At 36.2% G+C, this 72,089-nt stretch overlaps 3 protein-coding genes across 3 annotated transcripts; 2 read left to right on the top strand and 1 right to left on the bottom strand.

Moving 5' to 3' along the window:
- Window positions 1–19,894: 19,894 nt before the first annotated feature.
- LOC103935956 (polyadenylate-binding protein-interacting protein 12) lies at window positions 19,895–24,221 on the top strand. The gene is made up of 10 exons (XM_048566662.1): window positions 19,895–20,448; window positions 20,645–20,746; window positions 20,828–20,872; window positions 20,954–21,026; window positions 21,149–21,261; window positions 21,379–21,438; window positions 21,521–21,568; window positions 21,691–21,759; window positions 23,689–23,750; window positions 23,880–24,221. The coding sequence occupies exons 1-10, from the start codon at window positions 19,921–19,923 to the stop codon at window positions 23,935–23,937; spliced, it is 1,158 nt and encodes a 385-aa protein (XP_048422619.1). The 5' UTR covers window positions 19,895–19,920; the 3' UTR covers window positions 23,938–24,221.
- Window positions 24,222–40,878: 16,657 nt separating this feature from the next.
- LOC125469368 (uncharacterized mitochondrial protein AtMg00810-like) lies at window positions 40,879–41,823 on the bottom strand. Its single transcript, XM_048566614.1, has one exon. It carries the CDS (start codon window positions 41,800–41,802, stop codon window positions 40,879–40,881), a length of 924 nt encoding a protein of 307 aa, XP_048422571.1. The 5' UTR covers window positions 41,803–41,823.
- Window positions 41,824–49,114: 7,291 nt separating this feature from the next.
- LOC125469367 lies at window positions 49,115–49,726 on the top strand. The gene has a single exon (XM_048566613.1). The coding sequence runs from the start codon at window positions 49,115–49,117 to the stop codon at window positions 49,724–49,726; it is 612 nt and encodes a 203-aa protein (XP_048422570.1).
- Window positions 49,727–72,089: the final 22,363 nt, after the last annotated feature.

Here is a 72,089-nt window from a genome sequence, read left to right as displayed (position 1 = left end):
TGAGTTCGGACCTTGATGAGACCTTGATTCCCTGGCTTGAGCTATCGCCCCATTAGTGTCATACACTTTCTGGTTGGAACCGAATGGAGAGTTCATGAATGAACTTTCCCATCCAAACAATAATGTTGTAAGCTTTTATATGGCAATATATTTTGCATACATGATGGAACACATTAAAGTCATTTACTTTTAACGTTTCCACCCAAATATCTCTTTAGTCATAATAAAGAGATATCTCATTATCACTTCATTCATAATGAAGAGATATTCTATGATGGATTAGATTTATAATCTAATACATTTACAGTTCCATTACGTTACTCTAATTCTTCCTCATTATTGAGGAATCCATCCTTAGTATTTCTTAAATACCTAAGGATTCACTTGACAGTTGCCATGGTTCTGATCCTGGGCTTGCACTGATATCATCTTGTACCGTTCTAGGTACAACTTATATCAATGTTTTCATAAAATATGAAATACATAAATCACCTTTCTGCGTATGCATAAAGGATTCTATTTACGCATTATTTCTTTGGGAGTCAAAGGGTACATTCCCTTTGAGAAGAACAACTTCCTAGTCTCATTAGAATTGTCATTCTAATTGAAGTTTATCATCATATGACAAACTTCCTAGCATCTCATTGTCCATTTTAGGGATTGATATAATCCAATTATATCTTGAAATCTATCATTATAGATTTCCATCCCATGTATATAGACTATGTCTCCCATATACATTCTATCATTATAGAATGTTTAAAGTCATAACTTTAACGATGAAGAATTCCTTTCATTTTCAAAATTAATATATATCATGTATATATATTCAAATTTAGGAATATAATCAACTCCCACTAATCTTTTGTAAACCTAGTAAACAAAAGATTCATTTACATCTTTATGAGAAATCAAACAATTGATCTTTTCTCATAAGACGCTTATAGCTCCCACTAGCTTGCTAAGATCCATGATGGATGGATCTCTACAACTAACCTATCTTGTGATTTATAGTTTTAGACATATATTATCAAGACTATCTTAATAATGGTTTCGGAAACCCATATTATGTCCAAACCTTTCAACTGAGACGGTTTATAAATCCTTCTGGACTACCTTGGAGCTAGGTTGTTATTTTTTGTTGATCATGTCAAACAAATATTGCTTATTAGCACACAACCCCAAATCTTAACATGTTTAAGATTTGTCTTTCTTTCCAACTACATCTTATGGAGTTATGAAAATTTTGGAAGATCTTCTAATTGACAATCATATTGTTTTAGAAGTATATATATCCTATATATGGGTAATAGATTACATCCAACGAACTAAATTTTATTCAAGTTCGTTCTTCTCCTAATGGAGAAATTGATTATCTTATGATGCTATTTTCCTTGATATCTTTCAAGGAAACTCATCTAAAGTGTTATCTTTCCTTGGATCAAATCCAAGGAGATAAATACTTTAGACGTCTTACTCATCAACTTACATTTCTTGAATTCTTTGAAACCTTTTGTAAAGTATTCGGACTTGTGTTTATTCAAAATAAACTATAGTCCAACCGAGAGTGATCTTCGGTGAATGTCATACAACATGAGTAGTATGATGTTGTGGATAAGTGCCACTAACATCTAAGTGAATTAATCTCGACAACTTTGTGATTCTTTCTTCTTTCCAAAAGAATAAAGATTCGAACATTTCGCCTCTATACAATTTTAACAAGAAGGTATTGGATCCGGATCTAACGATCCAAAGCATCCATCTATGACCAACTCATAACTTATGTTTTAGAGGTATCACAACTCAGTTGGGATTAGTCACTACCTTGCAACCTTTTGGGTTTTAAGCATCATCGTATTCTAAACAGTTAAACTACCACATCATCTCTATTATAGAGACAACCAATTAAATTACAATAATCTAATTATTGATTAATAAAGAACAATGTTTTGTCAAACAAAACATTTATCCATCTCTACTATAGTGACGGATTTAAGTTCCTTAAAATTGGAATGTAAAGACAATCTTTAGTATTTTCCAATTTCTTTGGTAGTTCATATGAGGAAGTAAGTACAATCCGCTTTCGTAGAGATCTATATTTTATTCACTTTCCGAATGTGAAGTACTTTCTCTTCTCTCATTAATCTTCTACTTCTTATTAGCACACTTTTACAACAATTGTAAAACATAGTTACTAATACAGAATCATGCATTCAAGTAGAAGAACCAACTGTTATGAACTTTTCAAGAACATTTTACAACACCTTCAAAAGGTGTGTTCTTGACACTTGCAAGACATTTCTTGCAAATACCCCTTCCAATGTCCATCCTTTCATAAAGAAAGTTTGTTCCCTTGGAGTTATTTTGCCTTCTTCATTTGACTTCCCTTTTGACTACAATAGTCATGGTCCCTAAACTCCCATTATCTCTCTTGAAACTTATTTCAAATGTGTTATACACATCAAACGATTTGGAGAGCGTGCGGTTATTGTTCACTATATAGTTTACAATAAACTTTAGTGAACCATTAGGATAGGGACACAAAGGTGAAGTCCTTGCCTAGTTTCCGTCTCGTTAAGTGGTTTAACACTTCAACACTAAATGATTCAAAATCATCATAAGTCCATATAAATGGACTATTTTTTTTGTCAACCAACCATTATGTTCTAAACATAATAACAAACTTTCAAGAGTTGTTCAAGGCAACTCTCATTTCTTCATACAACAATTTGTAAGTGAAGAATCATGGCACATAAAGTGTCCATGCCCTTGTGCTTACTTCTCAAGTTCCTTGTTCGTGTAACAAAGAGACAAGCACTAGAGTTTGCATTGTCCTCTTCATGGTAGACTTATCTAACATGTTCTTCCATTGATACATTATCAATAGGAAGATTGTGAGGATGAGACTACTTAGGTACTTTTACAATCCATTCAAGACAATCTATGGGATTGTGGTACCAAGTTCGGAAACTAAAGCGTTCGGTTTTTCTTTGTCAAGTTTTGGATAGCGTTTGCAAATATATTGGTAAACAAATACATAACGAATATAAATTGATTGATTTTAAGCCATTTGATTCGGGTCTTTAAATCAAATAGCACCACCCACTATTTTTGGCAAATTCCATATCCCTCATCGGAATTCGAGAGTTTTGTTGAACTCTTAGCAGGGTATGGGAGACTCACTATTACCAAGCCCACCTCACGATGATACGATGTCGGTTAGCAATAATAATAATGAGAAAGTACGCTTACTCATTTGCATCTCTTGCAAGTACCCATCTTATTTGGCCTCTAGAGAATGTTGCCTCATAATGATATGATGTCGGCGCCATTGCACTTAGTTAAGTTATTCCCACCATGCTTAGTTCATGAAGGGGTTCAAGAATAGCCTCACAATGATATGATGTTGGCCATCCTCGTTGCCTACACTCACCTCATCATATGCGTATAGACTCCTCCTGAATGTAAGCATGCACTTTGTACTCCCCCATGATAGGGTGAAGCCGGTGTACAAGTCACAAACGATTGGAACCTACCACGGTGGAAGGCCACGAAGAGATATTCAAAGCATCTCTCGCTTATCAACTTAATATTGATTTGGTTGAGGGTTTTTAGGTCTCATCACATATAAACATACATTTTAATTCAATTAAAACATTTTGGTCCTATTACAACTATTGGTCCATTTGATTGATTTAGTTGTATATAATACTCCCACCAAGCTTTTAAAACGGTTTTTAAAGCAAGAGTATATGATACTACTAACATAAGATTTGCATTCATTGATGGACTATATAGTTGCCTTAGGGCCTTAGGGCCTTAGGATGACTATGAACCTTTGATTCGATTCAACATGAGCCTAGTGTTGAATCTCGGTCTAGGGATGGTGATTGATTTTAGTTACGCGTTTAATCACATTAAGGCGTGTTGTCTTATTGGGCGCTGGACCCAACTACTCCAGTTTCATGCATATCGAATAAAACAAGAAAGGAGTACTTCAAAGTAAATAAGAGCTTATGCTCTTTTACAACAATTGATCAAATCAAATTACAACCAAAATTTAATCTACACATTCCCATGGTTCAAACAAATTTGAAACGGCCTTTCACATAGCTCAATTATAGTAGGCTTAGGTTCATAATCACCCTTTCTTTAATTAATTAACGCTTTAACTAATTAAACTTGAATGCAACATTTTCATTTGGTTTTTGTATCCATAGAATTGATTTAAATGGAGCTAAATGAAATGAAAATCCAATTCTCATTTAAAGAGACAAAACAATTTTGTTCTCTACCTAATTTGGGCCAAAATGCTATGACCTCAACTTGTTTGGGCCATAGTGCAATTAACCTCAACTTTTGGGCTATTTTGCAAAAACTTAAACTTTTGGGGTCACTTTGTAAAAACACAAAAGTCCACTACTTCATGTAATTACAACTAGAACCCAAAAATTTCCATAAAAAATAAAACTTCATCAAAGGAGCAAAACAATTTGTCCTTTTAGTGATTTTGGACCTTTACGTAAAAACGTAAACTTTTGGGTCAAAATGCAAATATACAAAAGTATCAAAACTTTATATAATTGCATAAAAGCCCCACAAGGACCCTAATTGAGTAGGGTTGCCGGCCACTTGAAACAAAGTGTATAAAAATTTCAAAGTTTTTTGTAAGTGGGGTGTGTGTAATGGAATAAATCATTACACACCAACCCACTAAAATTTCTTTAATTTTTCAAAATAAATATCTAATATGTTTAAACATAAGAAATATTTCAAAACAAAAACTTTATGAAATAAATCAAAACTTTGAATCAAAACACCAAACCTTTTGTTCTTGGCAAGAACATATCAAGAACAATGAAGAACATCCATGAAAACCCATAAGAGCTCCATGAACATTCTTCACCCAAAAACATACCAAAACCACTCAAACTTAAGGGAAATAACATACAACCATACTAGGGTACATAGGGGTTCCAAAAGTCACTTTAAAACACTTTTAACAAGTCAAACAAGAACCCAAAAATCCACCTTTTGGATTTGGCCGAATTTCCCCAAAAATATGGCACCAAATTTTAGCTCCAAAATTCATGCTCATATGAACTACATCTACAACATTTGAGATGGCAAATTTTCTAACAAAATTTACCTTCAAAGAAGCAAGAATAAAGCTTGTAACAATTACAACATTCAAATCACAAACTATGAACTACAAAACCCAAAAGGATTCACCAACTACTAGACTTAGGCTCTGATACCACTTGAAGAAAGATTTGTGAAAAACATGTTCATTTAAGCAACATCAATAGCATGCAATTAACAATTAAAGGCGGAATCATGCTTGTATGCACTTAAAAACAAAACATTTACCCATGAAATTCAAAGCCTAGTAGATAGGTGAACCAAGACTCAACTCAAAACAAAGTGAGTTGAGAAATCAATACCTTTGTAGATTCCTCTTTGCATAAGCAAAGGCTAATCACCCAAAGAGAGGGCCTTCATTCCTTGCATCTTAGATCCATGGATTTGGATGGATGAAAAGGTTTCTCCAAGTTCCCAAAATTGAGAACCTCTAATTATTCATCACCAAGGCATAATGAAGAAGAAATGAGTGACCTTGGAGGAGTTTGATTGCTAGATGATCCCTCCAAGGTGGCCGAAATTTTTGAGAGAAAGGAGAGCTTGTGTTCTCATCCTTTCCCCAAAAATAACCCTTAGTAAATTTTAGGCTATAAAGTACTTTATATAGTCCCTTCAAATAAGTGACCTAATGGACCAAAAGCCCTATTCTTTTACACATGGCCGGCCTATAGGTTTATTGGGCTTTCAAGCCCTTTGTTTTATTCAAGTTGTCATACAACTTGAGTTAATGGGCTTGACATTCAAATCCCATTGGGCCTTGCGGCCCAAAACTAACCCGAGGTCTTTAACGAACTTATTCGTTCGATTAATTAACATATTAATTAATTCTAACCTTAGATAAATAATTAAACCATTTAATTATTCTTACTCATCTCCGTTGTTTCTTCAAACTCTACCTTACTCGGTGAACGATCCATTAGGTTCCTTTTAGCGAGGCAGTGGGCGATTAAAACTCTTTCTAATCGATTGTGAATTGAAACTTACTTTCAATTCTCCCGTTAGTGATAAAACACTTTTAGGGCTTCCACAAACCATGGTTGACGCCTAGCAGCATGTCATGGTTACCCAAGCTAATCAGAAGAGGTGGAGAACCTATTCAGTTTAGGATTACAAATGCAATACGGTATTTCTCTAATACAATACTCTTGACCACATTGTTTGGTTTGATAGTTTATTCATGTCTACTATCCAATGTGAATCTTGTACTTATATGATTACCTTGAATGTGATCTGGAATGCATTCCAACATCTCATTCATACTCTGGCCAGAGATTCTAAATCATATCATAGAATATTCTCCCTCAAACAGTTTGAAGGTTAGAGATCCCTTGTTGCGCATTCACTTGCCTCCATGGCTAAGTGGCTTAACCCCAAGGATGCCATGGACACCCTCATGATGGAGTGACTTTGACATAATCAAAGATTAAGGACCTAACCACAAGACAACTATGATGCCTCAGGTCAAAAGACTAATTTGCATTATCCCAACCATGAGTTCTCATGTGACATGAATATGAAAACTCTTCGTTGATCGTGTTCAGTGAACTCATTCTCTATTGAGCACCTACGTACTTGTCTTGATGTCACACACACCAATGACTCGAGACTAGTCACTCTCCCTGAGAGAAGACATAGCACGTACTGATCTTAACGGACTGTTAATACCCAATTGACAATCCTATGATCAGGAACGTTTAGGATGTGTCAACGAAAGAATGGTCTCATGAATCTAACTTCTTTAGATCGCATTCTTCCAATCTCATATTCCTTGGACTTATCGTTTAAGCATATAACATTTATATGAGACGGCTCAAACAATAATGTTTGCCTTTAATATTAAACTAGATTAGTTTAACATGTGAAATGTCCATAAAGTATCATCATATGATTGGTTTTAGGGCACATTTCCAACATCAAAATCATCATAAGTCCATATAAATGGACTATTTTTGTCAACCAACCATTATGTTCTAAACATAATAACAAACTTTCAAGAGTTGTTCAAGGCAACTCTCATTTCTTCATACAACAATTTGTAAGTAAAGAATCATGGCACATAAAGCGTCCATGCCCTTGTGCTTACTTCAAAAGTTCCTTGTTTATGTAACAAAGAAACAAGCACTTAAGTTTGTGTTGATTAAGGGTTGTTCAAAGCAACTCTTATTTCTTCATACAACAATTTGTATTTGAAGAATTATAACGTTAAAAGTGTTGTCCTTCTCATGTTTAGACTTATCTATCATATTCTTCCAATGATACATTATCAATAGGAAGATTGTGAGGATGATACTACTTAGTTACATCTACAAGCCATTAAAGACAATCTATGGGATTGTAGAACTAAGTCCGGAAATTAAAGCATTCGGCTTTTCTTTGTCAAGTTTTGGATAGCGTTTGCAAATATATTGGTAAACAAATACATAACGAATATAAATTGATTGATTTTAAGCCATTTGATTCGGGTCTTTAAATCAAATAGCACCACCCACTATTTTTGGCAAATTTCATATCCCTCATTGGAATTCGAGAGTTTTGTTGAACTCTTAGCGGGGTATGGGAGACTCACCATTACCAAGCCCACCTCAGAATTATATCATTTTGGTTAGCAAAAATAATGATGAGAGAATAACACTTTAGTCATTTACAACTCTTGTAATTACCCATCTAGTTTGGCCTCTAGAGAATGAATGCCTCAGAATTATATCATGTTGGCACCATTGCACTTAGTTAAGTTATTCCCACCATGCTTAGTTTATGTAGAGGTTCAAGCACAACCTCAGAATTATATCATGTTGGTCATACTCGTTGTCTACACTCACCTCATCATATGCGTATAGACTCCTCCTGAATGTAAGCATGCACTTTGTACTCCCCCATTATAGGGTGAAGCCGGTGTACAAGTCACAAACGATTGGAGCCTACCACGGTGGAAGGCCACGAAGAGATATTCAAAGCATCTCTCGCTTATCAACTTAATATTGATTTGGTTGAGGGTTTTTAGGTCTCATCACATATAAACATACATTTTAATCCAATTAAAACATTTTGGTCCTATTACAACTATTGGTCCATATGATTGATTTAGTAATATATAATACTCCCACTATGCTTTTAAAACGGGTTTTAAAGTAAGACTATATGGTACTACTAACATAAGATTTGCATTCATTGATGGACTATATACTTGCCTTAGGGCCTTAGGATGACTATGAACCTTTGATTCGATTCAACACGAGCCTAGTGTTGAATCTCGGTCTAGGGATGGTGATTGATTTTAGTTACGCGTTTAATCACATTAAGGCGTGTTGTCTTATTGGGCGTTGGACCCAACTACTCCAATTTCATGCATATCGAATAAAACAAGAAAGGAGTACTTCAAAGTAAATAAGAGCTTATGCTCTTTTACAACAATTGATCAAATCAAATTACTTTAAAGTAAAGAAGAGCTTATACTCTTTTACAACAATTGATCATATCAAATTACAACCAAAATTTAATCTACACATTCCCATGGTTCAAACAAATTTGAAACGGCCTTTCACATAGCTCAATTATCGTAGGCTAAGGTTCATAATCACCCTTTCTTTAATTAATTAACGCTTTAACTAATTAAACTTGAATGCAACATTTTCATTTGGTTTTTGTATCCATAGAATTGATTTAAATGGAGCTAAATGAAATGAAAATCCAATTCTCATTTAAAGAGACAAAACAATTTTGTTCTCTACCTAATTTGGGCCAAAATGCTATGACCTCAACTTGTTTGGGCCATAGTGCAATTAACCTCAACTTTTGGGCTATTTTGCAAAAACTTAAACTTTTGGGGTCACTTTGTAAAAACACAAAAGTCCACTACTTCATGTAATTACAACTAGAACCCAAAAATTTCCACAAAAAATAAAACTTCATTAAAGGAGCAAAACAATTTGTCCTTTTAGTGATTTTGGACCTTTACGTAAAAACGTAAACTTTTGGGTCAAAATGCAAATACACAAAAGTATCAAAACTTTATATAATTGCATAAAAGCCCCACAAGGACCCTAATTGAGTAGGGTGGCCGGCCATTTGAAACAAAATGTATAAAAATTTCAAAGTTTTTGTAAGTGGGGTGTGTGTAATGGAATAAATCATTACACACCAACCCACTAAAATTTCTTTTAATTATTCAAAATAAATATCTAATATATTTAAAATAAGAAATATTTCAAAACAAAAACTTTATGAAATAAATCAAAACTTTGAATCAAAACACCAAACCTTTTGTTCTTGGCAAGAACATATCAAGAACAATGAAGAACATCCATGAAAACCCATAAGAGCTCCATGAACATTCTTCACCCAAAAACATACCAAAACCACTCAAACTTAAGGGAAATAACATACAACCATACTAGGGTACATAGGGGTTCCAAAAGTCACTTTAAAACACTTTTAACAAGTCAAACAAGAACCCAAAATTCCACCCTTTGGATTTGGCCGAATTTCCCCAAAAACATGGCACCAAATTTTAGCTCCAAAATTCATGCTCATATGAACTACATCTACAACAATTGAGATGGCAAATTTTCTAACAAAATTTACATTCAAAGAAGCAAGAATAAAGCTTGTAACAATTACAACATTCAAATCACAAACTATGAACTACAAAACCCAAAAGGATTCACCAACTACTAGACTTAGGCTTTTGATACCAATTGAAGGAAGATTTGTGAAAAACATGTTCATTTAAGCAACATCAATAGCATGCAATTAACAATTAAAGGCGGAATCATGCTTGTATGTACTTAAAAACAAAACATTTACCCATGAAATTCAAAGCCTAGTAGATAGGTGAACCAAGACTCAACTCAAAACAAAATGAGTTGAGAAATCAATACCTTTGTAGATTCCTCTTTGCATAAGCAAAGGCTAATCACCCAAAGAGAGGGCCTTCATTCCTTGCATCTTAGATCCATGGATTTGGATGGATGAAAAGGTTTCTCCAAGTTCCCAAAATTGAGAACCTCTAATTATTCATCACCAAGGCATAATGAAGAGGAAAATGAGTGACCTTGGAGGAGTTTGATTGCTAGATGATCCCTCCAAGGTTGGCCGAAATTTTTAGAGAGAAAGGAGAGCTTGTGTTCTCATCCTTTCCCCCAAAAATAACCCTTAATGAATTTTGGCTATTAAGTCATACTTATTTCTTAATTCATTTGAGTGGCAAACTTGTAAATAAGTCCAAAACCACTCCTTTGCTTCAATGGCCGGCCTTGGGGATTTATTGGGTTATTTGGGCCTTTGTGAATCATTATTCATTAAGTTGTCATACAACTTAAGTCAATGGACTTGACGTTCGAAGCCCATTGGGCCTTAAGGTCCAAAACTATCCCGAGGTCTTTTAACGAACTTATTCGTTTGATTAATTAACATATTAATTAATCCTAGCCTTAGATAAATAATTAAACCATTTAATTATTCTTACTCATCTCCGTTGTTTCTTCAAACTCTACCTTACTCGGTGAACGATCCATTAGGTTCCTTTTAGCGAGGCAATGGGCGATTAAAACTTTTTCTAATCGATTGTGAATTGAAACTTACTTTCAATTCTCCCGTTAGTGATAATACACTTTTAGGGCTTTCACAAACCATGGTTGACGCCTAGCAGCATGTCATGGTTACCCAAGCTAATCAGAAGAGGTGGAGAACCTATTCAGTTTTAGGATTACCAATGCAATACGATCTTTCTCTAATACAATACTCTTGACCACATTGTTTGGTTTGATAGTTTATTCATGTCTACTATCCAATGTGAGTCTTGTGCTTATATGATTACCTTGAATGAGATTTGGAACACATTCCTAAATCTTATTCATACTTTGGCCAAAGATTCTTAATCATATCATAGAATATTCTCCCTCAAACAGTTTGAAGGTTAGAGATCCATTGTTGCGCATTCACTTGCCTTCATGGCTAAGTGGCTTAACCCCAACGATGCCTTGGACACCCTCCTGATGGAGTGACTTTGACATAATCAAAGATTAAGGACCTAACCACAAGACAACTGTGATGCCTCAGGTCAAAAGACTAATTTGCATTATCCCAACCATGAGTTCTCATGTGACATGAATATGAGAACTCTTCGTTGATCGTGTTCAGTGAACTCATTCTCTATTGAGCACCTACGTACTTGTCTTGATGTCATACACACCAATGACTCGAGACTAGTCACTCTCCCTGAGAGAAGACATAGCACGTACTGATCTTAACGGACTGTCAATGCCCAATTGACAATCCTATGATCAGGAACGTTTAGGATGTGTCAACGAAAGAATGGTCTCATGGATCTAACTTCTTTAGATCGCATTCTTCCAATCACATATTCCTTGGAATTATCGTTTAAGCATATAACATTTATATGAGACGGCTCAAACAATAATCTTTGCCCTTTACATTTAAACTACATTAGTTTAACTTTCTGAAATGTCCGTAAAGTATCATCATATGATTGGTTTTAGGGCACATTTCTCGAGGTAATAATTACAAATGATGACGTGGTCACAAATGGGGTCGGTGGAGCGGGAAAGTCAAGAATCATGGTGTCAAGTTTTACAACCAGGGTCTAAGGCATAATTCAAGCTCGAACTTCAAAAATGTAAACCGCCACACAAAGGTAAAACTTATATGAATAACACTCCTAGAAATCCTAAAGGAGTATGTCATAGGTGTGGTGGCAATGGGCACTGTAGGTATACCTATTGTACCACAAAACATCTGGTGGACATGTATTAAGCCTCCCTTAAAGAGAAAGGTGTCGAAACCAATTTCATCGACCAGGCTAAACCAATGGATATACCTGATCCAATGTTGGATTTATCAAGACAATTGAACACAACTCACCTAGATGTCTCATACTTTATTGTGGAAAGAGAGAATGAAGTGTATTAGTTCGATTTAATCATTTTTGTTTGATGTACTCTTATTATCTGAACTTGTAGTTTAAAGCTGGATTTCAATTCAATAAAAGTGGCATTTCAATTTCATTTTATTATGAATAAATTGCTTTTAACTATGATTCCCTTACTCAGAGAATATGGATAAAAACTATGGTTATTCTCAAAACAAGAGCAATGGCGAAGATATTTGTCTTGCAAATAGCACAACCACGCATACAATACTTCGAGATCGAAAATATTTCTCAAGGTTGATGCTTACAAAAGTAAAGGTAACAACAATATCAAGCTAATCAAATGTAATTAAAGGCTCAGGAAAAGCCCAGATTATGTTACCAAATGGAATAATATTGTCCATACAAAATACATTGTACACTACTTGATTTACTCGAAATTTGTTGAGTTTTAAAGACATACGTTTAAATGGATACCACATTGAAATGAAAAGTGCAGAAAATGTGGAATATCTATGCATTACCTCTAATGATACCTAGAAGCGTACATTGGATAAGTTGTGTGATTTATCAAGTGCATTGTATTATACATACATAAAGACAATTGAAACACATACTGTCATGAACCAAAAGTTTATTATCAAAAAATTTACATGCTTTGGCATAACCGTCTGAGTTTTCTAGGATCCACCATGATGCGTAAGATCTACCAACTCTAATGGACATCCATTATTGGGTAGTCACATTGTTACATCAAATAATAACCCTTACAAGGATTGTTCTCAAGGGAAGTTGGTAATTAGACTATCAAAATTAAAGATTGATGTTGAATCCCCATCATTTTTGCGAAGAATTCAAAGGGATAGTTATGGGCCTATTCAACCACCTTGTGGACCGTGTCGATATTTTATGGTTTTGGTTTATGCATATACTTGATGGTCACATGTTTGCCTCTTGTCTACTTGAAATATAACTTTTACTAAAGTTTTTGCTTAGATAATAAAGTTGCGAGCACAGTTCCCAAATTACCCTATTATGTCAATCCGACTTGATAACGCTGGTGAATTTACGTCTTAAACCTTTGATGATTACTGCATGACACTAGACATTGATGTTGAACACTATGTTCTTCATGTCTATACTTAAAATGCTTTAGTAGAAGCATTTATTAAGCGACTTCAATTAATAGCTCACACTCTGCTCTTGAAATTAAAACTGCCAGTTTCGGCATAGGGACATGCCATCTTACATGCTGCATCATTGATTCGATTAAGACCTAGAGTCAACCACCAATACTCCTCAATACAACTTGTGTTTGGGCATCAACCAAACATTTCACATTGATGAGTTTTTGGTTGTGCTGTTTATGTGTCTATTGCACCACCACAATGCACTAAAATAGGACCTCAGTGCATATTGGGAATTTATGTGGGTTTTAATTCACCATCTATTATTAGATATTTAGAAACTTTGATAGGTGATATGTTTACAACTCGTTTTGCAGATTGTCACTTTGATGAGATAATCTTCCCGTCGTTAGGGGGGAGAAAAGACCGTTCCAGAATAATGGCAAAAACTGACATGGGTTGTACCCACCTTATCTCATTTTGATCCACAAAGCACTTAATGTGAAAATGAAGTGAAAATGATCATTCATCTTCAAAGTATTGCTAATCAAATGCCAGATGCACTTAATGATGCTATGAAAGTGACAAAATCACATATACCAATTGCGAATACACCTACAAGAATTGATGTCCTTATTGGATAATAAAGTGGTAGTGAAATATTCATCTAGTGCACACCTGAAGCGTGGTAAACCCCCAGGTTCAAAAGATTCAGCCCCTCGAAAGAGAAAGATGAAGCATAGCTGAATCTAAATGAAATCATTCAGGAAAAGAAAATGAATGACGAATCCACAATTCATGATTCTGTACTTTCAGAAGAAAAAAAAATGTTCTTGATGAGACACATGTCCCTGAAGAGATAAAATTACATGAAAACAAATAAATCTCATAAATTATGCATGTACTAATGAATTGTGGGATCAAAATGAAATAATGATTGACAACATGTTCGTATTCGCAATAGCCTCTAAAATCATATTAAGCGATGATATTAAGCCTCGCTATGTTGGTTAATGCAAACAGAGAAAATATTGGCCTAAGTGGAAAGATGCAATCCATGCAGAATTAAATTCCTTGGAAAGACGAAGTGTTTTTGGACCGGTAGTCCAAACCCCACCTGGTGTAAACCCCGTGGGTTACGAATGGGTATTCACAAGAAAGTGAAATGAGAAAACGAGATTGCAAGATATAAAGCATGACTCGTTGCACAAGGTTTTTCACAGACCTGGAATTGATTATAAGGAGACATACTTTCTTGTAATGGATGCAATTACATTTTGTTACTTAATAAGTTTGGTGGTTTTCAGAAAAACTTGACATGCAACTTATAGATGTCATCATCGCGTATCTATATGGAGAATTAGATAATGACATATATATATATATATATAAAGGTCCCAAAAGGACTTAAGTTGCCTGAGACGACTAACAAACCACAAGGTATACTCTCAATCAAATTAAGACGATCATTATAAGGGCTGAAACAGTCTAGACAAATGTGGTATAATCATCTTAATGAGTATTTGATCAAAGAAGGATATACCAACAATGTCATTTGCCCTTGTGTGTTCATTAAGAAATTAAATTCTGAATTTGCTATAGTGGCAGTATATGTCGATGATATGAACTTAGTTGGAACCCCTGAAGAACTCAATAAATAAAGGTATTGTCTTTTCTAATGGACCCGTCGATGCCACTGCCAGAACATGCAGAAATCCCAGAACACGACTAGGCTTAATTTCAAGCTCAATTTCGACGGATTTTAACTGTAAACTGAACTAAAAATTATTCCAAAGGATTAGTAAACTCACCCAAACTCAGTTGAAGGCAAATGAGGGTTGAATCCTCACCGGATTCAACAGAAATTCATCAGGTTCCCTCGTCGGCTTTTGGAAATAAGCACAGAGAGCATGCATGGTTAAAACCTTGGGTTTTCCAACTTAAAACCCACATGCAGATAGAGAAATGTTTACCTAGGATTGGTTCTAGTTGGATTCGAGCACCACCAGTCCCAAACTCGATGAAGTTTAGTCGAAGATTGCACAAGGAATTGCAGGGGTTAAACCCCTTGATTTTAAGCTCAATTCAACCATAGATTATCACAAAATCACGCAACATTCACAGATTTAAGGGTTTTTAATCGAGAATCTCACCTAGGTTCGAAGTAGAGCTCAAAGCTCAGATTCAATGGCAGAGCACCTCACGGTGCTTCGATGGTACATACAAGACCACCACTAGTTTCCTTGCATTCCATAGGTCACGAATATGGAGGTTTGAGGTTTGATTTGAAGGAAAAAGGTTGAAGGTGGTGATGGTTCGTCTCAGTGACAGAGAGGGAATAGGAGTTAGAGAGAAAGTGAGAGTTGCAGATATGAGTGAATGGGAAAGAGAAGGTTGGGTTAATCCCACTTCATAATTTTCTCTATTGGAAATTACTAAAATGCTCTCGATCAAATTTTGTTTAGTCAAGCCCTCAATCAATTAAATTGTGTATCTTAACTATCGTAATTCAAATTCTATTTCCATATTCGCCTACACAATTGTGAGTACAAAAACAATTTAAAAAACTAAGAAAATATGAGAGATTGAGATTTAAACTTGAGGTTCAAAAATTACTTAATACACCCAACTGGGGACATCTTGATCATTTTACATGGTTCGAGAATAAAATATAATATTTTAAGGTGTAATAGTATAATTACGAGTAAATTGAAGGAATGATCACTGAACTATGGTTGAATTGTAGTTTTAGTCCCTGAGCTAAAAATCCATTAAATTTGATCCTTAAACTTGATAAAATGTGGAGCATTGGTCCTTTGATGTCAATTTTGTTAGATTTTCCATTAGAGTGTATGAGTGGTTGGTTTATGGGCCCCACACTTAAATAATTCAGTGCTATCTGGATTAGAAATATTAAAATAAAATAAAAGTTAGGAAAGATAAAATTAAAAAAAAAAAAAAATCTATAGACCCACTCGCACTTCACCAACTCTTGTAGTCCACCCCTTTAACTTTGAGTCTTTGACCAACTCCCTAGCCTACCTCCCACCTCCATCTCCCAATCCCCACAGCCTAGTCAATCCCCAACCCGTAGCCCACAAAGTTCCGACCTATGTACGGTGAGGGTTTCAATTGTAGGTGGTGGGGAACTAGAGATTGAGTTGTCAAGGCAGCGTGGACTAAGGTGCTACAGGATGGAGGTCATTGTGTGAAGTCGTTCGGAAAGGAAGATTGTGTTCTAAATTTAACAATGTTCTAAAAAAGGGCCTAGGCAGGCGCTGGGCGGTGGTGAGCCGAGGCGTTTTTTTGCAAATCAATGGGAAAAATCGGATGGGCTCTAGGCGGGGTTAGGCGGTGCTAAGTGGAGCTAGGCGGTTTTTTCTTTTATTTTTTATAATGAAATTAAAAAATAAAATAAAAAATCCTATCTAAGTCTAAGTGGTTTAAAATTGTGAACTTGTTGTACATGTGTCATCCTACAATTCTTCTCACTATGGTTATATGACATATATGCTTAATGTGTTTTTAAATTTTGGACTTGTTGGATACTCTCTTTGCATTTTATCATTCTTTTATTATCTTATCCATAGATTTTATACAAATATAATTTTTTGTAAGTGTCAATACGCACTTATTTACAAGATATACAAAAAATTTACTTAAATCCGCTTAGGCGCCCTTCTAGACCGCCCTAGCCGCCTAAGCGCTAAGCGCCAGCTCGCCGCCCGACTAGCGCCTAGTGTTTTTTAGAACCTTGAAATTTAGATTGGAACTTTTCTATGGTTAGGTTATTGGGAGAGTGCTACAATGGCGGCTGGGTTTGAAGAAGGAGGTGGATGCAAGGAAGATGGGAGAGAGAAAATTAAACCATTTTTATTTTATGTATTCTCCAAAAACATGGTAATGTTTTAATGTCATATTTGATCATGGTCTCACTCACCAAACTCTCATTCAATTTGTCATTTTAATTTCAAGATAAAAGATCAATCTTTCCAACAACATTGCCAAAAATCTCAAATTCTATACACATTTAGCAATAATTAATTGTCGTTTGCTTTACTACTATATTTAATCTTTACTTTGAATCCAACCCCCCGCAATAATGACTCAAAAATCATCCGTCACGCACCATTAGACCAATAACAAGAAATTATTATTTTTTATTTTATGTTCTTCCAATCTAATGGACCGTTTGCCAACTACAAAATAGCAACAAATTAAATTAAAAAATTAAACACAAAAAATGTAGAATTATGTACCAATAATTCATGTCAAGGGAGCATATTCTTATAAAATTCAAAAAACCATCTAATCTAAAGCCCAAAAGTCAAATTAGAAGCCGAATGTCCTTTATTTTTTCACCACCAGCTAAATTTGTTCTATCAATATATTAAATAAAACATTACTAAAAATCCTTAACAATAAACTTTCGCGTGCAATTTAATTTAAATTTTTACAATTTTAATCAATTGAAGGATAGTTCCTCAATTTCGTCAAAAATTCAGTAAAATTGCATGAGATGTGTTCTACATCCGATGTATGACGTTAATGGCTAAAGCTTGAATTTAATAACTAAAGCCCAATTTACCCAACACTAGCCTTTTGCCACACGCGTGCGTCAATTTACTATTTTACATGTTATTTTTATTGTAGTTTTATTCTTTTTATTTTTGTTTGAAATATTTTATCTATTTTTATTTTTAAAAATTAAAGGAATAAACTGTCCACTAAATTTTGATATCATAACTAAGAATGGATATTTTTTTGAGATTATGAATGATTCATTTTTTTTACTTCTAGCTTTTATTTACCTAACATATACCACCTCACGTGATATTTTTATTAAAAAACATTTGACGAATTCCATAAATACCTCCGTAAGTCCTTTTGACCTTCGGAACGATGAACTATTATGGTGGAAGCCTTTTGGTTCTTCTTTTTAAGAAGAAAAAAACTACAACAATTAAAACCCCATAGGCTTATAGGGGTGTGTTTGTTTGGGCTCACTAACTTTCCTTGGACTAGACTGTACTAGCTATTATTGTGGTCCCATGTTTGTTAGGCTGAAGGATTAGGTTTAATGGGATTAAGTCGGACTCGCTCCGACTGACTCCCTCACTAAAAGTTCTTAGCCAAACCCCCCAAATATCCCAGAACTGCTAAGACCCCGCGCTGCTTCGTATGAGTCGTCCAAACCTTGTGCCTCGTTCCAACTTACAAGATCTCAATCCTCGAAAGTAAGGATTTTTTTCATCTAGGTTCATGGATTTGGGGTCTTCCACCATCTGGGTCTTTTGGTATTTCAAATTCACACATACATATATCGTTATCTCTCAGAAATGCCCTTAATTTTCACTTACCAACCACCCCGCTTCCACTAATTCTTCCCCCACCAATCGCGTTCCGTCGCTGGAATTCAATTTTCGACTCTCATTTTCAGCGGACCATGATTTGAATCTGGCATGCTAGACAAGGTGAGCAATTATTTGGAATTGGGGATTTTGAAAGGTGTTTGGTTGGTGAGAAAATTGAAAGAGAAAACAAAAGAAAATGGAATGGCAATTAGTAAGAACTGGGGAATTGCATGAAAGGAAATGAGATTTTGAAAGGTGTTTCGTTGGTTGATTTTTTGCAAACGGGATTCCATGAAAGCAACAGATCTTTAGGCCAAGCTTGCTGAAGGAAACAATCAAGAGACAGAGAGGATTGAGACGGATGGAGAAAAAAGGGGAAGTGGTGAGGCAGAGAAGACAAAGCATTCTAAAAAAAGGGTTTCTAGAAGAAAAAAAGAGGAAGAATAAATATTCTAGATATGCCTTAAAATAATATAATTTTTGAGTTTTGTTAATTATCCTGCATTTTAGCCCGATACTACACCAAACGCTTCACTAAGCTAGTCCAGCTTAGTTTAGTCTAAGCCAGTCCAGCTTAATCCCTAATACTAGTTCAGTTCGAAACAGTCCGGTGCAACAAACGCAAAGTTGAACTTCACCCAAAATACATGGACTAAAATTCAAATTGGTCCCTTGGAATTTCACTAAAATGACGAAAAAACCCTTATACTGACTGGTACTTGGGGTAGAATTTACTGTTATCCGGAGTAGTCAAAAATGAAGGCCTCCAATTAAAATTATTCAACACAATTGATCGCCTGCCCGTCCACCTGAACTCCAGTCGTGACCCGCCACTTGTCCACTTATTACCTATGGGAATGATCTGTGATCATCATCATCACCATCATCATTATGATGGGCGGATGCGCATGCATGTATGTACGCATGACAGACGATCAAACAAAGAGACCGTGCAGTTGGGTTGGGGGGAGAGAGAGAGAGAGAGAGAGAGAGCAGAATCTGAGTTGAAGAGCCATCGCCATTCCTAGGACGATGTCGTATTGGAAGTGAAGACGATCTTCACAACAGAGAGAGAGAGAGGTTGGATCCAAATCCAATCCGAAAAGGAACTCCTTTTTCGGTTCGACTCTCCTTCTTCACTGATAAAAACAACAACAACGCAGGGAGAAAAAACAAAAAACCCCAAAAATCACTACCCGAATTTTCGAATCATTTTTGTAATTTCCGGGTTGTTTTTAAAAATTATTTTCATTTCGTTTTCTCCGTAGTGATCTCGAGGCGCGATTGTTCTTAGGCTTTCTCTGTCTGTTGATCGACCCATCGAAGAGTTAATTTTTAATTAATTATTTAAAACAATCAATTCAGAAGAAGGGAAGAGAGAGAGAGAGAGGAAGAGGGGAGAGAGAGAGCTATGGCAGTGGTTGAGAATGCAGGGGTGGAGCTTGGGAAGAGCGTGGGGTCGAACACGGCGAATCGGAACCCGGAGACTTCGACGACGCCCGAGGACGGCGGTGTTGTTGCCGCATCGAATGATCAGGATCTGTCCAAGCTCAGCAACGCCGGCGCCCCTTTACGGCACCGCATCGATCAGAGCATGTACGTGATGGTCACCCCGCCCCCCAACGGCAACATCAACGGCAACGGCCAGGTGGCGGCGGCTCAGCGGGGGAGCTTTGATCACGTGGCGAATCATCACCATCAGCAGCAGAGATCTAACGGCGGAGATTTTCAGATGAGTAATGGGGATCATCATCACGACGTAGACCGGGACATGAGGGAGCTGAGGGAGCTCTTCTCGAAGCTCAACCCCATGGCGGAGGAGTTCGTGCCGCCGTCACTGGCTAACGGCCATGGACTCAATGCTGGGTTTGTTAACATGGCACTGATGATGCAGAACGGGAACAGAAATGTACAAGCTAATGGCTTTCCTGGTCGACGGGTATGTATTAGACTTGAGCTTTTCAGGGTTCCTTTCCTTTTTTATTGTTTGTTTGGTTGCTGAGAAAATGAATGGGAAAATTCTGTATTGTTTGGTATTTTTGTGTTGGTTTAGTTTTTGGAGAAGAATTAGGGGACAAAATTTAATGGGTGCTTCTATTTTTTCTATTCTGTTTGTTTTTTTTTTTTTTAATCAGAGAAACAATCAAGGGAAACGGAGAATCAATAGCAGGACTAGTCAAGCGCAACGAGAAGATAGAATCCGAAGGACTGTGTACGTGTCTGACATTGATCAACAGGTACAAATGATGCCATTTATCTCCTTTGAATTTTTATTAGCATTTTGGTGCGAGACTAAAAGTTGTATTTTTGGGACATAGGTCACTGAGGAACAGCTTGCAGCTCTCTTTGTTACTTGTGGGCAGGTAATGATCTTCGTTAAGAGGTATGTGATTAGTTAATTGTAAATTCTGGTTTTGAATAATTTCTCTTTTCTGTTGATGAAGGTTGTTGACTGCCGAATTTGCGGTGATCCTAACTCTGTTCTCCGTTTTGCCTTTATCGAGTTCACTGACGAAGGTAATGTAGATGGTGTATGCTGAAATTATGTGGCTGTATAAGCTTGAATGGTTATTTTTCTGTGGTTATGATATGTGATTGTTACTGATTGATTGATCGGCTGGTGGGTTTTCATTATGCAGATGGTGCACGAGCTGCTTTGAGTCTCGCCGGGACAATGCTTGGATTCTACCCTGTTAGGGTGCTGCCCTCAAAGACAGCTATTGCACCGGTTAACCCCACATTCTTGCCTAGGGTGAGTCTACCTCTTTTGTGACAGTTGCAAAATTCTGAACTGAAGGAAGTTTTAGCCGTTTGGAATCTATAATTTCTTGGATAATAACTTGTTTATCCATTTGTATTTATGTTTCAGACTGAAGACGAACGTGAGATGTGTGCAAGAACTATCTATTGTACAAATATTGACAAAAAGGTAATTTTTTTTAATGGTTTGTCATTGATGTGGCTGAAGTTGTGATTTCAGAAACGGCTGTTTTTTGGATTGATTTGTGCAGGTTACTCAAGCTGATGTCAAACTCTTTTTTGAATCTGTCTGTGGAGAGGTTTGTGATTTCACTGGAAGTTTGTATTTTACATTTCATGGCATGGCAACAATGCTATTATGTCGTGTCCACTCCAATGTCTTGGACTATTTATGAGGTTACCTCTTCTAAATCTGATGCAGGTTTATCGTTTGAGGCTGCTAGGGGACTATCACCACTCTACTCGCATTGCCTTTGTTGAGTTTGTGATGGTAATTACTTCTTCCTCTATACTCTGCATGCTGTTTTATTATTTTCCTATATCGTTATTTGGTTTCGCTGTTAAGCCATGATGACAAACTAGGTATATGCATGAAACTCCCTTGTTTTTCGAAATTAGTATTCAACCTTCGAATGCCTCTTTGATTTTCCCTTTACAAGTGTGACTAATGTGTCTCATGATGCAATGCATTTGCTACTTTAAGAAGGCATTTGCTATGAAAAGGGATAAGATGAATGCTTAGATGAATGGGGCTGCGGAACTCTGATAGAGGGATAAAATTCTTTGAAAATCTGTGTTAAGCCTTTAAAGTCCATTCGTCTCTATCCTTTCTGTCATGAAGTGATTGGATAGGATATTTTTAGGGCTTTAGTTTCTCAAAGGCAATTGTATGGTTCATTCATGGTTAGTTGTAGATTGCCAACAATAGTTGACAAATCCCAAGAACTTAAGCCTTATTGGCCTTAATGCTTTTTGGAACAGTGAAAGCAGATTTTATCATGATATCAGTGAGTTAGATACTGAATTTGAAATTTCTTGCAAAGGCTACGTTCTAATAAAGTTAAAATTTACCAGGGTCATCTAGTGGTTGAGACAGGCCACAAATGGGACGTAGAAGTTTAGACTAAAAATATTAATACATTTTAATAATTAAGTTTTCGGGTACTGTGGAGACTAACAAAAGTTTTCAGTTAGGAATTAATATATCTTGGCTTTTCTATATGCCTGGGCATAAAGGGAGATGAATCATGCTAAAAGTGGAAGTGAATTTATTAGATCCGTTTTTTTTTTGGGGGCTGAGAATTTATGGGATCTTGATTTTATTCGAATTGGTCAGACTTGAAATCAGAAACGTCATGTGAGAAACTGCCAGAAGTTTCAAACAGAAAGATTGTCTGAGGAGTGGTTGTCAAGGCCATGTCTCATCTCCTGAGCTTGTATCTTTGTGTCTGAGGTGGTCACTTATTAAGCATGGCTCCTTCTCCTTCCGTGTTTTTTAAACCCCCTTTTTGGTTTTGATAAGGATATCTTACTTTCCTTCTTGCTTTTACTTTCCTTTTTGGCCATAGTTATACAACGTTGTTCTTGCATGCCTCTTCAGCCCATGAGTTTAATATGGAATAAGCTTAGTTTTGCAGTACCTATCTTGTGATATCGCAGATAGTGTCTTGGAGGGAAGATTTTTTAAGGTCTTATCAATTTACTTATGTTTCTTTTTCTTAGAGATTAAATTTCTTAGTGTCTTGGAGTTGAAACGTACTATAATAATCAAGTGTGAACCTTGGTTCCTGCTTAAGAGAGTATATTTGGAGAGTGGCAGTGTTTCCAGCGTCTTCTTTTTGTTGGCTTCTGATTTCAGCCAACGGACCTGGCGAAGATGTAAACAGCTAGTTCAAGTTGGATTTAATGTCCAACTCTGATGTTGAAATGCGTAATGCCTTTCAGCTCCACTGTATGAAACAAGGAATCCCTGGTTTCTGTGTCTCTTCTGTAAAAATCTTTGTCAGGTGATGCTAGACTTAATGGTAACTTTGTTGGGACGGAAGATATAGGGTGGGAGGAATTGTGTTGCTCTAAGTGTTGTTAATATTTTGCATTAGAATATTTAGTGGCTATAAAATTTGGCGACATGAGAAAATGCGATGACCTGGAAACATGCATTTCTTAGGCACACTACCTGATTTGTATAACAACAGATAAGTACAAGTAGAGTTGAAAGATTTGTCAAGTGGCTCGGATCATGTATGTAATCCAAAGCATGCATGTTCTACACAAAGCCTGCCAAGATATGTCTTTGATGAAGTTGGATTGCAAAATGTGTTCGGTTATACTTGATATCTACCTGCACATTAAAAATAGACCTCCAGATTGATTGCTGCAATTCATAAAAGTTTAATCGGAATGTACTTCCATCCTGCAGGCTGAAAGTGCAATCGCTGCTCTCAACTGTAGTGGTGTGGTTTTGGGATCATTGCCAATCAGGTTAGACTGCATGCTGTTTCATTTATCTTCCGACTGGAGTAATCTTTGTTTTTCCCACCCCTTTAAGTGACATAATTTTGAGATAGGCTTCATTTTGGTATATTAATTTATGGCGTCTTGTACAAGCAGGGTAAGTCCATCAAAGACACCTGTTCGTCCGCGCGCTCCTCGCCTTCCAATACATTGAGTCATCTTCGGCATCCCAGACTGAATTACGGTTCCAGCTGAAATATATTTAAATACACATACAACTATGTAAAGATGTTCTCTGTGCCTCTCTGGGCGTTGCGTTTTGTGTTTACTTGCCCTCGGCTTTGATGGCCTTGGATCTTTTGTTCTCGTTAGAGTTTATTATGATGTTCTGGAATATAGAGTCGAACAAAAGGACCTTGAGGCGTAAAAGATGACACATGAAGACCCCCTTTTTAACAGCCTTTTGTAAGTTAAATGGAAATGTGGTTCATTTGTTAACTGGTGGTTGCCTGGATTGGATGTGCTCATATTTTATGGATTACCTCTCGATGTTTCATGCATACACGCGTGTTTGCGCTTGCTAGCTTGCGAACGCACACGAGGCACGCCCGAACTGCTGCATCTTATTGGATGTGTTGAAGAACGAGGATTCTACCTCATATGTTCTGTCTTGAGATAACATAAACAATGCTTCTTTTTTGGTCTTAAAACACTTAGTTTTTATGAATTGTATTACCTTACTGTTCTTTGTATGCAACGGGGTGGACTGAAGTGTAGTTGGAGAGGCAGAGTGGTCTCATGTGCTCACTGTATATGGGATTTACTAAATTCATCAATGAAGATTTTAGAGGAAATTGTAGCAATGATTCCTCAACTTTAACCCAAATGCAGTAATGATTCATCAACTAAAAATTCATGATTATTGGTCATTTAACTCGTCAAAACGTGTAGTTATGATCCATTTGGTGAACTTTGTTAGAACTAGGGGTGGGCATAGGTCGGGCCGGGTCCAAATTTGGAGGAATCGGATTGGACCCGTTAGATAATGCAACGGGGCAGGGTGGGGTGGGGCTGATAGTCATATTTTCAAAACGGGAACTAGACATAACTCAGAAATGGGCCGGTTCCTACGAGTCATACGGTTCCCCGTGTCAAGCTTTTCTGCAATTCGGTATATATAGATGCACACAATCTGCTTCCTAGAAGAAATCCAACAATTTTCAAGGATTTCTCATGCCCCAACCCAAATCCCCAAATAGAACAAATTAATAAAAACAAAAAATCTTCAAATACAATTTCGAATTCATCAAAAAATACAATAAAACCGAATCCCTGATTAAGCTAAATCCCTAACATTTTAATGAAATTTTCAAGCAAATTAACTGAATCCCTAATTCCTAATTTCCCGAATTCGAATTTAGAATAAAACTGAAATTAGATGCTATAAAGAAGAGAAGTAAGAGCCTATGAGGTGGTGAGGTCAAAGGTTCGGTGGAGTACTGAAATTTGAAGCAGCAGAAGGAGGAGAAGAAGAAAACGGTGGTCGAGGACTTACATAAGGAGAAAAGGCAAACGCCGACGAACGCACGAAGCAACAAACGGCAAGATTTGACAATCTAGGGACTTTAGCTAGAGCTCGAGGGCAGCACATCTGCTAGTGCATTCGTCGTCGGAGACTCAAGTTGGGAATTTGTGAGAGGAGAGTCAAATTGGAGTTTGAGTCTTCCAAAAGGAGAAGAGAGTCAGGTCAGCGACTAGATAGAACGATGCAGAATGCAGTAATGAATTATGGAAGGGGGAAATGGGCCGGGTCGAGGACCCTTTTTTCAGAGATTTAGGATCCGCCCCTCCCCGCCCCATTTTGAGTTTACAAAATTTGTACCCGCTCTATATCTGCCCCAAACCGGCTGAACCCGCCTCGCCCCACGGGTCCTAGACCCGTTTGCCCAACCCTAGTTAGAACTTTTGTCAAAATGAGTCATGTGCCATGCACTTGAGGCTGAATCAAGGGGAAGGTATGGAAAACCAAATGAGAAAATTGTAGCAATGGTCCCTCAACTTTAATTCAATTAGAGCAATAGTCCGTCAACTTTAATCTAATTGTAGCAATAGTCCTTCCAACATGACTTATTTTGACGGAATTCTGACAGAATTGATGAAAAGGACCATATCTACATATTTTGATGAGCCAATGGTCAATGATTTTTTGTTGAGGGACTATTGCTCCAATTATGTTAAAGTTAAGAGACCATTGCTATAATTTCCTCGAGATTATATTGGCACATGAAAAGTTATTTTTGCACACAATATTTTTCGTTTCATGCATGTTTATTTTTTTAACTCTGTATTTTTTGACATATTTCTTATATTTTTTTTTGAGCAATCGATATTATCTACACTAAGGGGACGGGGGAGTGGGCTTAGCCTTGCATTAGACTAGCAATAATTAGTTCAAATTTTCCTTTAACGATAATTAAATCTAAAAACTCTTACTTACAAGTGAGAGGAATATCATAGATCTAGTACTAAGTGGCACAAATAAATAGTTAAAAGATAATCAAAAGGCACAAGTATATAGTGTGTAGAAGAGTCGTACAAATACCCAAAAGATAATCAACGTTGTCCTACAAAACGACGAAGATGCCATTAATGAAGTTTCGGATTTAAGTTTCTTTAGTGGAACAAAACATGATATTTTTTAGCTTTGTAGAGTTGTAAACATAAAACACTCCTAGGAATAAAGCCATAACTTTTGAAAAACAATACCTGAGCCATATCAACATCTCCAATTCTTGTTATGTAATATATGAATGCAAACCTCACTCTCTTAACACTTGGATGCAACATATGTATATAAACACCACTCTTTGGTACATATTTTCAAGAGTTTCTACATCTTCAACAATGGTTCAAACCCCGTTGCAACGCGCTGGTATACTAGCTAGTTATTAACTAAATGAATCACATTTTGTAACAAGATTAAAAATCTTTGAGAAAGAAGTTTATATATATATATATATATTACACATCTATTTTCACTTCTCACACACCTCTCTTAATTCAGTCGTTAGATCAAATGAATTGAAAAAGATCAACGACCAAAAATTAACAAGGGTATATAAGAGGTAAAAATAGATGTGCGAATAGCACTTTCCTTGATATATTTTAGTCAGCGGAGGAAGGGCTTAGCCTCATAATGAGCTACCAATAATGTGGTTCAGATTCGCCTTTGACAAGAATCGAACCTATGACCTCACTTACAAATGAAGAAGAATATCATTAGACCGTAATACTAAGTGATGGCTGATATTAAATTTGATGCTCATATTTTAAGACAATTTATAAGCTTATATAATAATTATTTCGTTTTTGATTACTAATTTCATTTTATGTGTGTTTATCTGCGTGAAATTCACAATAAAATGTATCAAAGATAAAATCTGAGAGACAAACTTTTGTTGATACATTTTGGACTCCATATGTAAATATATATATCATCACATTCCAAGCGGCAAAGTGGACTCCACAACATTATTCAAAGTAGACAAAAAGGATATTGAAGTAGAACATTTAAGACTCTGCACACACACAAAATTAAAAAAAAAAAAACAAAAAAAGAAAGTGCCCTAATTGAACACTTAAGACTCTCTCTGAACACTTAAAGACGATGAATGAAATGGGTTGGGAACATGCAGGGACCCTGCTTGATCTCATCCATTAAATATAAAAACCCATGCACTTGCCTTCAACTAGTGTTTGACTCCGTCGCTCTCTCTTCGCAAGGACATGGCAATGGCTGTAGCAACTATTGGAAATATGTTACCATGTTATGTACGCACTTGGACCCTCTTGAACTTAATACTCCAACGACCTCAAATAATAGTATTAGTCCATATATATGCCTAGCTGGTCCCCTTTAGGTATGGTTCGGTATTTTGTTATTGTTAACATTAGTGTATTGCTCTCATTACTCAATCTCTTATATCACCGACTCATAAAGTTTCAGGTGTAATCATTTGCATATAGTTATGCATCATTCTCTCTCAGCACACGGTTAATCATGCATCAAATTAGTTATTGTCTACAATGGTGATATGAAAGTTTTTCTCCCAAAGCTCTCCCTCATTTTCATCATTACAACGCCAATAATATATATATATATATATATATATATATATATATTTTTTTTTTTTTGTCAAAAAATGCCATAATATTTAGGGTTTCGGGTTTCTAGATCTCTAGCTTGTTAAGGATATTGAAGGATCACCTACTAACCATGAGCACAATGCATCATAATAGTACTCAGATACTTAGCTTAATTGTTAAGTTTTGGTTGGTTAGAGTTAGTTGAGTAAGAATGCTTAGTCAGCATTATTGTGTATTTATGCATACATATGCATACACTATGTACCTTGAAATTGATTAATGAGAATCTTTCTTCAACAAACACTATCTATCTCTAGATATTCTCTCTCTAAATTCTCTCTAGAATCTTGATTTTTTTGCAGATCTTTAATCTTCAACATGGTATCCTTTGCCGCTGTCTAACGACTTCGATCGTTTGCTTTCCGTTTGCGTGCATTTTCTTGCTCTTTCATACTTCCCAAACAGCTCTTACCTATTTCTTCTCTGCAAATCGTCTGTTGATTCAATGGCGACAATTACGAATTCCTCTGATTCTCTTTCTCGTGCACCTTCTTCTGGCCCTAATTCTCATGGCGAGGTGTCTCATCCTCTAAACACTCCGATTGCATCAATTACTGTTCAACATTTCGCTGGAATGGTTCTGACTAAACTCAATCGTCAGAATTACATTACTTGGCGTAGTTTGTTCATTCATGTTCTGAAAAGCTTCAAGCTTCAAGCTTTTAGGGCTTATTAATGGCGAAGATCCTTGTCCACCGGAATTTGTTCGTGATCCTTCTAGTTCTCGAATTCTCAACCCAGCTTATGAAGTTTGGTGTGAACGCGATCAGATTCTGACAATTTGGATCAATTCTACACTTGCTCATGATCTTCTTCCGTTAATGATTGGGATGGTAGATTCACGATCTCTTTGGCAGTCTCTTGAGTGTCGTTTTGCTGGTGCTTCGGGCACTCATGTCTAGAGTCTTCGATCCAAGATCTAGACTATCCAAAAAGGTGACTTTTCATTGACCGACTATCTGAATTCCATCAAAGAAATCTTCGATAAATTGGCCGCTGCTAGTGAGCCGATCTCTGAGAATGATCTTGTTGCTTACATTCTTTCTGGCATGCCTGGTGAGTATGAATCATTTGTTGATTCAATTGAGACGTGATCTGAAGATGTGAATGTTAATGAACTTCACGATTTTCTCCTCAGTAAAGAAATTTCTTTCCAGAAACATAAGACTTGATCCTCTTCCTCCTCATCCTCCACACATTTTCATGCTTATACAGCATAACAAAATCCTTCTGGTTCCAATTCTTTTCGAGGAAATTTTAGAGAAAAGTTTCAGAATTGCAATCAATCTAATTAGAATCGCAATCCTGGTGGTGTTCTTGGATCTGTTTCGAATAAGAATCGATCATTATCCTCTGGTTATACTCCTAACAACTATCAAACATGTTCATCATCACTTTTCTCTGGACATCCTAATCCATGTCAACTGTGTAACTAGCATGGTCGTCTTGCCCTATCTTGTGGTCAACTTTCACAGTTTGCATCTCAGCAATCTCAAGGATTCAGCAACACTCCTGTAGGCATGTCTGCCATGATTAGTTCATATTCTCTAAGCTATTAGCTAACTGATAGTGGTTCATCACATCATGTAACTCTTGATCCTGCATCTCTCATCTCAGCAATTCCATACATCGGTACTGAACAACTGTTCGTCGGTGATGGTAAAGATCTCTGCATTTCTCACACTGGATCTACAATTATTCGAACTGCTAATGCTGTGTTTAAACTAAATGATGTTATTTTAGTTACTAAAGCATCTCATAACTTGCTATCAGTATATCGATTTGTTCATGACAATTGGTGTTCTTTGACATTTGATCATTTTGGATTTTATGTCAAGGACCTAAGAACTAGGATGATGCTTTTCCAGGGCCCCAGTGAAGAAGGTCTATATACTTTCTATTGGAATGCATCTAATGACATATTTGGTATTGCCATTTCACCTCATGCACTCATGATAGCTAAAGCAGACATCCATATATGGCACAAAAGGCTTGGACATCATTGTAGTATAGTTTTAAATAAGGTTGTCAATAAAAGTAACCTACCTATTGTTGGTTCAGTACATAAACAATCCTTTTGTTCTGATTATCAATAAGGGAAGGCCTTTAGACTTCCATTTTATTTTGCCTTATACCTCCAGTAGGCCATTTTATATCATTCATGCTAATGTATGGGGTCCTTCCCCCGCTCTTTCATGTACTGGATATAAATACTATCTCATCCTAGTTGATGATTTCACCAAATATAGTTGGTTATATCCTTTGCACTTTAAGTTTGATGTCTGTTCTGTTCTTAAAAATTTTGTTTTGAAAGTTCAGAATTGGTTTGATGGTAAGATTCAGTGCCTAAGATCAGATTCATGGGGTGAGTTTCTAAGTTATGTTTTACAAGATTTTTTTAATGCTCAAGGTATAATACATCAATTGAGCTGTCCTCATACTCCAGAGCAGAATGGGTGTGCAGAAAGGAAACACAGACATCTTGTTGAAATGGGTAGGACTCTGTTATCTCACAGTGGTTTGCCTTCTAAGTTTTGTGTTGAAGCATTTCAAACTTCAATGTATCTCATCAATAGGCCACCATCTCAGTCTTCATCTTGTCCCTGGGAGTTATTGTTCAAAGCCCCACCTAAATATCACACTTTGAAGACCTTTGGTTGTGCTTGTTATCCTTGGTTACAACCCTACAGTCTCTCCTACTACTGCTCATTCTCATCTTCTAGCATCTATTAATCAACCTACAGACAATGTTACTTCAGTTTCTATTCTAGTTAATACTCATCCCATGGTTACAAGGGCTAAGGCTGGTATACACAAGCCTAAAGTGTTCATTGAAACTAAACATCATCTTGATTCCACTGTTAACTTTCTCACTGTTATTCCTCCTACACCAACCACTTATCTTCAAGCTTTAAGAACTCAAACTGGTTGGCAGCAATGAAGGATGAGTATCAACCTTTGCAGTCCACAGGTACTTGGGATCTAGTACCCCCCAATCCTCAATATAATTTGGTAGGCTACAAATGGGTGTTTAAACTCAAACACAAAGCTGATGGTTTTACAGAGAGGTACAAAGCTAGGCTTGTAGCCAAGGATTTTCATCAACAAGAATGTCTTGATTTCTCTGAGACCTTTAGTCCAATAGCTAAACCTACTACAATTTGAATTCTTCTCTGTATTGTAGTTACATATAATTGGTTTGTTCATCAGTTGGATGTGAGCAATGCCTTTCTTCATGGCTATATCAAAGAGGATGAATACATGGTGTAACCTCCTGGATTTATTGATCAAACTAAACCTCATCATGTTTGTAAACTGAAGAGATCACTCTATGGTCTAAAACAGGCACCAGGGCTTGGTATGAAGCATTTTATAGTGCTATTCTCTCATTAGGATTTATCTTTTCCTCCTTTGATACTAGTTTTTCATCAAGAGAGATTCTACTATTACCTTTATCCTAGTTTATGTGGATGATATCATCATAACTGGGAGCTTTCCTACTGTTTGCCAGTCTATAATTTCCAAGTTACAATCTTTGTTTCCTATCAAAGATTTGGGAGATATTCATTATTTTATAGGACTTGAAGTTCACAGATCCTCTGCAGGTCTCTTTCTTAATCAATCCAAATATGCCTTGGATTTTCTTAAGAAAACGGACATGCTAGGGGTCAAACCCTGCTTTAATCCAGTGGGTTCAGCCAAGTTTGATCATTCTGGCTCTATTCTTTTGGATCCTACATCTTATAGGTCAACTGTTGGTGCACTTCAATACTTGACCTGGACAAGACCTGATATATCTTTTGCAATGAATTAGGTTTGCCAGAACATGCATGCTCTTAGAACTATACATCTATAGGCTGTCAAGAGGGTTTTAAGATACTAAAGGGTACAATTGACTTAGGCTTATGGTTTAAACCAGGAAAACAGTGTTTCACAACTTAGTCTGATACTGATTGGGCAGGTTGTCCAGTAGACAGAAGATCTATCAGTGGCTATTGTGTTTTCTTAGGTCTCAATTTGATTTCTTGGAGTGCCAAGAAACAAATCACTGTGGCACTATCGTCTACTGAAGCAGATTATCGATCTTTAGCCAATACTGTTGCAGAAATCACTTAGGTGTGTAAAATATTGCAGGATATATCCTTTCCTCTTCTTTGAACTCCCGTGATTTGTTGTGATAATTAGAGTGCTACTGCATTAGCTAAGAACCCAGTTTTTCATGCTTGCACAAAGCATGTCGAGATTGATTATCATTACATCCAAGAAAAGGTTCTTCAAGGTCATATAAGTGTTCATCATGTTGCTACTCTCTTCCAGATTGTTGATATTTTTACTAAATCCTTACCTGCAGATAGATTTGCTACTCTCAGTCACAAGCTTTCAGTTTGCTGTCCTCCCTTTAGCTTGAAGGGGTGTGTTAAGGATATTGATGGACCACGTACTAACCATGAACTCAATGCATCAGAATAGTACTAAGATACTTAGCTTAATTGTTAAGCTTTGGTTTGCTAGAGTTAGTTGAGTAAGAATGCTTAGTCAGCATTATTGTGTATTTATATACACATACACTCTGTAACTTGAAATCGATTAATGAGAATCTTTCTTCAACAAACACTATCTTTCTCTAGATATTTTCTCTCTCTAAATTCTCTCTAAATTCTCTCTAGAATCTTGATTTCTTTACAGATCTCTAATCGTCAACATAGCTCAGAGCATCATATGTGAACCAACGTTGTATGAAAATTTTGTGGAATTTGTGGTCCTTGATCCTAATCATGCATGTACTACGTACTGAGTGACATATGAAAATTTAGAGATTATACCTAGCTACAAATAAAGAATGATAGATCGATATATCTAACTGGAGAATCTCTAGTGAAAGCTCTCAATCAATGTTAATACAAACAAGCACTTGGACTGTAATTAGGTAGGATTAGCTACCAAAAAACCCCACTAAGGAACCTAGATTTGGAACATGCTGTAGATTATGAGTCCCTTATATTAATGTAATATACAATAGTTACAATATATAGGGTTGAACTAATTCAAATATGGAAGGAATTCTAAGGGGCCTAATTACAGTGATAAATTACTAGATATACAAGAAACGTAAACTAAGGACGAGGAGAATCCGAAGATGAGGATTTACTCAACAATGGAGTTGTTTGCAAATAACGATTGAAAACAGTGGCTGAAAGCAGTTATGCTTATGCACTATGGTGCATGTTTGATCCCTAATAACTAACTATCTAACCTACTAAAAAAACAATGAAGTTGTTTGGTTTTTTATTTGAAAATGATTTATATAGTTGAATTAAATACTAAATTATTAGTTTCAAAAAGAAGAAATTTAGATCCAAATGATATCAAAACATATAAAACCTAAAAAAATTAATCAAACTTTAAACTCGTGTAGCAGCCAGTGCATGCAGGAGCACATGGCATGGCGGCTAAGAGAGGATCGCATTATAGCAACTGGGAACGTGTTAGTTTCTTTTTTCCATCTCAATCTCATGGCTAGTGGCCACTACATGTTTCCGTGGCAAAATGTATTTTGGGTAGTTTGGCTACGGGTCAAAGTTCACTTTTCATCTTCTAAAATTAACGGGATGATTCATCCGAAAGAAAGAAATAAACGAAAAGGACTTTTACCAACGCTGAAAAATCATTCCGGAAATGGAACGACAGTTTATACAATACAAGTTTTCGTGATGCGACTTCTTTTATTTGTTGGTAAATACATCTCCTTAAGTTATTTGGTTTGAAAAAGAAAAAGTCAGAATTAAAACACTTTTCAGAGTTTTGAAATAAGAAAACTACAGGACTTTGGGACAATCACAGTGGCGTGTAAAATGGAGTCAACAGTCACTTTCAAAATGTTTGAGGGCATAACAAGTTAGAGTGTTGAGAATGAATTTTACATTAATAACATAAGAGATCTTGTATTGTACGGATTTATATGTAAAGTAATTAGGTTAATTTCTATATTGCTAATTATTTTTTTGGTACATTGGCGAAGGAGGAATGTCAGAACGTTGGCGAAGGGAGGTGTGAGAATGTGACTTTTACAATGGCTTTGAGATGGTTGGTGGATGTCCTATCTGTCCTATTGTAAGCATTGCATCATGTTACGTAATATGTGTTTGTTACGCATTTTTACTTACAATTAGGCCTGGCAAACGGGTCGTGTCTATCGTGTTCGTGTCGTTTTCGTGTAACACCTGTTATCTTAACGGGTCGTGTCGTGTCACACCCGTTATCTTAACGGGTCCTTAACAGGTCGTGTCACTTTACCCAACGGGTAAAGTGACCCGACCCGTTATGACCCATTATGACCCGTTAAGAAAAATTTTTTTTTTTTTTTAAATTTGCACATACCACACATTGCCACATAAATATTACTTCAAAACATTAAAACATTTCTTGTTCAAGTACTATATCTACACTCGAAAATAAAAGCCTAATAAAAAAAATAATACATACACTACTAATATATTACAAATATTAAATGTGCAACGATAAAGAGTTTTTGTTTTTAAGATTGTAAGTCTTTCTCAAAAGTTTACACCTTCATTTACAAAATCTTCAATTTACATCGATCATCATGAAATTATATTCAATTTACACCTACATCTATATAATTATTATAGTTTTTACTTTTTAGGGATATAAAATTATTAAATTAATGTATATAATTATTAATATTATAGTTGATTCATACTTTTATTAAGTATATAAATTATAACATAAGATTTTGTGATACCACTAGTGTAAATATTTTAAATTGAAGATCAAATTCATTCTTTGTATTCATATAGGGTCAAGGAGTGTAGCTGTCAAAATTTATCAAAATCAGAGTTAAAATAACCGTTAAATCTTGATTTTTCGTTTATAACCGTTGAAAAGCTTTGTCCCGTTACTTGATCTCTGAATGTTTTTTTTTGTGATTTTTTGCTGATGTGATCTCCAAGCATATACAAACAATTTTGACGGTTTGGATCGTTGAAATTAGTTTTGGAGAATTCGTAAAATGATAGATTGACTAACACTTAGAGTTTATTTATACTTTCATTAAGTATAACATAAGATTTTGTGGTATCCACTTGTGTAAATATTTTAAATTGAAGATCGAATTCATTCATTGTATTCATATAGGGTCAAGGAGTGTAGTTATAAAAAATCATCAAAATCGGAGTTAAAGTAACCGTTAAATCGTGATTTTTCGTTTATAACCGTTGAAAAGCTTTGTCCCGTTACTTGATCTCTGAATGTTTTTTTTTTTGTGATTTTTTGCTGATGTGATCTCCAAGCATATACAAACAATTTTGACGGTTTGGATCGTTGAAATTAGTTTTGGAGAATTCGTAAAACGATAGATTGACTAACACTTAGAATTTATTTATACTTTTATTAAGTATAACATAAGATTTTGTGGTATCCACTTGTGTAAATATTTTAAATTGAAGATCGAATTCATTCATTGTATTCATATAGGGTCAAGGAGTGTAGTTATAAAAAATCATCAAAATCGGAGTTAAAATAACCGTTAAATCGTGATTTTTCGTTTATAACCGTTGAAAAGCTTTGTTCCGTTACTTGATTTCTGAATGTTTTTTTTTTGTGATTTTTTGCTGATGTGATCTCCAAGCATATACAAACAATTTTGATGATTTGGATCGTTGAAATTAATTTTGGAGAATTCGTAAAACGATAGATTGACTAACACTTAGAGTTTATTTATACTTTTATTAAGTATAACATAAGATTTTGTGGTATCCACTTGTGTAAATATTTTAAATTGAAGATCGAATTCATTCATTGTATTCATATAGGGTCAAGGAGTGTAGTTATAAAAAATCATCAAAATCGGAGTTAAAATAACCGTTAAATCGTGATTTTTCGTTTATAACCGTTGAAAAGCTTTGTCCCGTTACTTGATCTCTGAATGTTTTTTTGCTAATGTGATCTCCAAGCATATACAAACAATTTTGATGGTTTGGATCGTTGAAATTAGTTTTGGAGAATTCGTAAAACGATAGATTGACTAACACTTAGAGTTTATTTATACTTTTATTAAGTATAACATAAGATTTTGTGGTATCCACTTGTGTAAATATTTTAAATTGAAGATCGAATTCATTCATTGTATTCATATAGGGTCAAGGAGTGTAGTTGTAAAAAATCATCAAAATCGGAGTTAAAATAACCGTTAAATCATGATTTTTTGTTTATAACCGTTGAAAATCTTTGTCCCGTTACTTGATCTCTGAATGTTTTTTTTTTTGTGATTTTTTGCTGATGTGATCTCCAAGCATATACAAACAATTTTGACGGTTTGGATCGTTGAAATTAGTTTTGGAGAATTCGTAAAACGATAGATTGACTAACACTTAGAGTTTATTTATACTTTCATTAAGTATAACATAAGATTTTGTGGTATCCTCTTGTGTAAATATTTTAAATTGAAGATCGAATTCATTCATCGTATTCATATAGGGTCAAGGAGTGTAGTTATAAAAAATCATAAAAATCGGAGTTAAAATAACCATTAAATCGTGATTTTTCGTTTATAACCGTTGAAAAGCTTTGTCCCGTTACTTGATCTCTGAATGTTTTTTTTTTGTGATTTTTTGCTGATGTGATCTCCAAGCATATACAAACAATTTTGATGGTTTGGATCGTTGAAATTAGTTTTGGAGAATTCGTATGCCATCAATCAAGTTTCCCGTGTGTGTGTGTATATATTTATTAAGTAGATTTAAATCTATTTATTTTGTACGTATAAATTATAATTGACTGGTACACAAAATAGTACATACATCACGTGTCACGTGTGTCATTATAAAAATAGTGAGATATGTCATGACAGTCATGTGTGTGATAAAAAGTTAATAACTTAAAAAAAAAAAAAATTCTCACCACTTCTATTAATTTTCATTTTTCCCTCTCTTTTTTGTTTCCTTTTCAACTTTTTCTTATAATTTTCACTTTTCCCTCCAACATCTTTCCCTAATTCCCTCACTTTTTTGTTTCATTTTCAACTTTTCTTAACATTTTTATTTTACCTCCATTTTTTTTTTCAAAAAGGACGGCAAGTTGGCAACGGCAAGAAATTGATTATTGAAATTTGAATGGAAAGAAATCACACCAAATTTCAATGGATGCAAAATCATGCAATGCATCATGCATATTAAATTATTAATTAATAATTATTATAGTTTTTATAAAATTTAATATATATATATATAATTATTATAGATAGACTTAACATTTTGGGGGTATAATTATTATAGTATATATAATTATTATAATTATTATAAATTTTATAGTTAATTTAATATATATATATTTATTATAATTTTTAGGGGTATAAAATTGTAAAATTAATGTATATAATTATTATAGTATTTTTTTAGGGTTATAAAATTATAAAAATAATATTCTGCTTATCGTGTATCGTGTTACCCACGTGTATACCCGAACCAACCCGTTATCTTAACAGGTGCTTATCGGGTTACCCGATAACGACCCGATTCATTATCGTGTCGACCCAAACACCTGTTAATTTCGTGTCGTGTCGTGTCGGGTTATCGGATCGTGTCAGAAATTGCCAGGCCTACTTACAATGCATGATTTGTAAGGAATGAGTTTTTTAGCTGTGTCATATTATAATTGCTATCTACCAATGAATGAATGAATAAGTGCGTCTCATATTAATTTTAGTATGGAATACATGGAAAAATCTAGGTAAGACCGTATGGGATAACTAGGGTTGGGTAGGGGTTTGGGTTGGTTCGGTTTTAGGTTCATATTACGAACCAAGCTGCAGATTTTGATTTGCCTAAATTTCAAACCACAACCAAACCATAATGGCTTAAAATAGATGGTTCGATTTGAAGTTTAACATGCATTTACTATCAAATGAAAAATTCAGAGCTATGTTGTAAATGTTAATAAAGCTTTGTAAATCTATAATTTTATAAAACAATTCATCATCAAACTGTTAACCTCTCACAACTTCAGATAACCTAATCTCATACTCAACTAAAAGTTTTAAACTTCTATATCTCATCAATCTAATATATAGAGTAAAATACTAAAATATATAATTTTATGGTTAACTACGATTTATAAAAATCTAAACTGCAGACTAAACCAATTATTTCGGTTTGGTTAAGTTTTATAAAGTAAATGGATTAAAAAAACAAAAAAAAGAACCAACCCAAACGGTTTGTTTTGATTGGATAACCATATTAATAAATAAGAGTTGTTTATCCCATACCTATTCCTTCTTATCTTAATTCCCTTCTGCTAACTCCAACTAAGTAAGCATGCCCTAAGAGAAATGATAAGAACACTAAAATCATCAAATTAACCCGATTTTCTTTTGGTACCTTTGGCAGTTGAAACTATTAGTGCAAGAGAATCCGGTTAGGATTTTTTTTCTTATTGGGCTAGGTTTTGGTATTGTAATCCCTGTAAGTTTCTTGTAAGTCAAGTCACTGATTTGAATATAAATATATTTTGTGATATCAATACAATTACACAATTTTAATAATTCTACATATTTGGACTTTGATACACCTAAACAATCCCTAATTGAAGATAAAAATATCTTGTACATTGTAGGGATAACATAACGCTCTCTCATGTTGGAGCCTACCATTCTTAGGTATTAATTGTTCAGAGGATTAGTTTTACATGGATTACCATAAGACTATGAGCTCGTTTGAATGTGCTTTTAAAATGACTGAAAGCTCGTTTGGTGAAAATATTTTTGGAAACAATCTTTAGTAAAAATGCTAGCTAATCTTGGAAAAGCACTTAAAGTGCTTCCTAGAAGAAGCACACAACTGGTGCTTCTTGTAGAAAGCACTTCAAGTGCTTTTGAAACCCATAAACATTTTCTCTAAAAGCACTTACAATCATTTTAAAAGTACATCCAAACGAGCCCTATATCAGCTCGTTTAGAAGTGCTTCTAAAATGGCTAAAAGCGCTTTTGGTGAAAATGTTTTTGAAACCAATCCTTAGCAAAAATACAAGTAGATACTGAAAAAGCACTTAAAGTGTTTCCTGAAAGAAGCGCATGACTAATGATTCCTACAAATAACTGATGATACTTTTGAAACCCAAAACAGTTTCTCTAAAAACGCTTTCAGTTATTTTAAAAGTCAAATAAAAATTATCATATAAAATTTGCTTCAACAGAACCGGCTCTTCGTTCACAAAAGCAGGACGGAAAAAAAGTTCATATTGGAGAGCCCAATAGATGCTAGCATATCTGCCCACAATTTTCTGAACCCTCTTGAAATACTTCTCCAATTTAATTAATTTCTCAATCCATTGTATGAAAACTAACTTATGTACCCTTTTGTAACAGAAAGGTAGCACCACTTGTTCATCACATTTTATAACTAACAAACCTTTTCATATACTAAACATTGATGTAGTTCACTTGTTGAAAATCAAAATACGCGTAATGAATAGACTAACAAATTGAAGAACGAATCAACTACATACGAATGCAAGTGAAAAGAAAAGGAACAATACAAAAATTTAACGAGACGACTACATAACCGAAAGAGACTACACTCTGACTAACTACTTCTCAAACTATATTACAAATAATATTTACAAAGGAAAACTAATGAAAAGGTCTTCAAACCTTTAAATTTTAACCAAAAGCCTGTACTAACTTTATTTAATGGTTAGGACAAAACCCAATACCAAACTAGCCTAATAAAATTGGCCCAAGCAAAAGAAATCGAGCTTCTGAATTTACCCCTAACGTCAAGTCTTGGCCTGTTTATTTGGTCTGTTTCCTTTATATCTTCTTCTCCGTCCAAATGCCAAACCTTACCTTAATCATCCTTCAACCAACCATACCCACCTCAAGATGCTCAAACCGGAAACAAACCTTTACCAAATTTGCAACCCCAAAACTTAAGCTGGAGCATCTCCATCCTTTCTTCGATATCGCAAAGGTAAGCATTTGCCATCCTTCATCTCTAATGTTATTGTTCAAAGAATTAGAATGAAAAGCTCAATATATTACTCATGCATGCTGTTGCTGTGTAGGACTTTGATTTTAGGCCATGGCTTCAGATTGGATGAACAAACAAACGGCAGAGATCTCAAGGTTTGCGAATTCATGAATGATAAGGGTAAACAGAAAAACTCCATCCCTTCCTTCTTTTGTCGGTGTTGTAGTTTGGATTCACTTTTGACTTTGTCATGTAATCTTTGTGATGTTTGTGGCTGAAAGAATAAACGCAAAATTATCAGTGCTTCATTGATGTAAATTCATCCATGCTTCTAATGAATTGTTTGTGGTCTGTGTGTATTTGTGCATCCATGTATTTTTTTTTTTTTTGGATAAATGGGGGATTGTATTTTTTTTAACGAATTGAGAGTGTATGATTTCTCTTTTCTTCTTACGATGATTTTTTTTTATGGTGTGAAGGCTTGATGGATCTACCAAATCCAATCAAAACTTGAGGGATGTGGAAAATATGGAAGAGAATGCTTTTTCTCATTATTTTTCTCTACAAGATTACAAGGATCTATATACATGATACAAGTGTGTAGGTAGGACGGCTGTAGGACGGCTAGTGTGTAGGTAGGACAATGTAGGACGGCTTATTCTTCCAATACTCCCCCTCAAGCTGGATCAAGGAGGTTAATTGATCCAAGCTTGGAGAGCAGACTTTGAAACTGAGGAGAAGTAAGAGACTTCGTGAAAATATCAGTAAGTTGATCTTGGCTTCGAGTGAATGTGGTTTGAATTACCTTGGACTGGACTTGTTCCCGAACGTAGTGACAGTCAACTTCAATGTGTTTGGTGCGTTCATGGAACACCAGATTGGAGGCAATATGCATAGCTGCTTGATTGTCACAGAAAAGAGACATAAGTGTGTTGATTGAGAACCCCAAGTCCGAGAGAAGGCCCTAGAGCCAAATGAGTTCACATGCAGTGGAAGCCATGGCTCTATACTCAGCTTCGGCACTTGAGCGAGCAATTACATTTTGTTTTTTGCTCTTCCATGTCACGAGGTTTCCTCCAACCAATGTGCAGTAGCCAGTAGTGGATTTTCTATCAATAGCATTCCCTGCCCAGTCAGCATCGGTGTAGGCAATGATTTGAGTATGACCATTGTTTTTCATGACGATTCCCCGACCAATGGAGCCTTTGAGGTATCTGAGAATTCTTTTAACAACATTTAAATGAGCTTCAGTGGGTGCATGCATGAATTGGCTTACAAGACTGACGGCGTAAGTTATATCCGGTCTGATGATGGTGAGATATATAAGCTTACCCACTAATCGTTGGTAGTAACTGATATCACTGAGAGGTTCTCTTGTCAAGTCCAACTTTAATTTGCTATCAAGAGGAGTACGAGTTGGTTTGCAATCCATCATCTTCACTTCTTGAAGTAAGTCAATCACATATTTCCTTTGACTCAAAAAAAGTCCCTTGGGGGAAGTGGCCAGTTCAATCCCAAGGAAGTATTTTAAAAACCCTAAGTCTTTAATGGCAAATTGTTGATGAAGAGAATGTTTAAGAGTGTGAATCTCATCAATGTTATCACCTGTGATGATGATATCATCAACATAGATTAGTACAACTAATTTGCCAACTGATCCTATTCGAACAAACAGGGAGGAATCAACATGACTTCTCTTGAACCCAAAATTTTCAAGTACCGAGCTCAGTTTGGCATACCAGGCACGAGGAGATTGTTTCAAGCCATAGATTGACTTATGAAGCTTGCAAGCTATACCTGAATTCTGTGCTTGTGGATGACCCGGGGGTAGTTGCATGTAGACTTCCTCTTCGAGGTCTCCATGTAAAAAAGCATTTTTTACATCCATTTGGTACAATGGCCATTCATGGTTCACTGCAATAGATAACAAAACCCTTATTGTGCTCATCTTAGCCACGGGAGCAAATGTCTCCTTATAGTCCACTCCAAAAGTTTGAGTAAAACCGCGAGCCACCAATCTTGCCTTGTGTTGTTCAATTGAGCCATCAGAATTAAACTTGATTTTATAGACCCACCGACTGCCTACCACCTTCTTGCCTTTGGGAAGTTGAACTACACTCCAGGTTTTATTTTCATTCAAGGCTTTGAGTTCTTGTTCCATGGCTAGCCTCCACATAACTTGACAATTGGCTTCTTGAAAGTTCCTTGGTTCACTTTCATAGGACAGTTTACTGAGGAAGGCTGCATGAGAGTGAGAGACTTTGGAGTAATTTACAAACTTGTGAATAGGGTTCCTTGCATGGTAAGTTTCATAGTCTTGCAGCCTTGATGGTGGATGTCGATCTCGAGTCGGATTCCTGCGGGGTTGAGCTGGGATCACAATATGTTCAGCTTCACTCTCTTGTATAGATGTTGTGTTATGGTCATGGGGAACTACTTGTGCTTCTGAGGCTTTAGTGTTGTCTCCAATAAGCAGGTTGTCATTAAGGGTTGCATGAGAGTCCCAGTTGTGAGGTAGTGAATGGACACAGTCACTTGGTTCAACTGGATTTGGCAATGGGAAGAGATCTAGGAAGTGCTCCCCTTGACGATTTTGATCTGATGATTTGTTGAAATATGGTTGGTTTTCATCAAACCGTACATCTTTTGAGACAAACATCTTCCTGGAGCACGGATTGTAGCATTTGTACCATTTTTGGGTGGAAGAGTATCCCATGAAAACACACTTGACAGCTTTGGGATCAAGCTTGTCTCGGTGATGGGATTGAATATGAACATAACAGGTACATCCAAAGATTCTCAGATGGGAAAGATTAATTTTTTTGTTTTGCATAACCTCAGATGGTGATTTTGTATCCAGAACACGACTAGGCAGTCTGTTGATAAGGTAGGTGGCTGCAAGAACTCCTTGAGACCAAAACTTCTTAGGCACATTCATTTGCAACATTAGCGCCCTGGTTTTTTCAAGTAGGTCCCTATTCTTCCTTTCGGCAATTCCATTTTGCTGAGGAGTACCTACACAACTTGTTTGATGTATAATTCCATGGGTGCTCAAATAGTTAGTCATATTTTTGGATGTATATTCAGTGCCATTATCAGACCTTAGTATGTGGATTTGGGACGAAAAATGGTTCATGACAAGATTATGAAAGTCCTTGAAAGCATCCATAACTTCACTTTTGAATTTTAGGAGGTACAACCAAGTGGCTCTTGAGAAATCATCAACAAAGATAACGTAGTACCTATAACCATCAAAAGACTCTAGAGGTGCAGGTCCCCAAACATCGGAGTGCACCATCTCAAAAAACTTGCTAGTCCTAGACATGGAAAAATTGAATGGGAGTCTAGTAGATTTTGACAAATGACAAATTTCACATACAAAGGAGGATTTGCATAAACTAGGGAACAACGTAGACAACACAGATTCTGAGGGATGTGCTAGGCGTTAATGCCACAACCGATGTTCTAGGTTTGAGCTGACTTGGAACCCCTTTGGAACATTGAGGTTCTCTGAAAAATAGTACAGCCCATTTAGGTAGTGACCTTCACCAATCAGCTTCTTGGTGACTAGATCCTGAAAAACAACATTGTGGGGGGAAAAAATTGCACGACAGTTTAGAGAGTTTGTAATCCTTCCTACGGACAATAATTGAAAAGGAAAAGATGGAACATATAACGCTGTGGACTCAACAGTTTCTGAGATCAGTTTAACTTTCCCTCTACCTAGAACTGGCACACATCTACCATTTGCTACAGAAACTAGTGATGGTTTAGTGTAGCTTTCAAAATCGTATAGCTTTGAATATTGATTTGTCATGTGATCTGTGGCACCTGAGTCTATAATCCAAAAATCATGAGAGTGACTAACATTTAGAGCAGTTGAAAGAGCACACATGATACCTGAAATGTCTCCTTGAGGTACATGACCAGATTCAGCTAAGAACCCTGTAAACTGTCCAAGAAGAGCAGTTTGACTTTCCCCAGTCGACGTTTCACCTGTGCTTCCTTTTCTGGTTTGAAGGTAGGTTGAGAACTCATTCAATAAGTCAGCCGGATTGGCTGTAAAGTTCATCGACCCACCGATGGATGTAGCAGCAGTAGCATGGTACTTGTTTGTATGTGGTCTAGCGTGTGAGCCCTTATGATCTCTTAAAGGCTTGTTCTCAAACCTTGGCTTTAACTCAGGGTGCAATATCCAGCATCGATCTATTAGATGTCCAACATTATTACAATGTAGACACTTCAGATCTGGCTTTTTTCCCTTGTATACTTTATCTCCAAATGACTTGTGATTTGTCACAAAAGCTCTAGCCTCAGACACACTAGGTTTTACGTCAACATTCATGACTTTTCTGCGTACTTCTTCTCGCTGAATAGTAGTGCAAACACTTGCAAATGATGGAAGTTCGGGATTCATTAGAATATGGCTTCTAAGATCTTCATATTCAGAACCCAAACTTGCAAGCAAATGAAAGATTTTGTCTTCCTCGGACCTTTTTAACAGTACGACAGCATCGATAGTGTGTGGTCGATACATATCTAGTTCGTTCCACATGTTTTTCATGCAACTGAGATGATGAACAAAGGATTTATCACCTTGTTGAAGACTTGCGAGATTCCTCTTAAGCTGGAACACTCGAGCAGCATTGTTTTGATTTCCATACATGTCCTTGACTGCCTTCCAAAGAGCACTAGAGGATTCTGAAAAACTGAAAATTTCAGACAGCTTAGGATCCATGGAGTTGAGGAGCCACGACATGACCAGCTGGTCTTTGCACAGCCATGCTTCATACTCCGGCGATGCGACGTCAGGTGCTTCAATACTTCTATTGACGAATCCAAGTTTGGACCTTCCTCCAAGGGCAAGAGATATAGATCTGGACCATGGAAGATAGTTAAACTCATTTAACAACACAGAACACAAACGTTGGTTTGGGTTGACTTCAGCTTCTGGAAAACTAGGGTGAGGAGCTGTGAAGCTTTCAGCTTTTGAGCCAAAAAGATTATCTTCTGCCATTATCGAAACGAATGTGCAGAAGAAGAGAAGGGACAACAATGGAGTCAGGCCGGTTAAGGTTCCGGCTCTGATACCATGGGGAAAATATGGAAGAGAATGCTTTTTCTCATTATTTTTCTCTACAAGATTACAAGGATCTATATACATGATACAAGTGTGTAGGTAGGACAAGGTAGGACGGCTAGTGTGTAGGTAAGGCAAGGTAGGACGGCTGTAGGACGGCTTATTCTTCCAATAAGGGATGATTTCCAAAAACAATAAATAAAAAATACAATACTCTTTATGATTTCTTTTTACAAATTTCGGTGAGATGTGGGTTTTTATCTCAAATTTCAGTCCATTGAAGTTGAAATTGATTGCGAAGTTGTCAAATGTATATTTCAGGCTGTTTGACTCCAACATGCTCATCAACAGCATCACGATGGTGATATGCTTGGATGATTACCATTCCCTAGATAGGACAATGAGGAAGAAGAAAGGAGTGACGATGCTAGACCCACGAGCTAACAACTTCGATCTTACACTAGACCCAATAGCCCACATGTTTTCAATTTCATAAATAGTCAGTTTTAGTGTACCCGTTTTCAGTTTCATAAATAGCGTACCCGTTTTCAGTTTCATAAATAGTGTACTCATGTTGAGTTTCATAAATGGTTAGTTTCATAAATAGTGTACCCATTTTCAGTTTCATAAATAGTATATTCATGTTGAGTTTCACAAATGGTCAATTTCATAAATAGTGTACTCGTTTTCAATTTCATAAATAGTGTACTTGTTTTCAATTTCATAAATAATGTACTCGTGTTGAGTTTCATAAATAGTGTAAATGTTTTCAATTTCATAAATACTGTACCCGTGTTGAGTTTCATAAGTAGTGTAAATGTTTTCAATTTCATAAATAGTGTACTCGTGTTGAGTTTCATAAATAATCAGTTTCGTAAATAATGTATTTGTGTTGAGTTTCAGAAATAGTTTAGTACTTGTGTTTAGCTAACTAGATTAAAGCATTTGTGATTTTTGCTCGTCTTTTGTCTTCTTCGGCATTCATTATTTTCATTCTCTTTTACTTTATTCAATCTAAAAATTAAAGTTTTTCTCAAACATTCTATACTTTCATTCTTTTTAAATTTATTCAATCTAAAAGTCAAAGATAAAACCACAAAAGTCATTTTCCGAGAAAACCAAACCATTTTCCTCTCCATATAAACGTGACAAATACGTTATTTTTTGTTACAAGTGTGCATTTTTCATGTTGCACTAATTCATAAAAAAAAAAAAAATCAAACTAGAGAGTTTATGTATATGTATATGTGTGTGTATATATATACACACATATATATGGTGAGAGAGAGAGCTAGAGAGTTTAGAAAGAAAAGAGAGTGGAAAGAAATATGATGATTTAGGAGTGATCAAGGAACTTGTTCAAGTAGGTGGAGCTTAGCTATTGTGGTAGTGACGTTGGAGCTTCGTTTTAGCTTTGAAATTGAGGGCTTTGAAGCCTATTTGATGACTGGACAACAATTTTTGAGACATTAAGGTAAAGATTTACATTTGATCAAATTTCTGGGATTTTGTACAAGTTTCATATGGATGTGATTTAGAGAAATTTGATGTTTGACTCTAAATTCATCAAATTTGGTCTTTAAAGGATGTTTGTATGGAAGAAGAGAGCTGTACAATTGATGGATTGTGTTTTGGCTTGAAAGATAAGTTGAATTTTTGGGAAAACAGACCTCAAAGGCACTAGTTTCATACCAAGGATTGAATTGTGAAAATAGTTTCAGTTTTGGGGTAATTTTGTGAATTATCGAAAGTTCAAGGGCCAAAGTGCAATTATCAAAAGTTTGGGGGACCTATTTGAAATAATAAAAAGTTCAAATACAGAATTTTATTCTAGTTAAGTGAAGGTCCCTTTTGGATATAGTTGTTGTTATGAGAATAAAGTTTAGTCATTATATATGGACATATAGTGACATATTGTAATTGTTAAACTAGGGACTGCAATTACTCGTGGTGTTTGCGTTTAATCGGGGCATTGGTGAGGAATATTGCTTGGCTTGGAGACCAGGTAGGAGAATCCTCACTTACCCTAGTTATGGAATTTTGTGCATGTATGTATATGTAAATATATGAAAGCCTGTGAAAACTGCATATATTTTGCTGTGATAGAACCAATGGTTTTGTTTTATATCATGATATGCATGATTCTTTTACGCTACAAATTAAATTGATGACTTGAGAGTGAAGGGTTTCGATCCCCTAAACCTCCGGAGGGGCTACTACGAAGGGATTAGTACCGCTACCTTTCTAGGAAAGGTACTAGGATATCTAAAGGTAGAGCATTAAAGGACACTCTCACTACACCTTACCATAAGTATATTCGTTCGGAGTTGGTCTAGGTAAGGGGGTAGTTAGTCATTAGACCGGTCATCATGTATGTAGTGATTTATAGGGATCTCTGTTTTCTTTTTAAAGGGAAATTGTGTGAGCATACAATCTATTTTCAAAACTAAACAAAGCTTTTGTTGTGCATCAACCATTTTCCTATAGAATATATAGTGTCATATACTATTTTCAAACCTAGTTGGGGTGGATTCCTTGAGGAGGTGAGATGAACGTTTGTGATGCTCACCTCTACTTTATTATAGGACCGGCACCTACAAATAGACGATTTGGACTAAAGTTGGGACAAGAGTTGTTTGATGCTTCATATGCTTGATTCCCTTACCGTCTTGAAGGAATCTTTTGTAGCCAAACTTAGCGCTTTGTACTTTCGAAATCGTACTAAAGAGTTGGTGTAGTATGATAATTACCTTAAACTCTTTGGTTTTGTTGTAGATTGTGAAGTTCTTTTCCTTCGTGAAAATTTTATCCAAATTCAGTTGCCATTTTATTCTTCATTTTACCAAAATGATTTTCGCTTCCATACTGCTTAAAAATAAATTATTTTATTCCCCTCAAATAGCCTTACGTTCTATTAGGAATGTAGTGCTATAGTGTTGGATTTTAACACTATAGTATTGTGTTACTAATAGAGCGTGGCACTGTTACGTGCCGGTTTTGGGGGTGTGACATGTTATGCTAAAGAGAAAAATTTTAGTGTCATCGGTTGTAAATAATTATATGTTTATTTTTTTATTACATTTATCACGTTACTTGTTCCGTGTAATAAAAAATAAAAGATAATTATATATAACTGACCATGGTGCATTGTGAGTGCATAAGATTCCATGAAACATCAACTTTGTGGTGAAAAATTGGAAATTGTTTTATCCATCTCGCCTAATGATTGCATAATATAAGCATGCCATGCCAATGTTTCCATGGAAAAGCAAATCCAAATGCGACCACTCTCTTCTTTTTTTTTTTTTTGGGGACAAAAATGCGACCAATCTGTCTGCCTGAATTTCCGTAGTTTCCCACTTCTCTTTCTTTCTGTCTTCTTGGGGCAGTAAGAGACAAAAAGAATGGTTGTGACCCTTATTTTAAAGGCATATTCACATAGGGTGGGACTGGTCAAATTGCCACTTTTGCTTTAAACGAGTGAATGATGAGAATCCTAGCTAGGGTTTTGCTCTTTACCTATAATTTTTTTTTTTCTGTAAATATGACATTGGGGTCTTTAGTTTTTCTTGACTATTTTTGATAAAGAGAAAGTGAAAAAGATGGTTAATGGATTTATTGACCGAAAATCAATTTGTTTTCTTCCTACACATTATGCTCATTTTTATTACTGGTTCTTCTCTAACTAATACAATTTAAAACCAGTAATAAACAAGAATTACAAAATAAGAGTGACCAGAATAATCACTTTTCAATCACGAATGCTCCGTTTGTATGTTTGTATTATATGGACCCAAACTACCAACTATTTCCATTTTTCAACCATTTCTTGCATCACCGTACCATATAAAACACATATTATATACACTGTGACCACAGTAGTGGCCTTCTTTTGTCACACTACTTTTCCTTTTTGTATATCCTTTAATTTTCTTGTTTTTAATATTCTCTGTTTGGTTGAGAAAAGCTCCCAAGAAGAATCCCACCGACGAATAGATCTCTCCCTCCATAACTTTCCCTCTCTTTTATACCCTCCAAACAACCGGTCACTAGGCATAAGCTGCCTATAAGTTATAACTACAACAAGAGCAACAAGGTTTTAGTTAGGGATTTTTAATAAATGGGCAATTGCTTGTTTGGAGGTTTGGGAGATGCAGATGGGGTAGTTCAAGTGACAACATCAAATGGTGGGATAATGGAATTTTATGTGCCAATCACTGTAGGCTTGATCACCAAAGAATTTCCAGGCCATGGAATTTTCAGAAGCCATGATCTTTTCTGGAAACCACTCTCTCACCATGATGATCTTCTGGCAGGACAAAATTACTATCTTCTCCCTCTCAACAGCCAAAGTGGTCGTCACTTGGGCAGCGCCCAGATTGTGAGGGAAGGCCATGTTAGGTCAAACAGCATACCAACTTGTTCACTTGCTGCGCCCTACAGAATGTCGCTTGATTACCATGGAATGATGAAGAGGTCTTACACCGAGGCATTTTCGAAGTACAATAACGTCAGTTTTTGGAAGGTGAAGCTGGTGATCAGTCCAGAGCACCTGTTGGAGATTTTGGCTCAAGAGGGTCAGACTCAGGAATTGATTGAGAGTGTCAGGACTGTGGCTAAATGTGGGAGTGGTGGTTCGGTTTCAGGTTTGGGATTTTCCGATCAGTGGAGCCTCTCGAGTAGTAGTAGAAATGCTTCATCTAAGAAAGATGGAATATTGCTAGATATTTAGCTGGAATCGTAGCAACAATATTGTTCTTTATAACTCCGGTTTGTGTTATAAGTTCTTTTTTTTTTTTGGCCAAACATGTAATCTTGTTTTTTTTCTCTTGTATCATGATTTCAAATTGTTAATGAAGATGTTTAGACTTTGAGTTTCTAGCATACAATACGACTCTTTTAATCGCTGGTTTTGGTTTTTGTTGGTACTGTTGATCGAAATCAATTAAATAATGTTCCACCCCGGAATTGAACATATATAGGTGTAGATCGTGGGAATGAGGGTATGCCACAACTAGAGGCCACTAGTAAACAGGTTTCAAGCATTGAAATATCACACCTATTTGACTTTTAAACAAAAGATTGTGTCCTTGAGTGGGGAGGCTCAACTTTGAACTGTTTTGCATTGAATGCTAAGGACTTCACATTTTCTTGTATGTAGGAAACTAACTTAGAGTATGAAACTCATTCGAAGAGAGAAATTGTATTCAAATACTTAGCAGAGGAAATTATTAGTGGAAAGCTACATAACAAATTAACAAGAGAAAGCAAATGTAATCTATTGCTTTGCCAAAGAAGGCTTGCTTTGATTTTGAGAGAGTGAAGAAAGTATGGTACTTCTCCACCGATACTATTTGATTTGAGAGAGATTTAGAGAAGGAATGGACTTCTTCTCTTTGAAATGCTTTATGGAAAGCTTGCTTGCTTTCTTTGAGAGGTTTGCTCCTTGAGAGAGATTGAATAATCTTTGCTTTTTGATTGAAGTTGTTGGGGCCTTCTCTTTTGCCCATGCTTTTCTTTATATAGTGATCCACCAAGCCCTAGGTCTTCTCTTCATTTTGTCGCTATAATGACAACGGTCTCACATCCACATGATTTTTCATCACCCAATGATCATTATGCTTATAGTTATTCTCAAGGCTTTAGGACTACAAACCAATATGAACTATCTCCTAACTTGATAAGTGGGCCTCGTAGAATTCATGTGAATTGTCAAATTATGGTCCAAATGAAGGAAAATTTATGTCATAGCTAAGAACATGTAAGAACATTTGAATACATATGCAAACTAATAACACTTTAAAGTAGGCATGCATTCAAAAACAATTCATAAAACCCATGACTTTCAAAGCCTAGTATATGGTGAACCATAAGACTCTTTAACAATATTAAAGAGAATAAGAATTTAGAGATTCTTTACCCTTGAAGCTCATCCTTGATTGCACAAGGGATTCACCCAAGTGGAGGGCCTTCAAGTCACCTCCTTGCTCCTTGGATCTTCCTTGTGATTTCCTCCCTTTTAGTGCTCCTTTTCTTCTTTGAGGATTTGAGGATTTGTTCTCCAAAACACCAAAGGTTTGGTGTCTCTAAGTCTCCACACCAAAGATGTAGTGTGAAGATGAAATGGATGACTTAGGGAAGAAAAGATTGCTAGATGTTCCTCCCCTAAGTGGCCGGCCTCTATGTAGAAAATGAGAGAATATGTTTCACCCAAATTCAATTAGAAAACCCTAATTAGAAACAAAGCTATAAAGATGACTTTATACTTCATCTCTTAGGTTAGTGGCAAACTTGCAATTAAGCAAGTTCCCACTACCCTTGATATGGCCGGCCCTTCAAGTGTTATTGGGCTTAATTGCCCATTTTGTTTTAGTTGTCATACAACTTAAACATAATGGGCCTTGTGGACCAAAACGTTTTTGTGCCCCGAAGCCCAAAACTAACTTAAACGCCCAATACGAACGTTTCGTATAATTAATTAACTATTTAATTAATCTTGACCATTCTTCAATTAAACCATTTAATCTCTTATCCATTTCATATAATTTCTTCACTTATATCCTTACTCGGTGTACGATCCATTAGGTTCCAATTAGCGAGGTAGTGGGCGATGTTACTCTTAACGATCGATTGTGAATTGAAACCACATTTCAATTCTCCCTTAAAATTAGTGTTTGCTAATCTTTAGGGCTTCCACAAACCATGGGTGACACCTAGCAGCATGTCATGGTTACCCAAGCTAAGTAGAAGTGGTTGGAGAACCTATCCAGTTACAACTACAATGCAATACGGTCATTCTCTAATACAATACTCTTAATCACATTGTTTAAGTGATAGTTTGTTTCATGTCTACTATCCAATGTGATACTTCTCTATATGATTCAATTGAATAAGATTTGGAACAAGCTTCCTAAGTCATATTCATATGCTTTGGCCAAAGACTCTCGAATCATATCTTAGAGTATTCTCCTTCCACCATGGAAGGTTAGAGATCCCTTGTTGTGCATTCATATGCCTACATGACTAGATAGCTTGACCCCAACAATGCCGTGGACACTCCAATGGAATGCCGTTGACATAATCAAAGATCAAGGACCTAACCATTAGACATCAATGATGCCTCAGGTCAAAGGACTACTTTGCATATTGCAACTATTGAGTTCTCACATGACCTGTATGTTCGAACTCTCGTTTGATCGTTGTTCAGTGTACTCGATTACTCTTTCGAGCACCTATGTGTTTGCCTTAGTGTCCAACACCAAATGACTTGAGACTAGTTCATACTCACGCTTGAGTCGACATAACACATACTAACCTTAGCGGATTGTCAATGCCCAATTGGCAATCCTATGGCTAGGAACGTTTTAGGAATGAACATAAGAGAAAGGTCTCGTTAATTTAACTAACTTAAATCACTTGTCTCTTAGATCAAATACATTCCTTGGATTCCCTTATTGCTTAAACACAAGATACAATAAATAGTGATTAACAATAAGTTTTGCCCTTCATTAAACATATAAAAGTTTAATACATTAAGTATTCCAAAAAGCTATTACATCAAATGAGTGGCTTTGTGGGCATACTTCCAACACCAAATTCACTATGTCAGTCATATAATATAGATATATAGTGGATTAGTTCTCTTTGTATTCATAACAACAACAACAACAAAGCCTTATCCCACTAAGTGAGGTTGGTTGTATGAATCCTAGAACGTCATTGCGCTCGGTTATGTGCCATATCTTCCGTTAGATCCAAGTACTCCAAGTCTTTTCTTAGAGTCTCTTTCCAAGTCTTCCTCTACCTCTTCGACCCTGAACTTCTGTCTCGTAATCACATATTCTAATTGGAGTGCCTGGAGGCCTTCGTTTCACATGTCCAAACCACCTTAACCTATTTTCTCTCATCTTTCCTTTAATCTCGGCTACTCCTACTTTGTCTCGGATATCCTCATTCCTAATCCTATCCTTTCTGGTGTGCCCACACATCCAATGAATCATTCTTATCACCGCTACCCTCATTTTATGTACGTGTTGATGCTTCACCGCCAAACATTCCGTGCCATAAAGCATTGTTGGCCTTATTACTGTCCTATAAAATTTTCCCTTGAAATTTAGTGGCATATGATAGTTGCACAACATTGCCGTCCTCTTTGTATTCATGATGATGTTAATTAAATTGTTAATGAAGATGTCAGACTTTGTAGCAGATATCGAAAATGTTGGATGAAAGAGGACATTTGGGACGAGCCGGGCTTAATTTCCTCTTTATAAGCTTTATGACAAGGCATGTATGACTTCTGATGAGTAGATTTTATATTACATATTTAACCCTATTCTTAGTATATTTTAGTTAATATTTTAGAAGAATTTTGATACTTTGAATTGTGTTTTCAATATAGGACTTTCAAATTTCTTTGGAGCAAAACTGACCAAATGGATCAACTTTTGAGTAATTCCACTTGAAGGATGTTCGTGAGTCAATTAGCTTGATCATATCAAAATTTGGAATTTTTCTTCCCAGCGGTGATTTTCTGGCGATAAAATAAAGGAGCGATGCGCGGTGCTGGAATAGTGACGCTTTGGGCTTGAATTGCGTTTTTGGAGCTCAAGATGACCTCGGATGGATTCGTGGTCTTCTAGAGATGTGTTCAGAATGTCTAATATTTAAAACAAGCTATCATGGGCCAGATTTGAAGGATATTTGAGGCTAAAACGTGGCTGGATAGTTCTTTTGCAGATTCTTCTAGTTTAATTATGACTTTATTTTGTAATATATTTTATTATTATTTTTAGTTTCCTAGTTGGAATAAAGAACCTGGTTTTTAGGGATTGTGTGATACCTTTTAGGTGGGATTTAAAAGGTTTCAGCCGGTCCTAGGTTATGCACATTTTCTTTTATGCAATCTTGGAGACGAAGAGAATTGCTAGTGTTCTTGAGGATTTTCTACCTTAGGGTGTTTCAATCATTTTCTTCATAATAATATTTTCTATGATTTTAATTGTGATTATGAGTAACTAATTCATTTTACTAGGGCGAAGCCTTGAGCCTTAACATGAATATGTAATTTTTATTTAATTGCTTATGATTGATTGCATGCACGCTTTGAATTATTAATCACTGTTTTAAACTATCTAATTGTCTTGATGATTGGTCACCATTAGGATCTTTAGAAAAGTAATTTGATACAATTTTGGTCGGAAGGTTCCCTGAAATTGACGCCGGCTTCTTGTGATTAATAATTGTAATTTCACTTAAGATGAACACCATGTCTTAGGGGTTGCATGGTTTTTCAAAGGGTTTTCATATTTGATCCGAACGTCCGGACGGATTGCATGTTAGATATACATTCTATGTTGGAGGTTCCAAGTAGAATATATATTAGAAAAAGCTAACCTTCAAAGTGGCATGCGTAGATCATAAGTAATTGGTAAAAATTCATAGGATTGCTAGGTGATGGTGGAACCCTAGTGCTTTTATAAATTGGTATTTAAAACTCTTTTCTTTTATCGTATTAGTTTCGGAGAATTTACTATTTATTTATTTTTTTATAATTAAAATTCGTTTTTAATATTACCCAAATTCAAAATCACCTTTCTCAATTTTTAGTTTGAAGTAGTTAATTAGGAATTGTTTCTACATAAATTATTAAAATAGTCCTTGAGGAGAACGACCTTGCATGAGCATCTATACTACAATAACCTTGTATTCTTGCAAGTATTTTGTGTGATTTTAACCCTATTTACCAAGGTTCTAAAAAACACTAGGCGCTAGTCGGGCGGCGGGCAGGGGCCTAACGCCTAGGAGGAAGCCTAGGAGGCCTAGGTGGATTTGAGTAAAATAATTATATATATCATATAAATTAGTTAATTTACTATATAATAGATAAATAAACATTGAGTAATACGTTATTTTTGAAAAAGATATACATATATAATGCAAGAGTATAACATACTCGGGTGTTAAAAAGGAAAAAAAAAAATATTATAAGAATATAATATAGTGTTGTTAATAAAATATTATCCGAATCATTTATATAATATATTTATTGGACCAAAGCAATAACAATAGGAAGAAGGATTCACAAGATCTCGTTCCTGCCTCTTTTTGTCCAACTCGACAATGGGTGATTATTCTTTATATATATTTTTTTTAATTTTTAATTTTTTATTATGAGGCTAGTAGAGTTTCACACAAAACTAGGCAATTTTTTTCCACTTTCCCGATTTTCCCTGCTGCCAAATCTTTATCGATCACCTCAACTTCTCCGTTTAACCCTCTATCTTCTTCTCTTCTGAAAATGAACAAATCAAAACAAGTCCCTCCCTCTAACCCTTCATCTCTCCTCCGCACATCTCCCTCTATTACTCCCTCTAAGCCACCATGGTGATTCTCCGTTTTCATGCACAAAAGTTTTGGGAAAGAGGTGGAGCTATGCCGACTTTGAGTTTTGATTCTGTGCAATGCGGTCGTACTCCTCCATCATGTTGTCGACGTCTTCATCTGTGGTGACAGAGATCAATGAGTTGACTAGCACCGACTATGGGTTTGCACTTTGCACACATGTAGAGCAAAGAGACGAGGAACGCCTAGGACCGCCTAGCTTCGCCTAGCACTGCCGAGTTGGCCCCCTAGACCCTCTCCAATTTATTGAACGTTTTGCCCAAAATCGCCACGGAAACCCATCGCCCAACGCATAGGTGGCCGTTTAGGCCGATTTTTAGAACACTGCTATTTACGTGGACGGTAAAAATCATATCAACTTCTTTGTGGTCCACCTTACATTTCAATTTAGAAGCTCCAACTTGACTTGATTATGGGGATGGAATAGGGTGGTTATTAGGTTTTCTTCTCTGTCACCCAAAAAACAATAGCGAAGTTTAATGAGTTAATTATATATATGGACTTACTCAAGTAGGCTTTTGTATTTGTATGAAGGTTTGAATTCTTCTCCCTATATTGGTAACCAAGGTTACCCGCCTATTTAAAACTCACAGTTATGGTTATGGGCAACCGTTTACACAAATAAACTGTTATGTCCATGAAATTTAAATGGGTTGTGGGTATTACCCGCAGTTATAAACAGGTACCCATTTAACCATTTATTTTAATATATATATATATATATATATATATATATATATAACTAAAATAAAATCATTAGTTTCTAGCTTAATTAGTTTAGTATCTCGAGACATAACTGGTTATAAATGGGCCATATATATATATATATATATATATATATATATATATGCCTTACTTGAGAGAAAAATATAGGTGATTGAATGGGCCTATGTTTAATATATGTGATTCAACATGCTAAAGTATTAGAGTGTTCAAAAGTTTAGTTTGAGAATATTTTTGAGTTTTGAATCACCTAGTATTCAAAATAATGATTACCTTGAGTTGTTAGAAGCTTTACTTTATATGGAGTTTGGTTTATTTTACTCTTAGTCTAGATGTTATAATTGAAGACTTGTTTGGGTGCAGTAGAAAAATATGTTGAAAATGCATGAATTTTCTTTCCAATATGCTTGCTCAAGTAATGAGAGGCATTTTGTTAGAAAACAAATGAATTCTTAGCAAATACATTAAATTACCTTTATTGAGAACAGTTAAAAATATCGTCCGCAAAAATATTATTTCAATTTTCGGAATGATATGAGGACTTAAAAGATTGAAATACGTATATGCATGTTAATTGAACCTATAATGTTTAATTGTCAGGAATGGTATGAGGACTCAAAATCTTATTTTAGTAGCTACAGGAAACTCATTAAAATAACTGCAGGAAACTCATTAAAATAATTCTAACTTCTATTCCCCATAAGTAAACATGCCATTAAACTATTAAAATTTCCTGTTACTCTTAAACTTACTCATACGAGGATAGTTGTTTTGTTTACTTGTTTAGCATATCCCAAACCTTAAATCTTCCGTAGAAAAGTAGTCAAGATCTCAACCCAAAATTGTTTTTGCTTTAACTTTAGTTGTAAGTCCAAATAAAGGACCAATTTAAATTCAAAATCCAATCAAGTCTTAGAACTCTTCAACCCATTGCAATTGATCGTTGAAGTTTCTGATGTCCATGTCCACCGCCAAGCAAAGTCGGTCGCTCATAGGCTTGCTAGATATTTGTCCTCTATTCAGGAGTTGATTATACTTGGTTTGATGAACCTCCTTTTATTATTAGTGATCTTCTTGAGGAAAACCGCTCCATCCCTTGTACTATTTAGCATGTCTGGCTTTGAAATGAAATATCGCATTTTCTTCGAAAAAAAAAGAGGAGGAAGAACATTGCAAATCAAGTTACTATGGGTTCTAGCTACATGTATTTCTCTTATATGCAGTGGCGAGTCTAGGAAAAATAATTCGGAGCGTCACATATGAAAGTTTACAAACATTAAGACATGTAATAACCTTAAAATTATTCGGAGCGTCACATATGAAAGTTTACAAATATTAAGACATGTAATAACCTTAAAATTAATCATAATTCCGTTATTCATAAATTATAGAACAAATAACAATGAAAGTCACAATTGTGCACAATGCGTTTTCATATTTTAAAAACGCTGCATTATAGCTTCATTATTAATGGAAGAAAAAACATTTCTCTCAATATAAATCACATGCTATCACTCAACCATTTATCTCCCATTCAATTACGCAATGGACTTTTCACAATATTAATAGCAGAAAAGGCTCTCTCCACTGAAGCAGTAGCATCCAATATAACCAATGGAATTAGCAAATACACATAATTATATACATTATTTCTCATCATCTCCACCATGTTTCTTGCAAGACTACCAATTCCTTTCAATTGAGAAATTCACTACTTGAACGCATATCAAGAATATAATACCCAAGTTGATATTTAGAAAAAATAATAAGAATGACAACATCTCTTTGAGGCATTTTATCAAGTAGTTGGAAGGCATGCATGAAAGATAGCTCTGACCTTCAGAGGGGTAACACCTAAGTCATCTATGGAGGTTCACTGAAATTCAAAAGGTTAGCTGACCCCTTTTGTAACAACCCGTCCCGGAATTTACGGAACGAAGGAGTATTTTTGTATTTTCACTAAGTTTGGGATATTTATTTTAAAAATTATTTTTGGTTCTTAATTTGTGTGCCCGTGGGGCCCATTTGTTTTGGTTTTGTCCCTTGGGTCCCAAGTTTCTCTCTCTTTCTCTGGGTTCCATTTCTATCTTTCTCCCTCGTCTTTGTTTTTCTTTCTTCCCCATGAGCAACCACCGAGACCACCATTGTTATACCCACTCTGACGACCACCACCCATACCATCATTCTTCTCTCCCCCGTGAGCTCCATGAAATTTGTAGTTGATGAGAAGCACACAAGCTCTCCGTGTCTCGTGGCATCGTGGGTGGTCACTGTACACCTCTTCCTCCGGCAAAACCTTAACCATGGTAAGCTCCTTGAACCCTGTAGATCATGTTTAGGAGTGTTTTGTAATGTCTCTAAATAGTTTCTATGGTTTTTGGATAAAGAATACCTCGGAGGAGCAAAACCCAGAATTCTGGCGAATACTCATGACTTTCAGACCACTTTCCGACCAATCCCAGCCACCACACGTGGTGAAAGTGGTATGGTTCCCTTCCTCATTCCTCGAGCTTCAATTTGGTATATTGCATGGCATGTTTTGGGTGAAGTGCAAGGTTGATCGGAGCTTGGGAAGCTTCGATTTCCTTTTTTCCGTCAACACCAGGTTGTTGGGCCATGCCAACCTGAAACCCAAAACATTTTTTCCCTGAATCGACCTAGTTCTTTGGGCCATGGACCTCGGCCCAGACCTTGGCCCTTTAAGTTAAGCCCAACCTAAGCCTTAGGCCTAGCCTAGTTACCAAACCTATCTACCCCAGAAACCTTTTGGACCCAGGCCTTTGGGCTGTACGAATTTGAGCCTTCGGCCCGGTAGCCTTAAGCCCAAAACCCATTTGACTCAGCTGTTGACCCGATGGAGTATTCTCTAGAACATTTCGTTAGGGAATATTCCCAAATTCGATCATTTTAATAAAGTTTTATTAATTGGACCCTTTATGTGTTTAGGTGCATTTATTGTGGTGTTTCCGTCTTCGCTAGCTTGTGTGGCTTTTGGCGGTAAAGTATCAGTGAGTGGATCCTTTCTAAAATGCATGTTTTAATAGTAAAAATGCATACATGAAAAGCATGATTTAATGATTACATTTTGTGAAACGTTTTATGGGTAAATTAGATTTACACTTTATGATTATCATGCTTTATTGAGAATATTTTGGAATACCATACTTTATCGAATTTATGTTCTTTATAGTTTATATGATGGATAACTATATACTATTTATGGACATGTTTTTACACTTCTTTGTAGAATATATGATGGATGACTATATGCTATGCAGATGTTTTTGAGATATATGTACTTTTGTTAGAAAGATTATTTTCAATGTTTTGTGCGTATCTAGTGGTCATCGTCCTGCCTACGAGCGTATGTCTTGCCTAGGAGCAATTGTTCTACCTACGGGCATATGTCCTATCTACGGACGATTGTCTTGCCTACGAGCATATGTTCTGCCTACGGGCGTATGTGTAGACATCGAAATTTCGGTGAAACAAATGTTCACCAACGTATTAAAGTTTTGACGTGTCAGGGCATACATGGCATACGCCACGTGTCGTACAAATTGTACACATGACATGTGACTCAACAAAATAGGAAGAAATGCCTTTGGATGATTAAACAAGTTTTTCTTCTCAATTTGGGCAATGACAAGGTAAGCACATTTCAATCCATTACGGCTCAAAGCAAGTTTTTCTCATTTGTGCAATGATAAAGCAAGCACATTTCAAGTTTAAAATTGTAGTAAGTGGGAAATTAGGCCATAAATAAGACCACTTCAATTTCAATATTGCATTAAGTGGAAAATTAGGCCATTTGTTAGACCACTTCAATTTCAATATTGCATTAAGTGGGAAAATTAGGTAATAGTGCTTGGGTGGGAAAATTTTGTGGTGGTGATTCACTCTCAAAGCCTATAAATAGGCTTCTCCATCAAGAGGAATAGACACACCAAAAGCTTGAAGCCTTTAAGTTCTAAAGCTCTCAAGAAAATCCCGAAGGCTCAAGAAAGCACTCTTCGTTCTTCGTCAAATCCTCCTTCAAGATCAAGCCCCAACAGCCCTTGAAGAACTTCCACCAACTCAAGATCAAGCCCCGACGGCCCTTGAAGAAAGTGTTCATTGTTCATCATCCGTTCATCCTAAGATCAAGCCCCAACGACCTTTTGGATCAACAACCTCAACAAATCCACACATCCAATCATTCTTCAAGATCAAGCCCAACGCCCCTTGAAGATCCATTCATCAACTGTTCATCCTTAGATCAAGCCCCGACGGCCCCTTGGATCAACAAACAAATCCACACATCTATTCTTCAAGATCAAGCCCAAAAGCCCTTGAAGAAAACCAACTGTTCATTCAAGATCAAGCCTCGACGGCCATTGAAGAAAACCAACCGTTCTTCAAGATTAAGCCTAAAAGCCCTTGAAGATCCGCTCATCCTTCAACCTTCAAGATCAAGCCCCGAAGGCCCTTGAAGAAACTTCCATCAACCTTCAAGATCAAAGCCACGAAGGCCCTTGAAGAAACTTACAACTGTTCATCCAAGATCAAGCCTCGACGGCCCTTGGATCAACAAATCTACATCTTACGGAGATCGAATCAAAGGACCAAATTTGAGAGATCGTAACCCCAAAATCATCAAAACACAAAAATATTATTTTGTACATGTATTCTTGTTTCAAGAAATTTTCCGTGTTCACAAATTTGGCACGCCTAGTGGGACAATCTCTACCTCTCATCTTGTTCTCCGTTCAAGAAAACCAAAGCACACCTCCAAAATCAATGGCATTAAGCAAGGGACAAGCCGTTCTAGCAACCACTAAGGGAAGAAGCATGAGCACTTCCGCCACAAATGGATCATCCATTGGTGCCACAACCACTCCTCAACATGCCGCTGCAAAGTTGATACCGCTAAGCAAGCAAGAGCAGCATCAACGGCGCGAGTCGGTCATCAACCTCAACCGCTGGGGGCATGCTCCAAAACCATGTCAGTCAATTCAAGTGAAGTTGAAGGATGGACTTATGTCACTCCAAAGAAAATGCACAACAAACATACGTCTCCTCCACAAGTTCACCAATCGGAAATGGGGCAAAGCAGTTACCGTCAACCTTCAAAGCTACATGAAAGTGTTGAGGATGATGAAATTATGACACAAAGATTGTCCGTTGCCATCACGATGCGCGACTTCTTCCCCAAAGACTTCTTCAATCACTCAGTCAAGACTCCTTGCTATGAAGATTGCAAGGAATGCCTCTCTAAGATCGTTTGACAAATTCAAAAAGCTCCTCGTTTGCACGAGCCTAAAAGGTGACAACTAAACGCTCCTTGCCTACATGAGCTGAAACTGCAAACGGCACCAAACGCTCCTTGCCTGCACGAGTTGAAACTGCAAATGGCACCAAACGCTCCTTGCCTGCACGAGCTGAAACTGGCACCAAACGCTCCTTGCCTGCACGAGCTGAAACTGACACCAACACCTTGAAGCCTTAAAGTTCTAAAGCTCTCAAGAAAATCCCGAAGGATCAAGAAAGCACTCTTCGTTCTTCGTCAAATCCTCCTTCAAGATCAAGCCCCGACAGCCCTTGAAGAACTTCCACCAACTCAAGATCAAGCCCCGACGACCCTTGAAAAAAGTGTTCATCGTTCATCCTAAGATCAAGCCCCAACGGCCCTTTGCATCAACAACATCAACAAATCCACACATCCAACCGTTCTTCAAGATCAAGCCCAAAAGCCCTTGAAGATCCGCTCATCCATCAACCTTCAAGATCAAGCCCAAAAGCCCTTGAAGAAATCCACCCAACCATCATTCAAGATCAAGCCTCGACGGCCCTTGAAAACCAACCATTCTTCAAGATCAAGCCCAAAAGCCCTTGAAGATCCGCTCATCCATCAACCTTCAAGATCAAGCCCCAAAGGCCCTTGAAGAAACTTCCATCAACCTTCAAGATCAAAGCCACAAAGGCCCTTGAAGAAACTTACAACTGTTCATCCAAGATCAAGCCTCGACGGCCCTTGGATCAACAAATCTACATCTTACGGAGATCGAATCAGAGGACCAAATTTGAGAGATCGTAACCCCAAAAGCATTAAACACAAAAATATTATTTTGTACACGTATTCTTGTTTCTTGTTTTCAGGAATTTTTCGTGTTCACAGTATGTTCTACCTATGGGTGCGTGACGGTCCTACCTACGGGTGTATGTTCTACTTATGGGTGCATGGTGGTCTTACCTATGGGCGATTATGATACCACTAGTTAGCACACTATGTATGATGTATGTTTTATGAAAGGTTTTATGGCATGCTAGGGTTTTCGGAAAACCTATCACATACTATGCTATTAGTTTTCATAAACTTTAGGGGTTAGTATGTTGATAACTGTTTTAGTATTATATATACTAGCAAGGCGCGTGCAAAAGGCTTTTTACATCACGACGTGCTACACGTAACAAACAGAGTTTTTATCCTTTCCACATTTGTGCATGCATAAAAACATCTTTGCTTTAGAAACACTTCATACATGTTTTACATGCATTGATTTTATATGTCCATAATTTTCCATATTAAGGAAGTGATCAAATTAATTTTGATTGGGGCTTATCAACTCTCCAACTTTCCCAGAAGTTGTTGCCAATAAGAAATTTGTGTACTTCACAGCATCATAGTTGATAGGGGCCACTATAGCAGCCTATAAACTCCATTCCTGCATGGCTTTTATATGCTAAACAATGTAAAATGTAACTTAACAGAATATAAAACAGTAATTTTTTGCGAACATTTGTCCGAAGTATCTAAGACAGTTGGAACTTTTGGCTGCCACATCTGTTTGGTATCAAAATGAATAATTGATTTTGTAAAACTACACAATCCCTTACCCAGAGTAAGGGAACATTATAAATTATCAAAAGAATATAAAGGGTTTTTATATGTGAAATAAGTGAAGAGACAAATGAATCATGCATACTCCAATGAAAATAATGTACCATACAAATTAGTAAGCAAGTCAAGAAATTACCAATGAGAATAAAATGATTCTACTTTTATCTTCCAACATTCTGAAAACCTATAAAATAGAAGATAAATTTTTCAAAATTGTTAGGATTACAAACTCCCAAACCTGTATATGCTGATTGAACCAACTCACTCAAACATTCGACTTTGATCGAATTTGGATCCTGATTTCTTCCTTTTGCTGCAACAATTTTCTCACCACATTTTATATTCTTTCTAATTCCTTGTGCCAAAGAATTCTTCCTGCAACACATTCATTTCTGGTTTCAAAAAGCCGAATTAACATAATCAAACCACATATCTTGCTTATCCTTTCAGGCACTTCTCACACAGGACAAAAGACCAAGTAATATAAGTAAAGGAGAATGGTTAAGTAAACCAAACTTAAGCAAAACTATAGGATGGTTAAGTAAACCAAACTTAAGCAAAACTAAAACTCACATAAAAACCTTTGGGTATCAGTGGAGAAGAGCTTGCTTTCGAATTTCACAATGGAGCAATCGATTTTATTTCTCCGCTTCTGCAAAATAGTTTTCTCACATGTTCGCATTTTTCCTCCTTCGTTTACACGTTTACAAAGCGAGCTTTATCATGTTTGTAGATTAAAACTTCTCCAAACGAGATTCTTTATGTGTATGTATAATTAAGTAGAAATGAGAGCTGCAATACCAGGATGTGCTCCATGTAGATTGCAGAATGTAGCCATGAACATCATGAAAAAGTAGGCAAAGCACAAGTGGGAAAAGGCCATGATGTTTTTTTAGTCAAAAAAAAAGGGTGAACCTGCAAAACAAAGTTGAATTTCTAAGAGTCATGAAATGGCTTTCTTCAAAAGTGCTTGATAGAATCCAATCAATATTATGTAGAACATAGAAATACAAAAACTGAACAAAGTAGAATAAAAACAATCAATTGGTCTTAAATTGTAACCGACTCAAAAATAGAAGAGGAACGATGAGCTTCACAATGCACAATTTGTGTTTTTGCTAGACTCTAGTAACTGTTGGCAGCGTTGTAGAATGAAATTGAAAAAAAAAATTTACTCAAATCATTCGAAGTAGCAGGAACAACAAAGCTTCTTCCCTCCTTCTCTAATGTTGGATTTGTGAATTACTGAATGTGAATGTGGATTTGTGAGTTCTTGGGAGTTTATTCATCTTCCCAGTCAGTTTGCGGCAGTTTAATCTTAGAGTCCTCCACGATCAGGTTTCCTTTTTGCACGTTCAATTTCTTTTCTTTTTTCTTTCTATTTTATCTCAGTTTGTAGCAGATTAGTTTGAGTCATCCACAATCAGGTTTCTTTTTTGCATGTTTAATTTTTCTTTTTCCTTTTTTTTTCCCTATTTCTCTCTTTTAATTATTATTTTTTTTTCTTAAAAAACTACGCTTAGTAATAATTTCTTTACATTTCTTTTTAGTTAATGAGTTTTTTTGTTTCAGGGTTATTTTGGTCCAATTATTTTTGGTGAAGCCTTGAGACACAAAACTTGACTTCTGGCTTTCTAATATTAGAGATATCAACTTGGTTCACTCATGTTTGTTTTACGCCCCCTTAGGACTTAGAATCGAGGCGTACAATCTTGGTGTCAAGGCACTTTCGCATCGGCATCTTCGAGTCTTTTCGGTGTAGGACCCATTCCTCTGTTCATTAAATTTTATATTATTCTTTTTAGTGTTCTAGATTAGTTGTATGCTCTGAACATGTTCCTCAATTGCATACTCATTGTATTTTAATTTATAAGATTTATTTTTATTCATTAGTCTCATGCATGTAAGTATTGTTTCGTTACCTTCGGGTATTGGCCAGCATGTGCCTACCCTATTGATAAGTGGATATCGGGGTCGGGCGTGTCAATTTGGTATCAGATTGAGGTTGTTCAGAGCATACATAGGAATCACATTGTACTCTAGTAGTTTGTCGGTCATGACATCATTTGGATATCTCGACTTCATATTTGTTGTCTCTCGGCACGGTTTTGCAACCCTCATTCTGCATGAATAGTCACATCTTATGGTAGAAGAAGAAACTTGTGTTGGGATTGTGCCTCATCAGTGACGAATTAGTTTGTTGGATGACTTTCAACATCGGACCGATACTCTGCAACATGCATTCCCTAGGAATGGCAAGCAGAGTCGTATCCGCAGTGAAACGGAAAAACTAAGTGGTAGTTTGGTGGGATTGAATCAATGTACTAGGACTTGTTCCCACTGAGGAAGTTTGTTTGGATCCTTAGAACAATTCCTGGCGATTGTTCTATCGACAACATTCTCGCTTACTCCAACGATGAAGTCAAGTTCCCTAATTTTATACTTTTCTTAGAGCATTGACTTCGTTTAGATTTTATACTTTTCTTAGTAGACTTTTTGGTAGTAGGCAATTTCCAAAAAGGTTGTGGCCGTTGGAAATTGAAAATGTTCACAAGGTGTCGTGAAATGCAATGTATCTTTGGTCTTGTATTCTAATTTTGATGGACTTGTTTTGACTCTCAAATTCTTGAGTGTTCTTTTAGCTTTCTTGACATGGTTTTTCACTGAATCCGTAAGGATTTCACGAGGGATCGACTCGGCTGAAGCGTGCGCTCAATTTTTATTGATTCAGACAGGAACCTTAGAAGCATAACCTCTTCACAAGCTTACCAGACTTACCAGAAAGAGTTCCACGTGAGTGTGAGGTTTGAAAAATTTTTTAGTAAGAGATTGATGAAGGTTGTAGTGCAGGTGGTTATCGGATTACATCACCAATCACTATCTTCACGCATAATGAATAGTCACCTCTCATTATCTTGCTACAATTCATAAACATGATATTGTACTCTAGTGGTTCTTTTCCAACAATATATGTTCGTCTTAATGCATCTTTCCACTACTTCACTCTAGGACCTTATTTTTCGTGAGTATGTGGATGTCGAAACATTTATAATAGATTTGATTGGTGCGCTTTAGAACAGTACGACAATGCGATCCAAGTAAGAATCAGACAATCTATGCACACTCATGTTGAAGGGTAAAATGGTAATTATGCACCCTTAGGAAAGTATTGCTTGCTTATCAAAACAACAATGTGTGGTCGATATCATGGGCGACCGATTGTGATATCGATGGCTTATTCGTTGGATTCGCTAAGCAAGTGAGTAGGTAGACCTCGTTTACGGTAGATGTTACTGAGTAGTTATTATTGGGGCTCGACCCAAAGACCTATCTATTTTCGAAGTACGTGATGCTACGTATACTTGGGCGATACCCACTTTCATTTTCGTTTTTGTTTTCAGTATAAGTATTTTGAATTACCTTCTAGTTATATCTATTTTGACGTTACGTATTCTACGTACATACTTTTTGACCTTACGTTGTTTTATGTTTTTGACTTTATATCTTTATAAAGTATATGTTTAAACTTTTACACTGATGGGGGAAGAAGGTATGAGCCTGGAGGCATGAAAGATGGAATCATTGCAACCCAATCGCGATGGGGTGACATTTTCCTTTTCATACAACCACTCTAACTTGATTTCTTCATTATATATATATATATATATATATATATATATATATATATTTCGAGTATTTTTGTGTAGCAAGTTATTTCAAAATTTCGGGACGAAATTTTATTTAACAGGGGATTAGCAAAGTCTCTTTCTCTCTAGGTTCCATTTTTATCTTTCCCGTGAGGCCCATTTGTTTTGGTTTTGTCCCTTGGGGCCCAAGTCTCTTTCTCTCTCGGTTCCATTTTTATCTCTCTCCCTTGTCTTCGTTTTTCTCTCCTCCCTGTTAGTAACCACCGAGACCACCATCGTTATACCCACTTCAACAACCACCACCCATACTATCATTCTTCTATCTTCGTGAGCTCCACGAAATCTGGAGCAAAGAATAAGCACACAAGCTCTTTGTGTCTCGTGGCATTGTGGGTGGCCACTATACACCTCATCCTCATTCGGTTCGAGCCCCGTAGATCATGTTTATGAATGTTTTGTAATGTCTCTGAATAGTTTCTATGGCTTTTGGACGAAGAAAACCTCGGAGGAGCTAAACCCAGAATTTTGGCAAATACCCGTGACTTTCAGACCACTTTCTGGCCAACTTCGGCCACCACACATCATGAAAGTGGTATGGTTTTCTTCCTCATTCATTGGGCTTCAATTTGGTATATTGCATGACATGTTTTGGGTGAAATGCGAGGTTGGTCGGAGCTTGGGAAGCTCTAGTTTTTTTTTTTCCATCGAAACCAGGCAGTTGGGTTGTGCCAACCCAAAACCCTTTTTACTGAACTGGCCCAGGTCTTTGGGCCATGGACCTTGACCCAAATCTTGGCCCTTTAAGGGGAGCCCAACCCAAGCCTTAGGCCCAGCCCAGTTTCCAAACCCACTCACCCCAGAAACCTTTTGGACCCAGGCCCTTAGGCCATATGAACTTTGGCCTTTTGCCCGGTAGCCTCAAGCCCAAAACCTATTTGACCCAGCCCGTTTGACTCGGTTGTTGACCTGACGGAATACTCCCGTGTTGACTTTTTGTTAACTTTTTTGAAATTTACCCGGGACCCTTTTTAGGGTAATTCGACGTCCAGAATCCATTTCCGCCTCTGTTTTTCCAAATTCAATCATTTTAATACAGTTTTATTAATTAGACCCTTTATGTGTTTAGGTGCATTTATTGTAGCGTTTCCATCTTTACTAGTTTGCGTGGCTCTCGGCGGTGAAGAATCAGTGAGTGGACTCCTTCTAAAATGCATGTTTTAATAGTAGATGCATACATGAAAAACATGATTTAATGATTACATTCTGTGAAACGTTTTATGAGTAAATTAGAATTACACTTTATGATTATCATGATTTATTGAGAATATTTTGGAATACCATACTTTATCGAATTTATGTTCTTTATAGTATATATGATGGATGACTATATGCTATGAAGATGTTTTTGAGATATATGTACTGATATTGGAATGATTATTTTCAATGTTTTGTGTGTATCTAGTGGTCACTGTCCTGCTTACGGGCGAATGTTCTGCCTACGGGTGATTGTCTTGCCTAGGGGCGTATGTTCTGCTTACAGGCGTATGTTTTACCTACGGGTGTATGACAGTCCTGCCTACTGGCATATGTTCTTCCTACAGGTGCATGGTGGTCCTGCCTGTGGGTGATTATGATACCACTAGTTAGCACACTATATATGATATATGTTTTATGAAATGTTTTATGGCATGCTAGGGTTTTTGGAAAACCTATCACGTATTATGATGTTAGTTTTCATAAACTTTGGGGCTTAGTATGTTGATAATTGTTTCAGTATTTTATATATATATATCAACTTGGTCCGCTCATATTTGTTTTGTGCCCCCTCACGACTTAGAATTGAGGCGTACAATCCCGGCATCAAGGCACTCCTGCATCGGCATCCTCGAGTCCTATCGGTGTAGGACCCATTCCTTTGTTCATTCAATTTTATATTATTCTTTTTAGTGTTCTAAATTAGTTGTATACTCTGAACACGTTCCTCAATTGCATACTCATTGTATTTTAATTTACAAGATTTATTTTTATTCATTAGTCTCATGCATGTAAGTATGGCTTCGTCACTTTTAGGTGTTGGCCAGAACGTGCCTACCATATTGATCAGTGGATATCGGGGTCGGGCGTGTCACCCTTGCCCCTTAATGGATCCACTAGTGCTTATATGGACCCAATCAAGACCCAACAATTTTTTGCTGTAACTTTTAAAATCCAATATTGCTCTTTAACAATTTTCTGCGTTGACCCAACACATATAACTGGGGGTGCAAATTAGAATGAGTTTCCAATTTTTTCCAGTAACATTTTTAAATCCGAGCTAAAAAATTCTCAATTCAAATATTTTCCAAAAAATTGGCTCGGAAATCAAAATGCAGTTAGCAATTTTTATAATTTTGAATTTCTAAAACGAACTATTTCAAAGTGTTCAAAACTTATTTTGAAAAAAGAAAAAGAAAAAGAAAATCTTCCAATAGCTTCCGATTTCTTATAGTTATTTACTCAAGTTATTTAATTTCTTATCAACTTTTAAATTTTATTGCTAGTTTTGCATGTATTTTATTCTTTTTTTTTTTTTTTTTTTTTTTTTTTTTTTTGGTATTAGACATACTTGTATATATTAAAAATGGATAACCATACTAGTATACCACAAAATACTTGAATTTGTACATAAGCATTTACGATATATTTAGAAAGGTAATGCTATTCATACCATATTTTTATACCACCTTAGATGGCATCTGATGTGACAGTCATATCATTTGAAAAATTTGCAAAACCCAAAGAAAGGAAGGAGAAAGATTCCTCGTATATCACAATCATCATTTAATTAACTACTTTTTCTTAACTATTAATTTATTAAATAATGAACTAAATTTAAATTTTTGATTAATTTAAATGATGTGACTGTCCACATCAAATGCCACCTAAGATGGTATCAAAATATGGGACAAAAAAAAATTGAGAGTGTTAAAAACTTGTAAAATATATTAATTTTCGGTGTTAAAAAACTTGAAAAATATATTAATTTTCGAATGATATTTTGAAATTTCTGAGATTATTCAGATTCTGAAATTTCTAAAAATGCCGAAAAGTTAGGCCCTCAATACAATCCAATTTTGAAATTTCGGAGCGAAATTTGAAAATGATGTCCGATCCAACCCTTCCGAGAAATACTCTTAACTATAACTGATGGCTGTTTGGGCAAAGATTTATGTAGAGAAAGCTCCTCGAACCTAAACACAGCTCTCCAAGGAATTGGTACTTTGGATGTGTAGTCGGGCTCTTACTTGTTGATGTGCTACAAGAAGAGAACAAAGTTAGTTCTAAAAGGTGCCTTTGTCCTTAGGTATGGGCCTTGAGGCTCGCAATTAAAACTAACAAAGTGCTAGGCGTGCCACTACTATCTCAGTATAACAGATATAAAACAAGTGTGTTTTAAGTTGATTACTTACGCCCCAAGTTACTTAAACTTCTTGTTATCAAAAGATTGTCGTGGATGAGTTAAGTCCACTTTAAGTTCTTTTTCCTGCCTTGTAAACAAGGACTTCTAGTTCATAGCCTTGTATGTTCAAATGAAGGGAGTCCAGAGCCCTTTAAGTTACTTGTTTGGTTCCATATTACATTTAATGAAAACATATCCATCAAGCTAACCAAATCCACATGCAATTAGGACTCCTAAAATAGAAAAATAGGTGGAAATAACTTGAATACATGCTGGAAAATGCATTAAGTAATAAATCTACTAATTTAGAAAACAAACAATGAGCTTTGGGCAAGATTTCAGCTTGTCTGGCAAGGTTGAACTTCTTACAGTTACTTCTCTTTGAATTTACAGAGTTTGTATACTAAAAAAGGGTAAATGGTAAACAAGTTTACACGAAAGAATCTATACTACACCACTAAGGGAGATATTAGAGCTTTTAAACTAGACAAAAGATAACTTTTCTAAAGAACTATTACTAAAAGGACTAAATCTGGGTTGATTTTAGCTTTTTAGATGCAAATCTGGCTTGAGAGCAGAGTTTGTGTGTTTGTTTGTTTGATTGGTTGAGTGTCCTTGTCCCCGTTGTCTCTTCTTCCTTTTATAGGCAGTTTGGCCCGACTGCTATAACTTTTGCTCTTGCTCGAAAGCACTTGGAGGGTAATGAGTCATCAACTTTTACTAACAATGCCACTAGAAAGTGTTCTTTGGCTGATAATAGGTTAGTCTCTATCATTTGTCACTTCAATTATAGACATGTGGCTTGTGTCTTAACTTTGTTTCTGGGCTCAATAGGCTTCGGGCAAGTCTTCCTTTAATTTGGTATCCTTGGGCTTTCCTTTATTTGCGCCCAATAGTCAAATATTTACCCAAACAGGGCCCTCTTTAATCATTGTTGAGTCTGCAAATCGAAGCGTTAATGATGATTAAACAGCCACCACATGCCTTTACTCAGGACTTGCACCATTTAAGACAGCCATTGTTAACTAAACATTTGCATTAACCCACGAATTCCAACATTAAGTAACTGCTTACTATATAATCCTCACTTAAACCCCTCGGCCAAATACCTTAGCATTTCCAAACCTTTGAATTTCCAGAATTCCCAGATTTCTCAAAACATTCAAAACTTTTTTGCTCCCAATTCTTGCCCCTTATTTCCAATCTTCTTCTCATTCTTCTTCCAAACTCATCTAATGGCCCCCAAAACTACTCGAACTTAATCTTCTTATTTATCTGGTGAAGGTATTGCCACCATGCATTGCTTGCTCAACGGTCTTCATTGCCCTCAGGCTGGCCTGCAGATATAACTTTTCTTTGAAGAGGGAGGAGTGCACTCTCTGGGACATGCATGTACTTCTCAGGTGCCTATTGTTGTGGAAAACAACATGCCTAAGGCGAATTGGTTCACCCCGAATCCATTTTTGGCCCATTTATTTCTCTAAATAGTCTACTTATCGACGAGGATTTCCTTTGATGAATAATGAAGCTTGGGTGCAGTGGGTAAATGAGCTTGAGCCCATCTTCAAAAAGAAATGGATGAACAATGGCATATATGAGCTAATTATGTTGTCTAAGACTACCATGATTGCTAAGCTCGAGCTGTTGACCACAGTTATTCTCTTTTGGAATTCGGGCACCAATACTTTTGACTTCAGGATGGGCCCCATGTCCCCGACCATCCTTGACATGACGCAGGTCTATGGGCTAAGGCCTTCGAGTAAAATTGTGGACATCACCCACGAATGAGATCCTTCTTCTCGCTTGATTGTTGAGAGCTTGGGCACCTCTGATCCCATAACTCAACTAGACTACAATTCCTTTTACTTTCAAGAGTTATGAGACCTCTTTCATGGGTTTTATCCCGTTTGTCAAGAAGAACTTTGGCCTGACGTCCTCCAATTTCAACAGAGATCATGAGCATATGTATTTTCTACTATATTGGCTTAACAAGTATGTCTTC

This window comes from the organism of the source record quoted next, unplaced genomic scaffold (assembly GCF_019419815.1).
Source record: "Pyrus x bretschneideri cultivar Hongxiangsu unplaced genomic scaffold, Pyrus_bretschneideri_v1 Contig42, whole genome shotgun sequence".
Classification (NCBI taxonomy): domain Eukaryota; kingdom Viridiplantae; phylum Streptophyta; class Magnoliopsida; order Rosales; family Rosaceae; genus Pyrus; species Pyrus x bretschneideri.
This window is presented reverse-complemented; position numbering and strand designations above follow the sequence as displayed.

Bases quoted from the DNA above. Each gene is read 5' to 3' on its own strand.
- LOC103935956 (XM_048566662.1), top strand. From the start codon at position 19,921: ATGGCAGTGGTTGAGAATGCAGGGGTGGAGCTTGGGAAGAGCGTGGGG. The intron at 21,262-21,378 runs GTGAGTCTACCT...TTTATGTTTCAG, and splicing joins ACCCCACATTCTTGCCTAGG to ACTGAAGACGAACGTGAGAT. The intron at 23,751-23,879 runs GTTAGACTGCAT...TTGTACAAGCAG, and splicing joins TTGGGATCATTGCCAATCAG to GGTAAGTCCATCAAAGACAC.
- LOC125469368 (XM_048566614.1), bottom strand. From the start codon at position 41,802: ATGGATGTAAAAAATGCTTTTTTACATGGAGACCTCGAAGAGGAAGTC.
- LOC125469367 (XM_048566613.1), top strand. From the start codon at position 49,115: ATGGGCAATTGCTTGTTTGGAGGTTTGGGAGATGCAGATGGGGTAGTT.